At 50.3% G+C, this 63,218-nt stretch overlaps 15 protein-coding genes across 15 annotated transcripts in view; 10 read left to right on the forward strand and 5 right to left on the reverse strand.

Annotated features, from left to right (window-relative positions):
* Nucleotides 1-4,254: 4,254 nt before the first annotated feature.
* ENH_00054140 (hypothetical protein, conserved) lies at nucleotides 4,255-5,651 on the forward strand (the record flags this gene model as incomplete). The annotated part of the gene is made up of 4 exons (XM_013583753.1): nucleotides 4,255-4,459; nucleotides 4,786-4,953; nucleotides 5,116-5,325; nucleotides 5,476-5,651. 4 exons carry the CDS (start codon nucleotides 4,255-4,257, stop codon nucleotides 5,649-5,651), a joined length of 759 nt encoding a protein of 252 aa, XP_013439207.1.
* A 1,607-nt stretch (nucleotides 5,652-7,258) lies between these two features.
* Nucleotides 7,259-10,382, reverse strand: ENH_00054150 (ABC transporter, putative; the record flags this gene model as incomplete). The annotated part of the gene is made up of 7 exons (XM_013583754.1): nucleotides 7,259-8,221; nucleotides 8,361-8,785; nucleotides 8,969-9,224; nucleotides 9,409-9,545; nucleotides 9,733-9,934; nucleotides 10,057-10,179; nucleotides 10,311-10,382. The coding sequence occupies 7 exons, from the start codon at nucleotides 10,380-10,382 to the stop codon at nucleotides 7,259-7,261; spliced, it is 2,178 nt and encodes a 725-aa protein (XP_013439208.1).
* Nucleotides 10,383-13,823: 3,441 nt separating this feature from the next.
* On the forward strand, nucleotides 13,824-20,081 carry ENH_00054160 (DNA polymerase theta, putative; the record flags this gene model as incomplete). Its single annotated transcript, XM_013583755.1, has 16 exons — nucleotides 13,824-13,909; nucleotides 14,138-14,489; nucleotides 14,619-14,702; nucleotides 14,919-15,382; nucleotides 15,595-15,983; nucleotides 16,212-16,345; nucleotides 16,605-16,684; nucleotides 16,947-17,238; nucleotides 17,395-17,866; nucleotides 17,999-18,199; nucleotides 18,342-18,462; nucleotides 18,608-18,760; nucleotides 18,887-19,060; nucleotides 19,360-19,627; nucleotides 19,722-19,877; nucleotides 19,977-20,081. 16 exons carry the CDS (start codon nucleotides 13,824-13,826, stop codon nucleotides 20,079-20,081), a joined length of 3,531 nt encoding a protein of 1,176 aa, XP_013439209.1.
* A 637-nt stretch (nucleotides 20,082-20,718) lies between these two features.
* ENH_00054170 (DUF974-domain-containing protein, related) lies at nucleotides 20,719-22,654 on the reverse strand (the record flags this gene model as incomplete). Its single annotated transcript, XM_013583756.1, has 9 exons — nucleotides 20,719-20,883; nucleotides 20,969-21,115; nucleotides 21,208-21,310; nucleotides 21,524-21,597; nucleotides 21,707-21,827; nucleotides 21,926-22,056; nucleotides 22,151-22,235; nucleotides 22,353-22,522; nucleotides 22,622-22,654. The coding sequence occupies 9 exons, from the start codon at nucleotides 22,652-22,654 to the stop codon at nucleotides 20,719-20,721; spliced, it is 1,029 nt and encodes a 342-aa protein (XP_013439210.1).
* Nucleotides 22,655-23,491: 837 nt separating this feature from the next.
* ENH_00054180 (insulysin, putative) lies at nucleotides 23,492-26,993 on the forward strand (the record flags this gene model as incomplete). The annotated part of the gene is made up of 7 exons (XM_013583757.1): nucleotides 23,492-24,154; nucleotides 24,376-24,510; nucleotides 24,568-24,715; nucleotides 24,769-25,651; nucleotides 25,708-25,888; nucleotides 25,949-26,783; nucleotides 26,839-26,993. 7 exons carry the CDS (start codon nucleotides 23,492-23,494, stop codon nucleotides 26,991-26,993), a joined length of 3,000 nt encoding a protein of 999 aa, XP_013439211.1.
* Nucleotides 26,994-29,826: 2,833 nt separating this feature from the next.
* ENH_00054190 (eukaryotic aspartyl protease, putative) lies at nucleotides 29,827-31,917 on the forward strand (the record flags this gene model as incomplete). Its single annotated transcript, XM_013583758.1, has 9 exons — nucleotides 29,827-30,241; nucleotides 30,352-30,451; nucleotides 30,619-30,656; nucleotides 30,715-30,839; nucleotides 30,897-30,949; nucleotides 31,271-31,367; nucleotides 31,563-31,649; nucleotides 31,705-31,746; nucleotides 31,804-31,917. The coding sequence occupies 9 exons, from the start codon at nucleotides 29,827-29,829 to the stop codon at nucleotides 31,915-31,917; spliced, it is 1,071 nt and encodes a 356-aa protein (XP_013439212.1).
* Nucleotides 31,918-32,285: 368 nt separating this feature from the next.
* ENH_00054200 (hypothetical protein, conserved) lies at nucleotides 32,286-35,093 on the reverse strand (the record flags this gene model as incomplete). The annotated part of the gene is made up of 4 exons (XM_013583759.1): nucleotides 32,286-32,315; nucleotides 32,416-32,507; nucleotides 32,597-32,642; nucleotides 32,727-35,093. The coding sequence occupies 4 exons, from the start codon at nucleotides 35,091-35,093 to the stop codon at nucleotides 32,286-32,288; spliced, it is 2,535 nt and encodes an 844-aa protein (XP_013439213.1).
* Nucleotides 35,094-35,920: 827 nt separating this feature from the next.
* ENH_00054210 (dihydroorotase protein, putative) lies at nucleotides 35,921-39,105 on the forward strand (the record flags this gene model as incomplete). The annotated part of the gene is made up of 12 exons (XM_013583760.1): nucleotides 35,921-36,042; nucleotides 36,202-36,289; nucleotides 36,523-36,618; nucleotides 36,794-36,844; nucleotides 36,989-37,117; nucleotides 37,290-37,409; nucleotides 37,578-37,727; nucleotides 37,889-37,911; nucleotides 38,089-38,149; nucleotides 38,378-38,474; nucleotides 38,678-38,727; nucleotides 38,980-39,105. The coding sequence occupies 12 exons, from the start codon at nucleotides 35,921-35,923 to the stop codon at nucleotides 39,103-39,105; spliced, it is 1,113 nt and encodes a 370-aa protein (XP_013439214.1).
* A 1,810-nt stretch (nucleotides 39,106-40,915) lies between these two features.
* ENH_00054220 (vesicle transport v-SNARE domain-containing protein, putative) lies at nucleotides 40,916-41,930 on the forward strand (the record flags this gene model as incomplete). The annotated part of the gene is made up of 3 exons (XM_013583761.1): nucleotides 40,916-41,089; nucleotides 41,263-41,544; nucleotides 41,664-41,930. 3 exons carry the CDS (start codon nucleotides 40,916-40,918, stop codon nucleotides 41,928-41,930), a joined length of 723 nt encoding a protein of 240 aa, XP_013439215.1.
* Nucleotides 41,931-44,810: 2,880 nt separating this feature from the next.
* On the forward strand, nucleotides 44,811-46,724 carry ENH_00054230 (hypothetical protein, conserved; the record flags this gene model as incomplete). The annotated part of the gene is made up of 1 exon (XM_013583762.1): nucleotides 44,811-46,724. One exon carries the CDS (start codon nucleotides 44,811-44,813, stop codon nucleotides 46,722-46,724), a length of 1,914 nt encoding a protein of 637 aa, XP_013439216.1.
* Nucleotides 46,725-48,067: 1,343 nt separating this feature from the next.
* On the reverse strand, nucleotides 48,068-48,916 carry ENH_00054240 (hypothetical protein, conserved; the record flags this gene model as incomplete). The annotated part of the gene is made up of 1 exon (XM_013583763.1): nucleotides 48,068-48,916. One exon carries the CDS (start codon nucleotides 48,914-48,916, stop codon nucleotides 48,068-48,070), a length of 849 nt encoding a protein of 282 aa, XP_013439217.1.
* A 1,244-nt stretch (nucleotides 48,917-50,160) lies between these two features.
* ENH_00054250 (hypothetical protein, conserved) lies at nucleotides 50,161-53,233 on the forward strand (the record flags this gene model as incomplete). The annotated part of the gene is made up of 8 exons (XM_013583764.1): nucleotides 50,161-50,237; nucleotides 50,512-50,584; nucleotides 50,858-50,914; nucleotides 51,408-51,472; nucleotides 51,802-51,902; nucleotides 52,256-52,320; nucleotides 52,622-52,743; nucleotides 53,050-53,233. 8 exons carry the CDS (start codon nucleotides 50,161-50,163, stop codon nucleotides 53,231-53,233), a joined length of 744 nt encoding a protein of 247 aa, XP_013439218.1.
* A 1,295-nt stretch (nucleotides 53,234-54,528) lies between these two features.
* On the forward strand, nucleotides 54,529-56,379 carry ENH_00054260 (hypothetical protein, conserved; the record flags this gene model as incomplete). The annotated part of the gene is made up of 1 exon (XM_013583765.1): nucleotides 54,529-56,379. One exon carries the CDS (start codon nucleotides 54,529-54,531, stop codon nucleotides 56,377-56,379), a length of 1,851 nt encoding a protein of 616 aa, XP_013439219.1.
* A 1,666-nt stretch (nucleotides 56,380-58,045) lies between these two features.
* On the forward strand, nucleotides 58,046-59,692 carry ENH_00054270 (hypothetical protein, conserved; the record flags this gene model as incomplete). The annotated part of the gene is made up of 1 exon (XM_013583766.1): nucleotides 58,046-59,692. The coding sequence occupies one exon, from the start codon at nucleotides 58,046-58,048 to the stop codon at nucleotides 59,690-59,692; it is 1,647 nt and encodes a 548-aa protein (XP_013439220.1).
* Nucleotides 59,693-63,039: 3,347 nt separating this feature from the next.
* ENH_00054280 (SET domain containing protein, putative) overlaps nucleotides 63,040-63,218 on the reverse strand; it is a gene marked incomplete at both ends in the record, with an annotated part of 3,153 nt that continues 2,974 nt past the window's right edge. The window contains one exon of the mRNA XM_013583767.1: nucleotides 63,040-63,157. Coding sequence (XP_013439221.1) covers nucleotides 63,040-63,157 — 118 coding nt within the window. The remainder of the gene's footprint in view (nucleotides 63,158-63,218) is intronic.

The following is a 63,218-nucleotide window of genomic DNA, read 5'->3' on the forward strand; positions in this document are numbered from 1 at the left end:
ATGTCTCCTGTTGAGGTGACCTTAATGAGCCTCAGAGGTAAGGGGACGCCGCGCAGCTATTCTGGTAATAAAAAACGATTTAAAAAGCAAACATTATTTGGGCTATTGGACTAGCAGGCGACTGCATCCGATCAAGGCCCCGTCATCGTTGCCTCCCTCGTGTCTCCACAACGCCTCCAGCAGCCAGCGGTTAAAACTACGGGGTCTTATTCTGGTGCCTCTGTCGCTAGTTCAGCTCTTTACATACGTAATGTCGGCCTTTATGTTATTTCAAATACTACAAAATTCCATTTGCGACTGAACACTCTGTTCTATCGGACGTTTTCACCAACTCTGTTTCCAAGCGTGCCGAAGGCTTGGGAGCTTCAATGTCTCGTGTACCAGTCACTGACCTCAGCCGTCCTGAAAAATGATGCACTGAGTTTTCGACCTCAATGTGGTGATCACGCAATTCTTAACTCTCACAAAATAAGCGGGCCGAACTTGCGAGGGCAATACACTAAAGCGCCTGTGTGCACATGGACACGCAGCGCTCGCTACGAATGCACAATAGATACGAGCTAAGACGCGCTCATTGTCAATTGATGCAAGCTTTTGGCTTTAGTGTTCCCGAGTAGCTGAGCTTCCAAATATCCGGGCTGTGGATGTGACATAATGCTTCGGCGGACAAAATGTCTTGAACCATTTCTTCAAACGCCGGCAGAGCATGGGGCGAATTGCAGCACTGGCCACAGAAAACAGTCGAAATAGTATTCAGTGTAGAGACTCACCTATCATGCACATCTTACGAAGGGGAGAAGGCAGGGACATCTCAAAAGACAGTGAATGCCAAACAGAGTATCTGTAGAGTTGCAAAGCTTGTGTCCAATCCCATGTGTCCTTGTATTGCTGCATTGGACGAACTGAAACAGCATTGAGGATGATAAATTGCTCTTATGATTGAATACCTCTGCTACTTTCTTCTCATGAAAACAACTCGTGACGGCTCTATTCTCCCTATGACGTCCAGCATCACCTGTGAGTTGGGTCGACACTGGTCTGGCCAACTCCTTGGGACGACACACCCGGAAAATATGCATCGGGAACAAGGGAATATCCCATGTTTCTCAAGGTTTCCTTTGATGTGCTCGGCCGCGAAACGAAGACGAACATAGTTTATAGGCTATTGAATCCGTGCAGAAGTTTACAGTGAACCATATAACGAAGTCAGTCGACTATTTTCACAACAAATTCGCCAACAGCCTGAAAGATTTCAGCTACGTCTGATATTCCGGCAGTCCCCAGTCACAGACTAAGCGCCAACGGGTTCGTACAACTCGGCAGGCTTGCGGCGGAATGTGGAAGGGGCAGCCCTTGCACCTGACAAACCGTCTCGAAAGATGAGCACTTGCGCACTTCTTAGACTTGGCAAGATCGAAAATTGATGAGCTGTGCAGCATGTGAAAGACGCTCTCAAGTGCAGATGCAAGGAGATAAAATGCAACAAGTCATGGGGCTCTAAAACTCTGTTTAGGCTCCTGAATGGTCAAGTTCATTGCAACCTAACAACTTGCTTTGTTGTGTGTGCTTATGCCAGTGAACAAACGAAGTATTTCGCGGTTTTCTCTCCAGAAGGCGTGGCACCACCAAAAGAGGATTATTTGACTGAAGCATCACAAATTTGTGTGTACACGCTACCAAAGCCCCAATAAAGCTTCTAGTACTAGCTGTATTTAACGTCAAGAAATATTTAATGGTCTTTGGCGAATGAAACACCCGTGAGTTCTCTCCAGACGAAAACTGGATACGTGCTTTTAGCGTTTTTGGACGAGCAGCAAAGCACCTACGTCACCCACGTTCTACTGAGGCGGTATTTGCAAAGCTTCCGAACTTAAAGAACCAATCTTGAGAATTTCACTGGAACTTCTTTCCAAGGGGTGTTTACCTCGTTGCCATATGCTGCGCCAGAGCAACGACGCTGCAATTTACTTCAGATTTAAGATGTTGAGCACACGCCAGCTGGCATGTGTTCTAGCGTCGGAGAGCTAGTTACACCAAAAAGCGTTTGGCGCATGCAGAGTTGGCTCTGTTTAGTGTTGGCTGTAGCTTTGTCTGTCGTTGCAAAGGACCCAACTGTTTAATTACCCGAGCCCACCAAGCTTCCCCAAAATTTCCGATTTTTAATGGGTTTTTGTGCTGTGAAATCTCACGTGCTGAGATGTGGGCAACGGGTACACTGGAGCCTGGCAGTAGTCGTTCTGGCAAGTGCAGTAGGGAAAAAAATGAGTCGCCGGAGAAGATAACACACAGAACCGTCTGATCCTTATGCTTAAATACTAAAATCAATGTATATTCGAATCGGAGCCACGTGCTATGGGAATAAGCGCCAGAAGTATGTAAAAACATCCCCACCTGGCATATCTCGAACTTCATCCCAGCCAGAGAAACTGGCATCTTGAAACGCCGAATTTGCCAATCAAATGTAAACGTGAAGGAAGAAGTTCCACATAAGTTGACGCAGACGGGAGAATGCCACTGGGAACCTCTCTCCAGTGCACACAGTTCGTCGAGACTGAACTCTCACAAAGTGTTAGAAACACGTGCTAGCCCTGAATTGCTCCTTATTATGTTTGAATTATTTGAAATAATTTCTGTACCTAAGCGTTAACCACGCATTGACTTCAATTAGTTGTAGAGTAGGTGGGACTGTTGCACGAGAACACCTACGATTCCAACGCGCACTTGGGACAGTCGAGCGGTGCTTGCACTGTAGCTTCCTCACAGACCTGAGACGAATTAGCCGTCTTTGACTATTTCTAAACTTTTTAATACGCAAGAGTAGATAGTAAGTTGATATGTCGAGTGTAATGGTGGAGCTCTGGCGTTTCGGAGCGGATGCAAACGCCACTCGTTTCTTTTGCGGGAACGGGATCCCGTAGTCACTCATCCTGCGGCGATCATACTTTTGATGACGTCTGAAAGCGCACATGCTTTTCTCTATCCCATGCATGCATACCACGAGTTGTGTTACCATTCAGATGCGCATCTAGCTGTCTTGTATATTTGACTTGGGAGGACGCGAGCAGCTGCTCGTTTGCCCAAACAATCCGTGGGGAACAATCGACGCTCCTTTCCGTTGCAAAAATGAATTGGGCACTGCTGGGGCACCTCTTTTTGGCCTGGTTCTTCTCCCCTGAGTTTGCCAGCTGCCGTGCAGCTGTTAGCGGCGATGCACCTTTTCCAGGGCAGGCCACTGGAAAATTTCCCAGACATCTAGCCGTAGCGTGGATCTCCGATATACACTTACAGACCCACTGTTTCCCCGGTGTGCATTCCACAGTCGGCAGTGGCCAGCAAGACATCAATGGCTGCACTCCAAGTGACAGGCTGCTGCACGTCGAAACCGAACCGAGGCTTGGACGTGCGGGATCCCCTTCAACGCCTCGACTACTTGAGGAATCTCTCAGATTCGTGTATGGCCTGGTGGCCCGGAGCCACTTCACAGGAGGGGAAGGAGAAAGTCCCGCTGGATTACTTGATGTGGCGCCAGCTGCCATGACTGCAGCTGAACAGTACCACTTGCCGCCAATACAAGCGATTTTACTTACAGGAGACTACGCTTATTCCCCAAAGAAGAATGATCAGAAGCTTGTGTAGGCTCTTTTCCCACATTTTTTCATAAGCCCTATCCTCACGCATGGGCGAAAGAAGTTTAGCCTTTAAAGCGAGCCCTGAGGTCACTGTGTACAGTGCTGAAAAAATCATGATTTCTTTGTGTGCGATGTTAGCTGAATTGCAAACTCATTGTGGGAAATGCTTCAAAGGCCTGCGAGTGCAGGTTAGCGGCTGTACAGCATGTCACCAACAAACTATTCGAGTTCTTTCCCCAAAACTCGAACACACCACCGCAGAAGAACAGATCAGGGGAACTAGCGGAACCCATGCAATTACTGCTGGTCGTGGGCAATCACGATTTCCCACCACAAGCTGTTTTCCCTCCACATCGCACGCAATGGGCGGAAATGCTGTACAATATATGGAGGCCAGCCCTACCACAGGACTCAATAACTCGCGAGGTACGCCATCTGAGCTGCACTCATAATGAAACTGATCTGTCTGCTACTCGCTCGATGCGGGTATAAATACCCCGAATTCAAGTTCTGAGGCTGATGGGCAGAATGCATGCTAGACAAGACTGCATTTCACTCTTTGTGCATTTGTATGTGTTGTATTACATTGCGCCTACCTACTGTGTTACAGACTTTCCTCCGAGGAATGTATTACTCAACGTATTTGAGAGCGGCTCCCCAGGTGCGCGTACTATGCTTGAACACAAACCTATATGCTGTAAAAGTGCGGAAGGCTGCAAGGGCTCTGGTGCAGCTCGATGAAGAGAACAGCAGCGGGCTGAATGCCTCGGCAGCAGGGGTGCCGATCATGAGAAGTGCGCTGGAGGATTACGCAGAAACAGCTGACCCAGGTTAGTAAAAGCGTCGCGCATTCCCCTGCTCCATTCGCGCCACAGAATGCCAACAAGCTGGTACAAACGAGAACATACAAGAGAACTGGGGCGTGTATGGTGATTTGCTCCAGCAGGACAGTTCGCCTGGTTGGAGAAAGAGCTCCATTCTGCTCGTCGCCTTGGACAACAGGCATGGTCAACAGTTTATTAGAGGAAAACAAACTTTGAAGGGGCCATAGCTGTATCAGAACCTTTCCACGTGTTTTGGCTTTTGAACTACCTCGGTAGAATGTAGGCTCTAGCAGCACTGGCAAGAAATGGTAATGCGTGTGATTGGTACTCAGGTTTTGATCTGTGGTCATATAATGCCGGCGCTAACAGTGAAGCTCGATGCGCGGGCTTTTTTTCGGGACAATTGGGAACCTCAATATACCTCAAGGTCAGAAAGGAACTACTTGCTGCTCCACTGCATTGTTATTACGAGGGACCACCTACTGACAAATCTGCAGAAGGTAATGCAGCTTTTGCTTCTTTTTCGTCTCGCAGGTACAGGGACCTCGTTTCAGCGTATTCAGATGTAGTTTTGGCCCAGTTATTTGGTCACCAGCATGAGGGAACGCTCACAACGCTACTGCCTAGCGGAACGCAGCCATGGAATGCAGCAGCATCTGCAGGACCACGCTGCAACCCTCGTCAGCCTAATTTGCCAACAGCTCTCCTCTCCAGTCCTTCTGTCTCCCCCAAAGATGGCAACAATCCAGCTCTTCGCGTGCTTATATTCGACCGATTTCAAGACGAGCGCGAGCAGACTTGGGCATACGCTTTAGGGGATTATGCACAATATCGGCTACCCCTGTACGGCTTTGTGGGACGGTCAGGGTTTGGTAGGACAGATCCAGTTTTTGAATTTGAGTCATCCTTCCAAGATACCTTTAGGCCTTTCCTGCGGTGCGCCAAGCCGCGCCAACTGCCTTGGAAAGATTCGTCGAAAGAGCAAGGAACAGACAGTTCTCTAGGGTGCTCTCGTTGTATAGACGGCTCAGTATCTCTCCAAATAGCTGATGCTATACGGCGTTCACCCTTCGCTTACGCAGCGTATCAGAATCATCGGTATGCTGGGGGTAGGGATGTGGCTAGCGGTGCAATCAGCTGCAGCTCGCTGGCGACAACTGAAGAAGAGTTTTTACGGTGCATCGACGAAATGCCGTAGTTCAAGTTTAAATATATGCAACTATTGGGCGGCGGGTATATGCCCGAGAGACTGTCGATGCAAGCTAGACGAAGCGCGCGAGCCCCTCAGAAAGTACAAATGTGCGTTTTTTTGTCATTTTCCAAAATTGTGTTAGTTGTTGATGCAAACGGATGATCTGTTGTTCTTCGTGCTAACTGCCACGAGTTTTTTTCTCCCTTCGGTGAGATTATCTAATATGCAAGAGATGGTGGGGCATAGACATTATCCACAGTTTCTCAATGGCTGCTTGACGGTGGGATGTCGGCCTTCTCCAAAAGGTGTAGTAGCACTTTATCCGCTACAAAGCCTACCGACGTCTTCAGTTTTTAGGGGCACCGCTCCTATCTAGCGGAATTGTCAGTTCCAGCCATCTGCAAAAACTTTTTTACAGCGGTGGCCGCGCTTTTCCTTTTGGGCCTTGCTGAGCAGAAGGCTCCGGCCATCAAAAACACGTTATTATGAATGTGTCTTGCTGAAGGGCGTACTCGCATTACCAGCACAGTGTAAAAGTTCACATAATCTGCTCTGACTTTTGAGGGGTCTACTATTTGGTTTGCCGAGTATCCTTCTGTTTATGAGGCTTGCTTATGCTGCTTGAGGATAGGAGAGGCTCTATATTGCATCATTAGAATCAGTTTTAAAAGGACGGATGTGGCATCAACTGCTGTAGAGGCAAGGCAGACTTAGAAGCAGGCTGGCACTTCACTGTACTTTCCCTTTGCTGCGCGTAAATTCGTTTTACGAGATATCGATCCCTTTCGAAGCAGTAAGGAGAGCAACATCAAGTAATAATTATGTAAAATTATGAGCTACTAAAGACAAGAATACTGCAATGCGTCTATTGTGTTCACAAGCATTTTGTCTTCTTCCCGAGCTTATTTTTTAAATTCTGCCGCGTGGCAAAATTGCGAAGCTGCCAGAATACTGAATCTGCCAGCAAACTGGCCAGTCACATAGCAAGCACATTAAATGATGTGCCTCCAGAAAAGAAACTTCACTTCTTGGTTGCCCACTTCCTTTAAAGATTCTGAAATTGAATGTACACTGGAGAAGCTGGGAGCTCCTGCTGCGCCAAACAAATCAGGGATGGATGCGACCTGACAATCACCGTGGTACAGAGAAGACTACCACATGAAGAATTACACTGCAAAGCCAGCTTAGCAACCAGCGATTTTATGAGTGCCTTTCATTGTTAAGACCGGTAGTGAGCAACTAGTAAAATCTAGCTTCCACTGCAAATCATCCTGCACATCAGTGTGGAAATATGGTGTGCTCTTTCCCACAAGAATGCAGTGCGACACTCGATGGAAATGCGAAAAGAATGAATGCAACGAGGCTAGTACATAAACAGTGGGCTTGTCCCCTACTCTAATGGGTGGGCGCCTCTACGCTCTGCAAGATAAGGTTCGCAGAGCAGCTTGCCTTGCACACGAACTAAATGTGTTGCACCCAAACTACCAAGCAATATTACAGAAGCAAGACCGGGCCATAAGTGTGGTTGCCACTGACTGCAAAACTGAATTCTCATACTTTTGTAGTGTTCCATCCAACAAACGGTTGAGGCCAAGGCCAACCCTTCAAAAAAATTATGTTCGTTGAAATTTTGGTAGCCAACATCTTAACAGCGACAAGATGCTCCTCTGCTTCTGGGCTGGCTCGCTTTTGTAGCGCTTGGGCAAAAAGACCGTTGCTTGCAACGTAAAAACAAGGCACTTCGAAATAGCCATCAAACCCAGGAGGAGCACGAAGTCAACCACCAACATCCACTGGATTGCACTGCCTGTGTTTCCGTAGGCTCGACCTGCAATACCAAACGTTTGGTAGACTTCTTCCTTCGTGTGCATGAGCAGAGTCCTGCTGGCTTCTGGGGGATCTTCCTGAAACTCGTTAGCCTCGAGGATACAAATGGCCAAAGCCTCGAATACCAGAAAGAATGGGCTCAAGTATGCAATCCAGCCTATGCCTGTAGGTAACGTCTTAGGATTTGTTGTAAATCCGTTGACAAACATCAACAATGTGAACATGAGGGTTGCAGAGGCATTTGCCTCCGCAAACGACTTGCTCGCCAAAGAACAGATGGCAGTCACTACGTCGCATATGACGAATCCAAGCGATCCAACTAGATAGCATGCCAACAAGGGAACGAACTGGAACCCAAATAGAAGCCACATTATAGTGACAAGCACTGCATCTCCCACTAATACGAAGAAATTTGCTACAAGGGATGTCGCGAACATGTAAGGGATGGGCGAATAGTACCCATCCTCAACTTCCACTCGATACTGTGCTTTTTGCTGAACATAAAGCGGCACAGTCCATAGGGACGAGGCCATGAGGCTCAGAATCATCAGGAAAAGGGCTGATAACTGATAATACATGGATGCACGGCTTCGAACACCGAAAAACACCGCCCCAATCACCAGTCCTTGGACGACAGAGTCGCCCATGATTGCCATTAGAGTTGAACGATCCCTCAACCACAGGCGAAATGCGCGCCTCCCCACCTCTTTGAACTGGACATATGGACCAGCCAGTTCCATTCCATCGACCTGCGAAGAACACACAGCTGCTCACGCTCATATATTCACTTAGTTTTAGCAAGAATATTCACTTAGTACTGCCTATATTCGTCCAGATTTAATAGCTTGACTGGAAACATGAGTGATTGCAGCTTGAGTAAAAACGAACGTTATTGTTTAGTGGCGGTGGCGGGCACTCGTAGGCGAGCTCGACTCTCGATTGGACTAAGGGCCTCATCAAAGCATCATAGAAATCCGCCAGCGTTTCGGCGTGTTCGCTGTTCTGCGAAACAAGGTCTAGGTAAAAGTCGGCAGGGTTTTGATGTGGGGGACATGGAAACCCCAAGGCACTGAAGTACTGCAGCGCCGCATCCACGCGGCCGTTGTAGACGCAGCGTCCATCGTGGCTCAGCAACAAAAGCTGATCAAAGCACTGCATAATAGAGTGGGATGGTTGATGAATAACCGCCAGCACTGCCACGCCGCACTCAACACTGAGCCGTCGCAGGGCATGAACAACCAATCGCGCGTCTGCAGCGGAGAGGCCAGTTGTCGGTTCGTCGCACAGCAGGATCTTCGCATCACTCATAAGGCCTAAGAAGCACGTTCACACAGGGCAGCTGCAGACAGCTGATTATAGCCGGAGATACTAAGCTCCACAAAAAAAAAGCGTGGGTCTTGATTCCCCTGTAGTCCCACCAATACAGTGCTCCGCAGCTTGCTCGTGACCCAGCCTTGCACTCAATGAGTTTCTGCAATGCGTAGTTGTGAGCTCACCAATGCCAAGGCTCAAACGCCGCTTCTGCCCTCCAGATATTCCGCGCTTCAAGCTGTTGCCCACTTTGCTTTGTTGCACCTCGGCAAGTCCCAACAGGTCAAGGATTCGCTGTACAGATTCTGCCTCTTGGGTACGTCTCTCTTCACGGGTCCACTCTCGTGGCACTGCTTTGCGCAGGCGGTAGGAGAACTGGAGGCACTCAATGACTTTCTCGTTGCCATCGTAGATGTCGTCTTGCGTCACATATGAAGAAAACTGCAGCCAAATACAGGAGCCACGGAGCAAAGAACACTTTATGTAGCCAATTAAATTAAAGGGTGACTATAATGAGTGTTGGCTACCCATGTTTCACTATTAACAAGCAAGAGTGCACAGAAACGGGAATAGCCAATCACGGATGCTGCCTGCAGTGACACTCGCGAAAAGAGCCGTTGCCAACCCGGTCAAATTCTTTCGTGCGAGGCCTTCCATTTATAGCCACACGGCCAGAATGAGCCAAACTAGCACGCCCAGATATAATGCTCATCAATGTAGTTTTTCCACAACCGCTCGGCCCCATTATAGCCACTAGCGACCCTGCGAAGAACACCCCCGCCCCATATTTACTGCGCGGATCACACTTTGGCTGCACGTTGTTCCACTTTCACAGGAAAAGAATAAAGTTACTCCAAGACCAAGACGAAAATTGCTGTTGAGGGCTGCTTCTGTGGCGCGCCCAGCACGTGAAGTCATGAACAGTCATACCAGTTCCTCAACAACTCACCGGAATGCAAAACAGTAGACAATGGGTAAAGCACGGGCTCCAGCGGCTTGGGGTCTAAGCGCTTGAGTTTGCCTGTGCCTAATAGAGCTCTCCAGTCAACCCGGCACAAGGAAGACACAATGGGCAAACGGCCCAACGTGCTGCTACAGGGAGGAAGAGAGCAAGAAACTTCATCGAGCGTCAATTCAAAACGCATTTGGCCCTGTACAATGCAAGTCAGTGACACAGTCACAAGATCGCACGTTCACTTGCGAGTTGCTCTTCAACAATGTTCATGAATAATCATGACAGGCCTGCTCTTCCAGACAGTGGCAAAAATCTCACATGATTCGATTCTCCCGCAGAACCAAATTGGACAGCGGCAGCGGCAGCTTCTCGTTGCCCTTGTGTTAACTGTATATGCTGTCCTGTTGGAGAATCAACGATGCGCTCGATGGCGCCGGCCGCCTGAAGTCAGTCAGGAAGGGCAGAAACGGTTAGCAGAACCATACAAACCGGGCCGATAAAGATGAGGTATTCCTATGCGGCACTGTATTGAGTCCCGTTATGCCGTTAGTTCATCTCCTTTTCCTGCTTACGCTGTTCATCTCCACGTACACTTGTTTCGCGCCACGGCTGCCGGATGGCGATTCCGCATCCCTGCCGGTCATTAGACATACGGGACCCAACGCAAAAAAGAAATGAAGGGAGCGTTAGCGCTTCTTTGTGCACAAGCACTACAGTCTTGACGCTGGCCAAAACTGTTGTGTCCCGGTAAGCAGTAAAGCCCAACAGGGTCAGAAGAGAAGCAAATTTGTCCTAATATCGAATACGTGCCTTAGCTCTAAATAACAATGTTTTGCGGCTGTTTCTCCTCTTATATAGAAGAAGCACGTACAGCAGGAGCCGCCTGGAGACAGCACGAGGCCCCAGTGGGCTTGGGGGGACGCATGGCACACAACTTTGAAGAAGGTAGATAAAAGTGCGTAATCACTGAAAAAATTGCAAAACAATTGCTTAATGATGTGAACCCGAAGAAAAAATGACATGAGGCGAATTTACTTAGTGGAATAGTCGGCTCAAGAAAGCCATTTGGCACTTGAAGGGCCCCTGCATGACAAAGACTTTGAAAATGGCCACATCCCTAAACAAGCTTTAGTCTTTGACGCAATCCGTCGAATTAAAAATGGCAATATGCCTCCTTTGGCACATTCTTCCGCTCTTGGGAGGCTATGCGGCCTTCTGAAGGCTAATGGTGATCTGTGTTGAGCTCACCTCCTTCAACACTCGTTCTTCCTGAACAAGATGAACCGTTCTGTCTGCCTTGCACAGACCTTGCTTTGTGTGAGGGCTCATAGTGAGGAGCATCTTCACGCTGTCATAGTGGGGCGCAGCAAATGGACGAAAATGTAGACGATCGGCTTCAGGCCGAGGCGGTAAAAGCGCCAGCTCGAAAGAGGAAGCGGAAGCAAACGCACCGGCAAGACGAGGGCAAGTCACTGAAGAAAAGGGAAATCAGGACAAGAGAGAAACCTCAGCCGTCCCTGACATGGCTACTACCGGGAGCTGCTCGAGCTCAGCGCAGGCCACTGCCTCGACCCACGAAGCCTCCTCCACCAGGCATGAATCCTCTGAGAAGGTACTTCTATGCACTGCTGTAGCTTTCCGCCGCAAAGCGGCATCTCATGTACATGTCTGCACAAAGCGGCAGCTCCGCGGGCAGTGTCTTGTGGAAATCTTAGATTGCGTATCTGTTTCTGTCGCCCTCTAGAGTCGGCGTATGGCGGAGCGTGAGCGTAGGAGGGAATTCAAAGGAAGCCGTCTTCGTAACACTGGATGGTGAAGTTGTGGGCAAGGTAAGAACCGCAAAATCTCCTGCAATGCCCTCAGCAGTTTTTTGCTTTTGAGGCTCATCTTCGCAATCGAGTGCAACGAGCTGCCACACCCACTTCGCAGTCGAATACTTTGGCTCAGCCTTTTTCACACACTCTAGTTTATGCTTATTCACAGCCGACGCTTCATCAGTACCGCATTGAATACCGGGGCATATGATCAATACGTTTGCGCGTTTGTTTTGCATGCAACACTCTCAGCCGCATAGCTACCACGCTGCCCAGCGAGATGAAGCAACACTCACTGCTGCAGGCATCCGCGGTACGCAGTTTACAAGGGGTCTCTATGACAAGTTAGAAGGGGGCAAGGCATAGAATCATTTGTAGTTATTTGTGTGTTTGGGTTTGTAATCGTGTAGTTTTACCCAAATAGGCGCATTTAGTTGCACGCACTGGGCATATGTGCCAAGGGACACAGGGCTTTTTTGTGATAATTTTTGATAATTTTGACTCCATGCATGCGTATACATCGATGCATCGGGCGGACGGTGTGATTGTACGAACAGCCAAGCACTCATGCTAACGACTTTTATGCGTGCCATCACTGCCAAGCACGCTGGCAAGATATCCGAATGGATAGCTAGGCGTTTGCCACCAGCAGCTCGTCGCATAGATAAAGCTCCGCTGCAGTGCCGGTGCTCTGGATTTTGCTGAATAGCTGCCATGTAACTAGACAGTAGACTTCACAAGTTTGCATCATCCGACGCGCAGCTTGACGATTTCGGGACTGGTGCTCTAGTAAAGGCCGCTTTAGCTTGCAGCGGGCTTTTAACAGGTTGCTCCTCTCGTAGCAGCTTAGCCAACTGCTTTATGAGGCTGCTTCACAGCTCGATATGAGCTACTATCTTGACTGATATGAAACGCTCATTCATATCCGGTTCAAATACAGTTTTCGCGGTTACAGCCATTTGCTCTTTTTATGATATATCCTCGCACTTTCTTGGGTGTGCGCTTTTATCGGCACATTTGCTAATTCATGTCTGAACCTATTTGGATATTTGCACTGGAGTGTGGTCGTGTATCTGCAAATTCCCAAATAGCTCCCTGTACCGCATTATTAGCGGGCGACAGTATAAATGCTCCTGTAGGATCGGCTTTGGTTCTGATGACTGAACTGACTGGATTTTGCAGTTCGTGGGAAGGGGAGCCGTATAGAAATCCCCGAGAGTATTGCGCCTTATTCATTGACAGCCAGGACAAGCAGCAACCTAGATCTTCGGCACTGGTGCCTCCCACCTCCTCTCATCAGGCAAGCTCCATTTCGCGGGGGCCTTTGAACGAAACATGCACGCCTACTATTGCAGAAAATCTCATGATCACGTCTCCTTCACGTTTTTGTTGCAGGGCTTATGCCTCCCTTGGGGTCGACAGCCTGTATCCGTGGCAAGCTCACTGTTTGCATCTTGCGCTTCCAAAAAAAGGCCACTCCACGTTCACGGAGGGTAAGATGCAGTCGGAGGGAGCTAACAGATGCAGCTCCCTTCAACTTTTGGAGCGAACTCTACGCGTTGCTAGTGTGGCTCGGCACGCTAGGAGGTTCCCTATATTCTCCACCAGCAATCGTACTTTTCCTTAAGCACTATTGTGCGTTTTCGGTGTATGTATGTTGGGGTACAATTTATTCAGGCACTGAAGCGCCTGCGTGGAGATCTCTTATCTACTGTGCCCCTACATCTGGTGGGAAGAGTCTAGTGGCCGAAGTGCTCCTTGCCAGGTAGGCAGACGAAAACAGGAATTCAGAACTTCGAAAGTAGGAAATCCATGGTAGTGAAGAACACTTTTGTACAAGCGGCGCGTGGTTTAGGATCTGCAAATCTGCAAAGTGCAATGGAGCGTAAAGTCTAGTCAAAAATGGCGTAAGGTCTAGCAGCCAGTCTTCATACTTGGTGTTGCGTTACAGACGCCTGCTCTTCGAAGGCGTGCGCTCCTTGGTGATTGTGCCACATGTCTCCCTTTGCGCGGAGAAAGCCCAGCATCTTCGCCAGCTACTGGGCCCATTGACGCTGCGCGTCGAAGCTTTTCATGCAGGAGCAAGTGAGCCGCAAGAGTACTGCAGACGCCCACGATTCCAGTACTTAAAGGAGATGGAAAAAGATGGCATAGTTGTAGATGCTGGATGATACCGAAGAACATCAAAGTGAAAAGACAGGAGCGGATCTGAAATGCGCCTTCAGCGCGACTGGCCCTTGTGCACTTTTGTTGCCCCTTAAGTGTCTGGGGATGGCACACACTACCAGCAACAAATATCAAGAGCAATCCTTGCTGCTGAAACATGCTTTTGAGCTATCAGATGCGGCTTCCAACTGGTATGCTGGAGTAGACGTGGCTGTCTGCACGCTCGAGAAGGCAAACATGATTATTAACAGGCATGTCATCACTCCCTAGACTCTCTGACGGCCAGAGCAGCTTGCGATATGACTGAAAGCCTTCTTCTGATATTTTTTCATTCTAAGCGAACTCAGTGTCATTTCAGGCTGAAACTGCTCCTGAAAACTTGATATGCGTAGTTTAGGATCTCAAGTGTGTTTTTATAGGCTTGTTCTGGATCTGCTGGTCCCCGAAGTCGCAACTGCTGATGTCCCGGACGAAGTTTCCAAGGCAGTGGTTAAATGTGAGGTGCCAGAAACAAGTTTGCCGCCTTCAGCGCAGGATGAGAGTGGATCATGGGCAAATGAGTGGTGGGAAAGCTTGCACTGCCGAATGGCAGTCGTAGGAGAAGACTTTCCAGTTGGCCTCGTTTGCGTGGATGAGCTTCACTTCGTTGGAGATCCCCAGAGAGGGCATCTGCTCGAGATGGTTTTAGCGAAACTACTGTTTCTTAACGAAAGTCTTAAGAGGCGTATTCAACTGATCGGAATGTCCGCTACCTTACCGAACGCTCGCCAGGTGCGCTGCCACACTTAATGGCGCGCGCTTTGTAGTTTCAAATTGGAGTCGTATTCGGCGTCAGTCATGCATCCTATGCTGCGCTAGCTTACCTGCCGCGATGTAAAGCTGGTCTGCTGTTCCTCACAGATTGCGGATTGGCTCAACGCTGAATTATTTGTAACTGACGAGCGGCCGTCCCCTCTGGACATCTTCGTGAAAGTTGGTCCAGAGGTCAGGCCATCTTTGGTAGCTGCTGCCGCTGCAACAACGCTTTTCCAAGTATAATAGGATTACAATTCGTCTTAATACATGACCCAAATGCGAGTGCAGAATATACAACATCTCCGGGGGACTCTGAGGAGCATTATGGAAACGGTGCTGCTTAGGGACGTGGAATGGGAGCTTTCATTACGACGCATTTCATATGCTTGCTGGTGGTTTCTGCAGGTGTTTTCGTGGGACAAGGCATCGGGACTACAGCTAGCACGCAAGTTGCATGGTGGATCTCTCTCTTTGCTTCCTGTTGGGGATGCCGCAACTTGCGCTGCAGCACGTGCCGTGCGAGCAGCCGCTGCTGCCTGCGCCGCTGCAACAGCAGGACTTTTGCCTTCCACCTTGGAGCACACACCCGACTCAAGTGGTGGGCATGCTTCCATAGCTGCTTCTGCTCTGCGTTTCCTGAGAGAACAGCCCGACGCCGACTCGTCAGTGCTGTCCTCACCAGGACGTGAAGAAGACCCTTCGCGGCACTCAAAAGCAGCCGCAACTACCGTGGGACTTCGCGCTGGATGGCAGGCGGATGCCGAGCATCTCGGGGCACTGACATGGGAAATTTTGCGAGAAGGCCGCAAAGTCATCATTTTTTGCCCCACGCAGGAGTGGACAGCCCGCACTGCCAGTTTCCTTGCGAAGTGAGAGACCCTTATCGCTTGATAGGCCTTGCATATGCAACTGCTGGTAAAGTGTAGCTGCCTCCACATTTGCTCACGCACAAGGAAGTGGCCTTGCATATGCAACTGCTGGTAAAGTGTAGCTGCCTCCACATTTGCTCACGCACAAGGAAGTGTTTTCGTTCGGGCAATGAGTACTTCTTGGTAGAGTCCCTGCTTCTGAGAACGTGCAGAGCGCTGCCATTCTACAGACGAGCAGAGGCTTGGGCTGATCTGCTAAGGCAGCGTACTGCTGCTCTTCTCGAAAGGCGAAGGCTCAGACACCCAGCGGCTGTGCAGCCGCTTCTCCAGAATCAACAAAGTGCTTCAGATGCCGTCCAAGAGCAGAAGAGGCGCTTGCAGCAAGAGCAGAAGCAAGCTTATCTGGAAGCACTGGAAGAGCTTCTCGCCATGCCGGTCACTTTGCTCGCGCAGTTGCTGGTCCAAAGTCCCCATTTGTACGTTGAGCCGCAGAACCTTAAAGGACGAGAAGAGCTGCAGTGGCATCTGAAGCAGATCTCACTTCTGCCTCCAACTACTATGCTTGCCGCAGTCTGTGAAGGTGTTGCTTACCACCATGCCGGTAAGACTTTTCAATTCGAAACTGCTGACATTTGAATCTCCTATTTCCGTTAGGGATGCTCTTCTGCTTTTCAGTTCTCCTCACCCTGTCTGCTTACCTGCTGTTTGCTTCACTTAGCTTAATGCTTCATGCATTTGTGCCAGTTTGTGAGTCGGTTCTGTGTATTTGTAGCATTTTGTCGAGTCTGTTGGCTATTTAAACACATCACGCGTCTGTTTTCACTGCTAGGTCTAAGCGGGGAGGAAAGGGAGTTACTTGAGATGGGGTACCGCAAAGGCTACTTGAATGTGCTATGCGCCACGTCAACGCTTGCTCTTGGCGTCAACTTACCAGCTGCTCGCGTCATAATTCGGGCACCCCATGTACGCAACTTATTCCCTTGGTATACTAGTTTTAACCCGTATCCGCTGCGTATGTCCAAGAAATAACACTTATACGTCAGTGCCAACTTGTGACAGCAAAAGTGGTTATGGCGCTGTTCATCCTGCCATTCTATTAGCCGTGGCCCCGATCGTACGAAAAGCTGCCAGCAACTTTTTCCTGTGCCTAGCACAACGGCGTTTTATTGGCTATACGACGCTGTTCATTTTGTTTGGCTGTACGATTGCTGGATTTACTCAGTTTGGACGAGATGAGCTTCTCTCCGCGGGTCGTTTTCACCAGATGGCTGGTCGCGCCGGTCGCAAGGGGCTTGAACACAAGTGCGATGCAGTGCTTAACCTACAGTTGCTGTTTTCCAGAAACTAGTCTAGTTTTTGCTTACGGGTTTCGCTCATGCAGGAATTAAGAGTGGACTCTCTGGAGCCACTTGTGGTACCTAGCTAGAGTACTGAGAATTTCTGACAAAGTGGTGCAGCAATATTGTATCTCTAGCAGCAGGGCTCTAACGCAAGGGACCCTCTGGAACAGGTTCATATGCTTCTATGCGCAGCCGAGTGCGTTTGACACTTCCTTACTTTACAGAGGAGACGCGTACCTGATTTGCTCACCCACGACGTTACCACACGTTCGGAAACTGCTCGATGCCGTAGCCTCGGCAGATATGTCCGACTCTGCAAGCTGTAGCCCGAAGTGCTGCGTGAATGCGGTGACATCCAATCTGAGGGGACAACACCTCTGCCGCTTTTTCCTCGAGGCCGTACATGTGCTTCTGCCGCTAGTCCGTCGTTGGAGGGAGACTCCGAAGAGCTTGGCGAGCTGTGCATTTGTTGACGTTGCAGCTATTCTGCTGCGCTGCACTCTTCGAGGTCACCAGGTACGTTTTGTGAGTACTCAGGCTACTGCTTTGGAAAGGAGTTTTGTCATCGACAGGAAAATGTTGTATTTGAGGCACTCAGAATTCATGCTTGTGGCAAGTGGAGTCCAGTAAGAAACAGCTTAAGCCCCTTCATGCTGCGCTCTGTTTCGGCAGGAGCCGCATACGTTGCTCGTTAGGGAAGCTGCCGAAGCCGCTCGTTACCTGCATACGTACTATCTCATTGAAGCTGAGCCTAGTGGGCGTCTTCCCATCTGCCGCACTGACGAATCCACCGGCATCAAGGGCTGCATTGGCTCATGTGGGATTTCCGAGGCAAACCCACAACTCTTGGCTACCACACTAGGAAGACCAGATTGGGAGGTCGCGTCAGAAAAGTCAGTTAGCGTTGTAGCAGCTGCTGATGAAAAACACAGGCACCCGCTGCGCTCTCTCGCCTTTCCTTCGGCATGCTTATCGGCGGCTTGCAGGCTGCTCTTGCAGCAGTATCCCTGTTTGCGGTCCCCTGTAGTTCTTGCCAGGATGCTGCAAGGGTGTGAAATCAAAGAGAAGGCCAGAGAAGGGCTTGTTTCTGACTCCTCGGGCAGTGCTCAGCAACTTGTCATTAATGCAGCAGCGACCCCTTCAGGTAATTTACCTGTCTTGCCAACCGGTTTTGCTAGGAAGGCCGGCGCTACTGGTCAAAGGAATTTAACGCCGGCCTTTGGTGAAAGCGATGCATTTGCGTCAAGTGTCCGCTTACATTTCCGTGGGCTTGAAGCATTGGCGACGCACCTGGATGGGAAACATAACCTCGAAGATAACTCAATAGTGACTGACCTGGGTGAAACGGCGGTGACTTGGAGTGATATTGGGGGCCAGATCGCAACAACAGAAGTGGGAGGAGCAGCGGTTGAGGCAGGATTTGCACCATGGGAAGCAGCTGAACTGTTTGCCGACATATTCAAGGCGAGCGTTCTAGGTCAGAGTTACATTTCCGTCAGCAAAGTTGATTTTGCAGAATCAAGCTGCAAAGTGCAGATCCAATGTGCTCTTTGTAAAACAGCTACAGTTGGCAAGCAAAGAGACAGATCCTTGGCTATTCGAAGCCTGTGGTTTTACAGGTCTTTGCGCGTGTACGGAGCTTCACCTCATCTTTATCGCTGCTGTAGCTGTTGGAGGCGAAACACAGCCACACTGGCAGTCGTACCTCTCTGTATACGACAGACTTGACTCGAGCTGCAGGTGAGTTCGTGCTTTTCTTTTGCAAAGAGCTTTTATCACTTCTGGTGCCACGTTTTAAAGACTCGGACGTTTGCACTTGCAAGAGCTACAGAACTCCACAAAAACAAAGTATCAGATGGGTCTCGTGGCAGGTGGTTGCATTCAGGCGAGTTGCTGACGCCCTGGGCATTCGTAGGCGATTCATTTCCAGGGAGGCCGTCAAAATGCAAGGAGTACCTCGCCGGTGCACAAATGATACCGCTGACCTCCTGCTTTCTGGAAGGTTGGCGGTCCTGCCCTTTCCCATAACTCCACTGTGGTTAGAAGTGGAAGCGTTGTTTGATACCTCTACTGTAGCTAGAAGTGGACGTTTAGCCTACAGTTATTCTGGAACGTCCCGAAAGTGGTGCTATTTGAAATAGTGCAATATGTTAACTTGTTTCAGGCTAAGTTTCAGTCAACTTCGAGAGCGCGTAGACTTAGAAGTTCATCGTCGTTTTTATTATGCGCTGCTGTTGCATGAGATATACCGAGAAGGGGAAGCGTACGAGTCCGCCATGCGCAGGCAAGTGGCAGCCAAGGCAAACTGTACGCAGCCGCAGCGCTTAGCACTACCCAGGTTAATAAGCATAGGTAAACCAAACGGCTTGTTAAACGGTGTAAATTCGCAGGTTTGGTGTCACCAGAAGTGCACTAATGACATGTGCAACACAAGGGGCGCTTGTCGCCGCCACTGTTGCGTCTTTCCTCCGCATCCTTCGTCCTCAAGAGTGCGTTCTACTCTCATGCGATTTTAAGCACCTCCCAAATTAGAGTCAGCACGCAGGCGTTTTCGGAATCAGCAGAAACGTAATACTGCTTAGTGTCACACGAGCGGCAACGTGATTCCCGAAATTTTTTCGCGGGCGATATTTTCAGGGCAGCGCTTTCGGAAATATGTTTTGTGCTGGCGGGGAAACTTAAGCTTGCCTGTTCGCCCACGGGAGCGCTGGCTTCGGCCCTAGTGGACCCATCGAGAAAAGATAATTGTCCCGGTGGAAGTGGAGAAGAGCACGGGGATTCAGCTGCCTTACAGCACCTGTTGCAACTCGAAGGCATGACGCCAAGACGGGCGGCCGCCCTTCGCGCTGCTCAAATCTACAGCTGTGCCCAGATTGTAAACTCGTCTCTGTATGATATCTTTAAGGTATGCGCCATGCCTCAGCGCTCCGTCGTACTAAGCGTTTGATGTCAGGGTTGGCCACAATTTCAAGAGATCTAGGCTCGTGTTTCTGTGCCAGGCTCTAGAAGCAGCAGAGCCAGCAGTTTTAGCCCCGGCTCAGCCTGAGGCTCAAGATGCTTGGAAGTCGAAGTTGCGCCGGCAGCGCGCTCGCCTATTGGCGGTCAGCGTGAAGCTGAAGGACGCAGCGCAGAAGGAGCAAGCAGTGAGATTACAGGTAAATGCCTATGGGCAACCTAGCAACTGCTTGTATGTAGCAGCTTCAGCGCATATGGTAAATTCTGCTGGTCTCCACCTCTTGGTGCAACTTGTTTAGGCGCTAGAAGATGAAGCAGCGGAGCACTGGTCGTTGGTGGGAAAGGTTGCTGGTATGTCTGGAGATGAACAGGACTTAGGCCCCCAGGAGCGTCTACAGTTTTGAAGGCTGGATCTTCGGCTGGCGCCAACGCACTTTGCAGCAGGAAGTAATTCCTGGACTGTGTGACGCGAGAAGCAGCTGTGCAGAGAGAATACCTGGCGTCTGCACTATTGCAAAGCCTAGCTCAGACGTCAGGTGTGCGTCTTTCACTGCTAGAATAGACCCTATTGGCCACTCATTGCCAGCCGGGCTACTAACGGCATTTGGTGAAGCTGCAAAGCAAGTGCTCTGATAGCACGGCGACGTGTGAAAGCATTTTGTTGACGAAAAAATGAAAATCTGTCAGTTCCTCCTCAGTATTTTTAGCATCTAGAAGGCTAATATGTGACATGGCGGACTGATCCCCGTACGCTGCTGAGTTGCGGAATCGCACACTTGAATGCCCCCTAGCGAATGGAATCCTGCGGGCATAACCAAGGCAAGTACGCTGATACGCTGCTTTCTCCGTACTCCAAGCAAACGGCATGCCACGAAGTCTTCTGTATGACAGAGCGCGAGCAGTAAAACGCAAGCTAAGCAACATACCTGGCTCAAGACAGAGCAATTCAAAGGCGAATCTCTTCGATGACCGCGGGCCGAGGGGTCCGAGCGTCTGAACGAATAATGAGAAGAACTGCAGGATCTTGACGCGACGGATCCTCTAATGCTTACATTGCGAACTTAGGGGAAACATAATATTTACCAGCTGGCTTGGGCCTTCCAGGACAAACGGCTCGAGTTCTGAAAGCTTGACATTAAGCACGAGTTGCAGAGCCGTGTTAAGCCTGTTGATGACCTCTAACTCCACATGGAATGGCCGATCGACCTGCAGTAACAAATAACTTACGAAAAACCTAACAGCTGACGCTCAGCTGCACCATCCAGTTTGAACTGAATGCTCCTCGTCTTACCTCCACTGATGATGGAAATGAAGCTAGACGGACTTCAAGCGGCTGCATCGGCTGAGGCACATTTGTCAGCAAGTAATCGCTTAAGGTTCCAACTCCCCCGGTTGATGTGCGCCATTGAAGTGTTAGTTGTCCCAAGTTCGGCACGTGCTGGAACAGAGCACACGCACGCGGTCATCTTGTCGTCAGTTTGCAAGTCACGAATTCCCGCAATTCTACAATAGCGAGGTGGGCAGTCCCACCTTCGCTAGGTCTTCCAAAAACAGCTGAGGATTTGTGGGAAAGAGCGCAAAGAGTACAGTAAAACAGTCCTTAGGGCGAAAGTTGTGAATTCCTTTGCAGAATCTGTGCGCAGAGCCAGCATGCAAGACTCTATCCGTTCCTGGACACGAGCTGCCAATTTGCATGTGCTGTTTTACCACTTCATCGGGCAAGAAGCACCCACCACTGGAGGGAAATTCGAACTATTGTTAGCGAAAACGCAACAGCACAAAAACTTACGACTCTGAAGCAGGAGCACAACAATCGAGCCGGGTGCATTCTAAACCCTCGGCGCACAGTATTGTGGCCTCATTCAGAAAAACAAACTGCTGAGATACATTAAGTAGTGTGCATTCAACAACTGTTTTGTCCTGAGAACAGGAAAGTGGAATACAGAATGACACATGCTAGTTGCAAACGCATGCCTTTCCACGTGCATGTTTCGTTTCTACAAGCTGGAAAAAGCTACGAAAATCTTACTTGTAGGTGCGCAATGCGATGGGTAACCTTGAATGGGCTCTGAGCAGTAAATCTGAATGACTTCTTGAAGGATTTCGGCTCCGCAGATGAAGCGATGTAATGTGAAATGGAGCAAACGAGCCTAGTGCGAGACAATGTGCACAAACAACAAATTCACCGGAGCCTTCTCTCTCTACGTCTGTCTCTAAGCTTGAATCAGTGCACGGACGAATAACCTACATGCATGTTCCGGACTCCTCAAGCTGGTGCTGAATCGTGCAGTCGAACGAATCTTCAGGATTCAAGCTTAAAACAGGATCCTCAGAATTGTCAAATAATACATATCGGAAGCGCCCTAGGAAAAGCTCAACCTTCACAAAAAGGCCAACACAAGATATTGCAGCTGTTCAACACTTGTACTTGCTGCTCAGACAACTCTGCAAAATCAGCGAGCGTGGGACGCACCTGAAGCTTAACGTTGTTGGCTTGAACTGCTGATGTGTTCGTAATATTGAGGTATGCCGAGAAAACTTCCCCACTAAAGACTCGCCTAACCAGGAAGAAGAAAGAAGAGAGACGCTTACACTTTTCTTTAGTGTTTATTGCTCCCGAGGCTTCCGAAATCCCTCATATGCTGATGTTTCTATGGACGACGCTACTGCCCTACCCTTGTGTTACTGGCAGTAGCAGGGCATGAGCACTCGATAGCCATTTCTCATTGACCGCCTCCTCTGTCGCAGCCTGCAGTGCATCAGCATCTTCGCGCGCTACGTCGCGGAGAGAAACAAATGGCCATACGTTAGTCTCCCATGATGGCTGCGAAAGCCGCATAACCTTCTGAAAACAGTCAGCCCAAGCTTTGAAATGAGAGTCATTTTCGCTTAGTTCCCATATTACTGGTCAGGAGCTGCATTGCTGCCAATGCTTAGCCCTCACCAAGGAGAGATATTCTCTGTCATCGGCAGCCATGTTCCTCTGTGTGTCTGATCCGCCACCTGCGAAGGTTCCTCCTTGGGAACACGGTCGGCTGTAATGTTTATTGGCGTTGTGGTAGAGTCATGTTTGACATTTCAGTCATAAGCGGAAACATTTCATCGTGCTTGAGCGCAGCTGAGCGCGAGGAAGGCCTCTATGAGCAACATGCGTGCACCGCACTATGAATGTACCTAGACACCTGTTTTAGGAATCAAGACGCCCGTCCTGGTTGTACTAAAATAAACTAAATTCTTATGTTATGGACAGACACACACGATTTTGTTTTACTACGGGAGGCACATCATCAAATGTGCATTGATTGCATGCCAGCGTGAGGCTCAACAGTTGAATGGCAAGCTCTGAAGGGTTAAAGTCCCAAAAAGGAGAACTTTGGAAAATAAACAAAGTTCTGAGATTATAGGTAATTAGAGGAGCGTTTCCATGTCGAAAGCTTCAGTTGCAACGGAGGATCACGCTCTGTCGACGCATGCCGACCATGATACGATTAGCCTATATTCTCGCCACGAACAAAATGTCATTCGCCTGTGAAAATCATGTAGAGTCCACTACACTGAAAGGTTTATTACCAAAGCCAGCCTAGTCTCAGAATTGATTACTTTCAGTTGGATTCAAGACCGCAATGCGTACAGTTACAGACGGGAATTCAGACACTTGCAGTACAAGGAGCATGGGCTACCTGGCAGTGTACAGACACTCCGCACAATGGCTAACAGCTGAACACCACTATGTGCGCCAGAGTTTTCCAGAGTTCTCCACCCTGGACTCGACTGAACAAAATTTTCCCTTTTCAGCTACGTTCTTCCGGCCAAGATGAGGAACGCGGCAAGTGTTGGTCTTTGCGTTGGACTCTCTGCGATTGGAGCACTGGCAAATGATGTCCTCAAACCAGAGGCCGATTACCGAGATTTCCGCCACTACCAGCTCAGCAATGGCATGCACGCTATAGCGGTGCATCATCCTCGATCTAATGAGGCAGGTTTCGCAGTGGCTGCAAATACTGGCAGTTTGTACGATCCTGAAGATGTGCCTGGCTTGGCGCATTTTCTGGAACACATGCTGTTTCTTGGGACATCAAAGTATCCCGAGCCTGAAAGCTATGACAGCTTTTTGACACAAAACGGCGGAGCGAACAATGCTTATACGGACGAAGAGAAGACAGTCTTTTTCAACAAGGTTACAGACAGTGCTTTTGAAGAGGCCTTGGACCGTTTCTCCGAGTTTTTCAAAGCTCCTCTCTTCGACCGCAAGTACGAAGAAAAGGAGGTCAACGCGATTGACGCCGAGCACCAGAAAAACATTCCCAACGATGACGAGCGAGCGTGGTACACAATTCGCTCACTTGCCAAGGGGCCTATGTCCCGATTCGCCACTGGGAATTCCGCAACCCTGAGTACCAATCCGAAAGCCAAAGGAATTGACCTGGTTGACCGCCTGAGAGACTTCCACAGCAAATACTACTGTGGATCAAACATGGTAAGTGGGCACCTGTTGCTGAATTCGCTTCGAAGTTTCACAAAATTCCTGGAATTAGGTTGCCGTCACAATTTCACCGCGATCTCTTGATGAGCAAGAATCGCTGATAAGGGAGAAACTCGAAGGTAACATCATGCTCAACTGGATGCTAAAAGCATCGCCCATCATCATTGGTTATAGGAATATCGGCGGGTCACGCTGACTGGCTCGGGATGGTTCAGTGCCCTGGACCTATGTTCGACACCGTCAAGCCTTTTGACCACACCAACAGTGGAAAGTTCATTCACCTCCAGAGCTTTTCTTCGCAGCCTAGCCTTTGGGTTGCATTTGGTCTTCCACCCACTCTTACCTCTTACGTGAGTTAAACATTGCGGCCATCTGTTCTTCAGAAAAGCATCTAAGGAATCTTTCAGAAAAAGCAACCTACCAGCGTGCTCACGTATCTACTTGAGTACACTGGAGAGGGATCTTTGGCGAAGCGCCTCCGGCTCCTAGGTCTCGCTGATGGCATCTCTCCAGTTGTTGACAGGAATACCATCAGCACGCTTCTTGGCTTGAAGGGTGAGTAATTTAAATCAATCCAAAAGGATATACATGCTCACATGTTGGCGCAGTGGACCTGACCCAGAAAGGCGCTAACCATCGGGGGCTCGTCCTTCAGGAGATATTTTCGTACATTAACTTCTTGCGCGATCACGGTGTCGGCCACGACTTGGTTTCGACTTTGGCCCAGCAGTCGCATGTCGATTTCCACACAACGCAACCAAGCTCATCTCTAATGGATGAAGCAGCACGCCTAGCTCATAATCTATTGACCTACGAGCCGTATCATGCAGTCGCCGGGGATTCCCTCTTGATTGATGCGGACCCTCGTCTGACGAACCAGCTGCTTCAGGAGATGTCGCCATCTAAAGCGATCATCGCCTTCGCTGATCCCGAATTTTCATCGAAAGTCGAAAGCTTCGAGACGGATCCATATTATGGAGTGCAGTTCAGAGTGCTTGACTTGCCTCAGCACCATGCAGTAGCCATGACCGTCTTAACGGCCTCACCAAACGCTTTCCGCATGCCGCCTCCACTTCTGCATATCCCTAAGGCTTCAGAACTAGAAATTCTCCCAGGTCTTACTGGGCTTAATGAGCCAGAACTCATCAGCGAACAAGGAGGCAACGCAGGGACAGCAGTGTGGTGGCAGGGCCAGGGCTTTTCTGCCCTTCCCAGAGTTGCTGTGCAGTTGAGCGGGAGCATTGCAAAGGACAAGGCAGATTTGCTTTCTCGCACCCAGGGTTCTGTTGCACTTGCTGCAATTGCAGAACATCTACAAGAGGAAACCGCGGATTTCCAGTACTGCGGAATTACCCACAGCCTGGCTTTCAAAGGAACCGGATTCCACATGACATTTGAAGGCTACACAAAGACACAACTCGACAAGCTTATGAGTCACGTGGCCAGTGTGCTCAGAGACCCTTCTGTGGTAGAGTCGGAGCGTTTCGAGAGGTAAGGCAACACACTATTACTATGCACGAACTTGATAACATTGGTGAAATCTCCAGAGTCAAGCAAAAGCAAATAAAATTGCTTGCTGACCCAGCGACCAACATGGCATTTGAGCATGCTCTTCAAGCCGCCGCGATTTTGACAAGAAATGATGCATTCAGTCGCATGGACTTGCTCAATGCACTTGAACAGACCACTTACGACGACTCAATCGCCAAGCTCAGCGAGCTCAAGAATGTCAGTTAAACACTCATTGCGAAAGTTTCGTTCATTGCTTATTTGCTTTTCTCCTTTCAGGTCCACGTGGATGCCTTTGTCATGGGAAATATAGATCGTGATCAGTCACTCTTGTTGACTGAAAGCTTCCTCGAACAAGCAGGATTCACACCCATCGAACATGACGACGCTGTGGAGTCTCTTGCAATGGAACAAAAACAGACTATTGAGGCAACACTTGCAAACCCCATAAAGGGAGACAAGGACCACGCCAGTCTGGTTCAATTCCAGCTTGGCGTTCCTTCCATTGAGGAACGTGTGAACCTAGCTATCCTCTCCCAGTTCCTGAATCGTCGCATCTACGATTCACTTCGAACCGAAGCTCAATTGGGTTATATAGCTGGAGCAAAGGAGTCTCAGGCAGCATCAACAGCACTTCTTCAGTGCTTCGTTGAAGGCTCCAAGAGCCACCCTGATGAAGTAGTGAAGATGATTGATGCGGAGCTAGCAAAGGCGAAAGACTACATTTCCAACATGCCTGAAGCAGAGCTAAGTCGCTGGAAGGAGGCAGCTCATGCCAAGCTTACAAAAGTGGAGGCCAACTTCTCCGAAGACTTCAAGAAATCGGCGGATGAGATATTTTCTCATGCAAATTGCTTCTCCAAGAGGGACTTGGAAGTCAAGTACCTGGATAATGACTTTTCTCGCAAGCACTTGCTCCGGACTTTCACGAAGTTGTCTGACCCTTCAAGACGAATGGTTAGTTTATTTGATCTTTGGGGGAATCTAACAAGCTATAAACTGGAAAAACTTCAGGTCGTGAAACTTATTGCCGATCTTGAGCCTGCCAAGGAGGTCACGCTCATTGGAGAAGCTAAAGGCCAAGATGCGGCGCTTCTCCGTCGTGGCGATACCGGTGAGTTAAATTGGCACATAGTTTGTTGAAACGTCAACTGACAAACGTTCTGCAGCCGAAGAAGTTGTCAAGGCGCCGACTAAGCTTCTTAGCCTTGAGGACAAGTTCGTGTCTCAAGTTCAACAAGCAAACGGCTACTTCCCGGATGTGTCTATCTGCGAGCTGCCTCCAAGTCTTCTCTCGCTGTTCGAGCTCTTGGAGGATCTTTGAGCTATTTACAACTCAACTGTTCACAAACCACACTAACTAAACCCTTTCTACGCTTCCACGCCATGGAAAACGTGTTTTGTAATAGTTAATCGATTTGGATATTTTTTTGTTGCATTTTGCAGTTAAAGTTGCACAGTTTGTCGTAGTCCAGATGTTTAGTTTGACAGGCCAGCAAAGGTGGAGAAAAGTTTTTGCAACGGCCGGCACAGGCAATAAATGGTAGACCGATATATACACAAAAAGCAATCGGAAGCGCCACTTGTCAGTTCTGAACGTATAAGAGTGTCAAGAAGCTGGGCGGGAATAGTCAATCGATGACCATGCTAGAGTTTTGCTTTAATCATAAGCTGTGCGAAGTGTTTTCAAATATTTCCAGCCACGGCGCTCCTTCTCTCCCAAACAAAAACTCAGTATCTACAGAACTGTCGAAGCCTTGTCGACGATTTGAGAACAGTGTGACGGTAATCGGCGATCGATCAAGGATTTGGCGAAGCTTTAAGAAACCGTCCATGCATTTATGAAAAATGGAAACAGCAGGATTAACTAGTTTTCTCGAAAACATGTGTTCACCGTTTTCGAACCATTTCACTATTTTTGTGAAAATTTCGGAAACGACAACTGGGTAGATAGCAAGTAGCCCGGCGCAGAGAAGCGATCTGAACGCAGAAGAAAACCAACGTACAGTGAAGATTTTGTAAATTGATTCCAACGCTTTCGCTGTGTAATGCTGGATAGGGCAGAGAGTGCACAGAGACAAAGAATAACACGCCACACAAACGCGACTGACTTGATCATTAGCTTTGGCATTGCACTCGGCGGGCTGTCTGACACTTCGGTTTGACCTCGCACCCTCAAAACCTTTGTCTAACATGCTTTTCAACAGTGACACAGTTAGCAGACTGTCCATGATGCCAGATGCCAGCACAGTGGAAAAGCTCACCTGCATGACAGGATCCGGAAGCTGCTTACTAGATGTAGGACCTTGCTTAGAGGCGGAATGCAACATTTTTGTTTATCCTTCAATGTAGCCGTCATAGAACGAGGGACGCTATACAGATTTGTGTGTAATCTGCCACGTTTCCCAGGGCAGTGTACATGAGGAAAACTTATTGCAAAAACGCAAGGGTTTCCGGGGCTCAGCCCCTTTGAGGCCGTCCCTCTCTCGAGATACGAACTGGTTATTAGTGTAATATCATTGCACAAGAGAATCTCAGGCAGAAAGACTGGAGGGAAGCTTATTTGAAAAATTACGTGGGATATGACATCGTAGGTGCTGCCACTTGGAAGACTGCTTCTTGTGTTGCGAAACTGGCATGTGTTCGTGCATCGTGTGGTTCCTAAGACTCTGCTGTTAATTACGTCGATGCAAAGGTCAGCACTGCCAGTTGCTGTCTTCCCGAATAGCTTCGTTACTGATTGCAGGGAAGGACCCTTCACGAAGCACTCCACATAACAGTGAACCAACTGGAGCTCTACAAGAGCCTCAAACTTCAAATATGCCTCCTCTGATTTTGCAACAATGTTTAGGCCAGCCCAGGAGTCTTCAAGATAGAAAACCAACCCGAAGTTGTACTGCCGGGACGAGAGCACGGGGAAGTGCTTTTCACGGTATTTTTCCCGAAGAAACCGGCCGATTAATTCACAAGAAAGCTCTTCAGTCTTATTATACTTTTGGGAACCAGAAGGAGAGCCTATGCCGGTTGAAAGTTGCAGTACAGGCATTTGCACCACCCAGTACGAATCTTGCTCGTCAACAACTCTTGGGGTGTCCGAAGTGTACAGCTTAGAAAGGCCATGATACAAGCTAAAGCGTACTCTCGTTTCGTCGATCTGGTGACTGCTTTTTGAAATGATTGACTGAGATTCATTCGAGAACTTGTTGCGAGTATCCTTTTCCAACTGTTCAGATATTGTGCCTTGCATCAGGTTACCTTGCTTTCTTGGAGTTTGATGTGAAATTTTAGCGGAATTATCCTTTTCCTGAGGTGAATATGCATCACCCTCTGTATTTTGCAATTCAGGGAACGTGGAAGAGGGAAGGCGTCTTGATTTCGGGGTGAGTGCAAGAGCACCGCCCTGCAGGTTTGGGAGCACCAAGGAAGGCCATTGAGGTTTAAAAATCGGGTGCGGGGAACTTGAAGCTATAGTTATGCCTGGGTTGCTCATTTTGATGCATATATGTACGCAATTTAGCTTTACGACTCATTAGCGTTTCACGGAAGGCATTCAAGCCTGTTTGGCGAGAGTGACTTGTGCTTGTCGAGGCAGACGGCAAGGTCACCTCAGTCAGAAAGTTATTTGACCAGGCTTTTTCTTCAAAAACTTCAAAAAAAATAGAGGAATTAATTTTAAATGTTAGGTTTGCCCATCATTTGGATGCTGCGAAGAGCGGAAAGAGCTGTAGTGCTACAGAGCATGCATCACAAAATCAGTTCATTGAGCACGCTGAAAGCTGCATTTTCAAGTTTCAAATAATTGTTGTGAAAATAACCGTTTCGTGTTCTGGCGGCTGTGAACTGTTTTGTGTGCAACAAGGTGTGTTTACTGCCCAGCGCTTCAGCTTTCAAACTGGTCACGAAATAACCAATGTCGATTTCTTATTACAAGTAATGCATTCATGGTTTTGTCTCATAATTTCCAGAGCATATTCCAAATCAAGCATGCACACTTGCTTGCGCGTGCGCGGTAGATTCAAGTTCACTCTCCCTGCTGTGCGTACACCTGAATGATCAGCCGGTCATTCAGCTACAGACGCATTTTCATTTTGACTGCTAGCCATAATTTCTCACCTTGGCTTACCTCAACTAACCGAAACCACGAACAGCCAGGTACAATGCGTTCCCTTCTGGTCGTGGCCGGCATAGCCGGTTGTAGCTCTCTTGCTGCAACCGATGCACGACATCGGTTCCTCAGTGAAACACTTGAAGAGCCCGAAGATGTGATGCTAAAGACAGCAGATCTTCACGCCAATCTTTTGCGAGAGCCTCCCATGACAATCAAGTTGGACAACAGATACAAGTTTACCGGTCTTGGGGAGCTGGTATCCCAGTTGATTGATCACCACACCACCTTGGGAAGCGTCGGTTCCTCTGGAACGATGGCCCGGCAAAAATTGCTTAACTACCATAACAGCCAGTATTTTGGCGAGATCAAGATCGGAACCCCCGGGAGGCGTTTTGTTGTAGTAAGCGATGAGATCATGCTTCCCCACGCCTCAAAAATGGAATCACACTTGAATCCAACTTCAGGTCTTTGATACTGGTTCCTCAAATCTTTGGGTTCCCGCAGCAGAATGCGAGAAGTAAAAAGAAATTTAGTTAAAGCACACGATTGAACTATTCATACTGAGTACTTGCAGGGGAGGATGCGCACCGCACGAGAAGTTCGACCCAAAGTACTCCAGCACGTTTTCACCAATACGGTCACTCACTGGAGATCCAGCAGTCGCCTTCATTCAAGTAAGAATCTCGTACTTCACATTTTCAATAAGTAGCTCATTTCCTGTTGCAGTACGGAACAGGAGCTTGCGTCCTTCGAATGGGTCGCGATATCGTTGAGATCGGTGGCATGTAAGGCAATAACAGCCTTCTTCACTGCACAGCACTTCCTTCATCTTCTTATTCAGTAAAGTGCCCAACCAGGCAATCGGCCTTGCGGTCGAAGGTACGTTAAAGCTAAAAAACCGCCCAATATGGCAGTATACATCATTTTCTCTCTTCAGAATCCACCCATCCCTTCGCGGACTTGCCGTTCGACGGGCTAGTCGGTCTGGGTTTCCCCGATGTGTCGGGCGAAGAGGGGCTTCCGTCAAGCGCACTTCCAATCGTCGACCAAATGGTCAAGGAGGTTCGTCGTTGTTAGAGTAATTTCCTCGAGCGCCGCTCATGGCTGCATTCACTCCAGAAAGTTCTCGATCGTAACGTGTTTTCCGTCTACATGAGCGAAGACATCAATCGGTATGAGCATGAATCATGACTTCAAATTGCCGCATGGGTAGCTATGATGTAAATGTATAGGCCTGGAGAGATTTCGGTAAAGAGTTCAAACTACTTTTCGCAACGCTCGCTTGCAAAGCCTCCTTAGTTTGGAGCAGCGGATCCTAAGTATACCTTCGCTGGGCACACACCTAAATGGTTCCCCGTCATCTCTCTCGGTACGACATCCGCTCACTACTACTCAACTACTTGGCTTTCATATTGTTTTTTAATCAGACTACTGGTTCGTCCTTGTTCCCATTGTTGCTCATGGAAGCAACTTAAGCACTGACACGCTTACAGGGAGATTGGTCTCCATGGACTAAAGATCAATGGAAAATCCTTTGGCGTCTGTGAGAAGCGCGGCTGTCGCGCAGCCGTTGACACAGGATCCAGTTTGGTACGAGATTGCAAAGTATGCTCTTCAAGCAATTTGCATTTACTGTCGTGCAGATAACTGGACCATCATCCGTCATCAATCCCCTCATCAAAGCCCTCAACGTTGCTGAGAACTGCTCGAATCTTGGAACCCTACCCACAGTAGGCTCACAACTACGTCGCTAGCGCTTTTCCAAGATATAAATTTTTGTCTGCAGCTCACATTTGTTTTGAAAGATATATACGGAAGGCTCGTCAACTTCAGCCTGGAACCAAGGGACTACGTAGTGGAGGAGCTGGATGCCGTAAGCGTCATAATCCTTGCATGATTTATTCATTCGGCATAGAACGTCACACAGAGAGGCAACCCCAACAACTGCGCGGCCGGCTTCATGGCAATGGTAAGCCAGCATTATGCTACTGCGGCTTTAGATGGTTACTATAGTTTGTCTCTCCAGGACGTACCAGCGCCCCGTGGGCCCTTGTTCGTGCTCGGAAACTCCTTCATCCGGAAATACTACAGTATATTTGACCGCGATCACATGGTATGGCAAAACCCAAACATGATATAGAAATAAACTGCTATTTATGCTCAAACTCGCAGATGGTTGGATTCATGCGGTAAGCATATCATGAATATCTTTCGCCAAGCAAGAAATGAATCCACGGCGTGACGAAAATAACGCTTTAGGGCAAACCACGAAGGTGAGTGCAATGTTGAACCTTTGTATGGCACCACATTTCCACTAATTTTGCAAAAACAGGTTCCGGACCGCTCATCAAGGGATTTCCATCATCTGCATCATCGGCGTCGGCGTCGTGCCTTGTTGCAGCCAGCGCTGCTGCAATCGCACTGGCCTTCTTTTGAATGTTTCCCGAACACTTTGCACTTGTGTCGATGCGATATGTGCCATCATAAGCACATTCCCGACATGCCAATTCAATCATCTACCCTTTCCAGTGTTTCGCCCTGAGTACAACGAACCACGTAGGCAGTTACTGCAGTTTGAAATGAGAATTGCGACAAATGCACAATAGTAACGCGAAGAAACTGGGGAAAATTAACCTACATAGAGGTTGAACCTGCGTCGTTTTTTCTCCGGTTCGTTCGACAACTGTTCGAAAAGATCATGGCTCCACTTCCCGTCTGCACTGCTTGCGGCTGCACGCATTTGCACAAGGAGCAATGCGTGCTGTAGAGAAAACTAGCGTATCTGTATCCTCTGAACATTCACTAGTGATATGACCTACCTGCTGCGTGCCTTCTCTCCTGTGGTGTTCGCCCTAGAATCCCAGCCTGTTGCAGCACAAAAAGGCAGTCTTCCATATGCATTAGAAACAAGATTTATAGTTCGCAGCTATCATGAGAAAACGGTCTTACCGTTTTGCGGTTTCGCCATGCAGCTGCTTGAATAGGAACCGGCGTCCTGTGCAAATGACGTTGACCTGGCTGAATTGGACGCTGAAAAATGCCATTGTGAAGTTGCATGCGCTGGAAATCGGCAGGCGTGGTATATCTGACCCGCTGTTGCGGAGATATTAATAAGTTTCTATCGTTCCGTCGAGCTACTAGCCTCACAGATCGGCCCATCTGACCAGGAAACGGAGGCTGCGGAAAGTCATGGTGCTCTTCTCCATCTAATCGGTTCCATCTATTATAGCCGAAAGGCTGAACTCTGTTAATACTGGGGAAAAAACGATCATCCCTATCCGGCGGAAACCGCGGATTTCTCCAGTATCTTCGTGGGGACAGTTCTTGGTATGATCCATGCATCTCTGCAACGCCGGGAAACGCTGCTGGTTCGGCAGTCACGATTCTGCGTTTTGCAGCTCTCCTGTTTAATTTAGTACTGTACAGATTATCTCCCGAAGCCGCCCTTCCATGGGCATCTCCTGATTCACCCTTCCTCCGAAAAAACACATCGTCAGATGCGACGTTCCTATCGCAAACCGCGCCGCTAGGGCGCCTAGCTTCCGCGTTCGAGTGTCCTTCGTTTCTTGGCCTCTCATCACGCCTCTGTAGGGGAGAAGGACGACTGCGTTGAATGTCCGTTGTTGGCGCATCGTCTTGCCCTTTAACCGGCAACTCACTCTGCTCGTGAATCTGCTCTTCTGCCTGCGAATCGCGCTTCTGGGCAGTTACATCATGGTTTGTAGGCAGCGCATTTGCCTCACAAGACTGCCTACACTTCTCTGCAACGGGAAGCTCGGATGCTGGAGGTGTCCTTGGAGGGCTGGACCGGCGCTCATTGCGCTCATCTCGCTCGACGTCAGGAACCCGGGAGCGGGCTGACGGAGAGCGTGAAACGGATACAGCTTGCCTCGATCCCGGACAGGTCTCATTTATTTGCCTTGGCGTTTCTTGCAGCTCTTTTGTAGTAGATATTTCTTCTGGCACGGCGTCTTCTACATGCTTTGGAGAGCCGTGTTCCTTAGAGGCCGGCTTTTCCTGGCGAGATACAGAATGCCTAGCCGAATCCGCTCCCTTGCCTTCAGCGTTACGCGGCCTCGAAGAGACAAGATCAGGGGTCGGGCAGTCAGCAGATCGGCAAGGAGATCCACCAGTGGAATGCACTTCAGACCGTCTTGAGTGCTTGCTCGCCTCTGCCAGAGTTCGCGCCCTTGATGCGCTGCGCGATGGTAGAGGAGATCGACACTGTGACTGTAACGAGCTCCTCGAAGAACCCCCAACCCTTCTGTAGTCGCCAGCAGATCGCGCATCATCTTTGTGAACATGCTCAGGTGACTGACGAGTCGGATTTTGCTCCTCTTCTTGTCTGGAGATGACTGGGGAGCGTCGGGGAGTTCCCTCAGGAGGGCTTTCAGGGCGCTGACTTGCGTCTGCTGCCTTTGTTCCTGTTCGGCGGCTTTCTGACCTTCGACAAGACCTGCTTCGGTCAACTGGTGATCGCCCGCTAGCAGTCGCCGCACTGTTCTTTCGGGCCCAACTGCCTGACCTGCTTCTACTGCGAGACCACTTCGAGTTCCTCCCATGTGATCGTGCGCGTTCACTAGATGAAGCCCTTTTGTGTCCTTGTGGCACCCTAGGTGACTGCCGACGGGCGTTGCCGTGGTGTGACCCGCTTCGATCTCTCGAGCGATCTCTTGTGGCGCACCGATCTGTGTCGCGTGGTCGGCGTGCACTTCCTCTGGATGAAATGTCATGTCGGCTTGATGCAGATCCCTTCAAAGGTTCTCGTTCTGGGGAAACGTAGCTTCTTCTCTGTCCTTCGCGCCTTTCGCGGTACCAATCCCTGGAGTTCGACCGGTATCGCGCATCTCGGCGCCCCGACTGATCCCCTCGCGCTGGACTCCTACACCGACCGCCGCGAGAAGGGCTCCGCGATGGAGCTCGATTAACCTCTTTCGACCGCAGGTACGAAGCCCTGCTTCCAAAGCGAGCGGCTGGTGGATCGTTCCGCCGGTACTTCTCATTCCTGGCCGTGGAATCTACACTCCTGCTACGAGGACGTCTTATCGAGCGGCTTCCGCTGCGCCGGCAAGGCGCAGTGCGGCCACTTCTGTAGGCCCGCGAGTCTCTGCCGTAACGCGCCGGCGAAGGACTTCTGCGGCGGTACTTTTCATATTCCGGGCTCCGATTGCGATAGGGTCGCCGGTAAGAGTCCGCGCCTCGGTAGCGTCGGTCTGGGCTTCTGTAGTCTGCTCGACCGCTGCGGCGTCCCACGTAGTCTTTTGATCTACCGCCTGATGGGCTTCTCCGTGACTCTGAAACGCGATCATACCCCATGGTGAGACTACACTTCTGTGAACCTAGTGTACGTTGACGGCCTTCTCATTCAAACGCAGCACTCTGCATCGACTGCAGCTGCTGCGGCAACAAATGAAACTAATGAAATTTCTTTGAAGTTCGTTGCTCCTTGCACAGCAAGTGGGCGATCGAAAGCAAGTAGCGACGTACGCCGGCCAAGTCTTTAGTATGCTTTGAAGAAGCTTGCCGGACCGTATCACTTGTTGAGGGGGCGGTTTCGCATTGCACACTGTCACAATGGGAACGTCAATGGGAGCCGCAGTAGCCTGCTGGTTTCCTCACCTCCAACACAGAGTATTACCCTGAGTGAGGGGATCCAAGGCACCAACACTCTGCAGTGATGCCACAGTGGGTGACCTCAGGCGCCAGCAAGCAAGAATAGGGCAAAAAAACTCATATACTTGTTTGAAATGACGAAAGCAATGCCGTGAATAGCTTCAAAATGCTGAAAATTGAGCCCCCCGTCCGACGGCATGCAGCAGGAGACATGATCAGTCCGTGAAGCCTGCACCAGTCGCAAGCGATTACGCTCACGCAATGATACAACCACTAAGGGTCTAAAAGACAACACAAGCGAAATAATTTACAAGAGTTGCTGCACCAAATGGTGCAGCCCCATCGGCGCTGGGTGGCCGTTATGAGAGCTGTTCCCAGCCACAGCCCCACAACGAATATTGTAGAGCCTTCTGCCTTACTTCCCTCGCGCATGTGTCATTAATTCCCTTCGTGGTAATTTTAGCTTCTTTTGCACTGAAAGGAAGCAGGTAGCCTTGGTTCTGTGCAGCTGTAACTAATGGCTCGCCACCATGGTCATGATGGGCCTTAACGGAGGGCGTCTTGTAATGCCTATGGCGGATGACATGCACACCCATCTGCGGCAAGTGGAACTGATGGATATGGTCACGCTTCAAATACGCAAGGGAGGGTGGTGAGCAGCCGCGCACGTCCTCTGCAACGCACGGACGGCGAGCCTGCTCCTTCGTGAAGTTTGGACTGCCCTATCGCACTGCAGTTGAATTTCATGTTAAGTCAGTAAGTATCTTTGGCCACTGGAAACCTTTCAGCTTGTACTGTGTGCGTCGTTCAGCAACCGGGTGCTGGTGATGCCCAACACTGTGCCGCCGATTGTGACGTGCTCACAAGCGCTCGAATACAGAAATGAACTTCTGAAAAGGGTGAGCACCACCTTGCAGCTCTTTGGTTTGCTACTTCGTGCTCTGATTCATTCATCAACGTCTCTCCTTTTATACGAATACTCCGTCTAGAATGTGTACAGACCTGGGTAATGTTACTGGGGACACAAAAGAGGTGAAAGCCTCAACAAAAGTGTAGCTCTCCACCTTCACGAACTGTTTCCACTCTATTTTGTCCAGAATGTGAAAATATGCCTCTTGTGTTGCTTTGTCAGGACCCGAATGTGAATTACTTGATGACCTTGTACCTCTGCCGCGAGATCGACGCCGAGGACATCGCCAAGCGCGCGAAGGAGTCGCATGTTGTTGGAGTGGGCTTTCCATTTAGCGGGGTGTAATTCTCCTCCAGAAGATGTGTAGTGCTGCACAATTGCTTTTCTTCTGAATGCTAATACATTAGTATCGGGCCCCTTCAAATGACAATGGATACTGCGCGCCGCATGCACTTGTTCAGTTGCCATGCTTTTCGCTCGCTGCTCTGCGCAGGTTAAACTGTACCCGCGTGGTGTGACAACAAACTCCGAGGCCGGCGTGGAGGTAGGAAATAATTCTGTGCAGTGAACGCGGCGCTTTGTCTCTCAGTCCAACTAGCGTACTATTTCCTTAGGAGGCAGCGGTGGAGTGCTAAGCCTGAACTGTTGAGCTGGGATCAAGTGGCTGCGGCGGCGTGCATTCCCGTAGGACCTTACCCAATATGAGGATATCTTTAAAGTGATGGAAGAACTCGGTATGAGTTTGCACATCCACGCTGAAAAGCCAGAGGCGCCGACACTCCACGCGGAAGAAATGTTCTTGCCTATATTTGAAGACGTGAGCACCTCACAGCTGCACCAGATGCATCTGGGAGAAATAACTAAGCCAAGTGAAGTTTCCGCAGTGCGCACTATTAGCTGCGGTACTCTCTTTGCTTCGGAAGTCGATCTTGGGGGCTGTCATACGACTTGAGCTTTCTGCATGTGCCGCTGCTTCTGTCTGTCTTCAGCTCCATTCGCGCTTCCCCAAACTGAAAATCGTTTTTGAGCACATTTCGACGGCTGCAGCAGTAAAAGCGATTAAGGGCAAACCTAATGTAGCCGCATCTATAACTGCGCACCACCTGCGGGTGCGCGTCGCGTTCAGCCGCAGCTTCTCATCCCTTCCCAGGCTAAGAGGCCACAGCCGGGCCACTGACCTTAATCAGGGTGGCCATTAGATTATTTTGCCACGAGAAACCCCAGATCCTGAGCTTAGAAGCCTTTGTGTCGGGCGTTTCTGTTTGCTTTGCGTGAAGCTGACCACTGAGGATGTGTGGACAACAGAGGATGTTCAGCGCCAGATGGACTCTTCCGATAAATCATCTGTCCAGCCCCGCATAGCTCAGTCCCACAACTTTTGCAAACCCATTGCAAAGAGCGCAGAGGACCGAGAGGCGCTCCTGCAGGTCAGCACATTCTCAAGAGGATCAAGAACCCATGAGCCCATGTAGAAGTTATATCTGTTTATTGAAGCGTCATTTAAGTATCGATGCAGTGTTGCTTCATAGTTCAGGTCATTGTGCGTTCGCTTAGTCCCTACTGCAGTGTTACGTGAGAATGACTGCAGGTCGTGCGCGAGGGCCATCCGCAGTTCTTTCTAGGCTCGGATTCTGCGCCTCATCCTCGGCAAGTGAACCCGCTCTAATTGAAGCCACAGATTTTAGCTTAGGCTGTTGTTCTGCGGCACTCAGTGAAGCAGCGGTACTTGCGGCGGCGCCTGCTACTCCAGTTCAGCTATTTTTCCGGGTGTGCTTCTTCTGTCCACAGGCAAAAGAAAGACTCGTATCCGCCAGCAGCTGGTGTATTCACGCAACCCTTCCTCCTTGCGGTAGGTTTTGCTTCATTGCACGTAGCTGCGGAGCACGAACTCTGTACTTTCAGGTTCCCAATATGCGTGTTTAGGGGCAAACGAGTCGCACCAAGTGAATGTGATGCGACCGGCTAGCTCACAGATGCCTTTGCACTCATGCGCTAATCAGTTGTGCAGCCAGTGTGAAGTGAAACTCCATTTACGGACAGATTTACGCTAGTTTTCCTCTGGCTTGCTTGTGTGCAGTATCTCGCAGACACTTTTGCCCGTGCGGGGTGCCTAGACAAATTGCAAAGTTTTGCTTGCGAAAACGCAGCAGCTTTCTTTGGGCTTCCTAAAAAGGGTGAGCAGCAACTCCGTCGCACAAAGTAACAGGAATACAGCCAAGGCTCCAGCTCTTTAGGACTTCGTGCAGCCAAAACGTAGTATCTCAACTAGTCAGACTTGCCTTAATGCCATCACATTGGTTTTAGACATCCCTCTTCTTTAGTGGCCTACAAGTTAACTGCGGCTTTAGCGCTCAGAACTTCTTGTCTGTCTGTGCAGAGCTGGTGGAGGGCGAGGATTGCGTTGTGCTGGAGCAGACACCGTGCACGGTAAGGAAGCCGTTGGCGTAGCTGGTGTGAGTGAGCGCTAAGGCTACTTTGTTGAATTTCTTCATTGAGCTTAACAGGATGATGTTAAAGCTAGCTGTGCGTCTGCTAAGCTTCAGCCTCAGTCATTTCGTTTTCTTTCCTAATTTATGCATATTCGGGACTTAGCGTACTCTGTCGCCATCCCTGCAGCCCAGCAGCTGTTTCGTTTGCGCATGCAGTATTTCTCATCTCTCTGTGTGTGCTCCCCTCCAGATCCCGAACGTCATCTGTGGAGCTGAAGGCACTAGCACGGATGTTGTTCCCTTCCTCGCTGGCCATGAACTCGGCTACACCCTAAAAGTAGTCCCGTTTTCCAGGAGCTTGGAGGCTCGACAGTGACGGGCCCTAGTCCTTGGTCTTAGCGTAACTGAAAACATGAGCTCGCCTGGTGAAGTGGCTATTTGGTGGCTCGTGCAAATGTGAGCATGAGTGCTGGTCCATACTCCCCACTGCAGTCGCCGCAGCACCCACGCAGCAGCTCGCCACCGTGGCTAGCTGCTAATGATTGAAGGGTTACTTCCAATGCAGATTCGAAGTGAGATGGCAACGTCTGTCTCCGAGCTTTTACTTTGTTTGTGACGCTGATACCTTTGCAAAGGCGTCGGTCGACTATTTGCTGACAACTCGCTACCCACGGTGCTCATTTAGCAGTGTAGCGTGTGCGGGTTGACGCCAATAGCGCAGTTCAGTGCCGTATTAGCACACAGCTCAAGAGCACTGCAGCAAAGTTATCGCCAGCCAGACACCATAGCCAGTTCCAGGCTGGCTTGCAGTACAGACTACTGATACCGAGGAGGGTTCGTGTCTTGCAGAGTTGCACAGCATCTCGGTCTGTGCTTACGTTACTGCTGATGCGTGTTTTATTGGCGCTTGTCGGCTGCACTTTCCAGCGTGCGCGTGGTCCGGTTGCTGCTTTCAGCCAAGCCGCTCGGTCCAGGAGCAGTGGCAATGTCCTTGGACTCCCGAATGCCTGACATCTCTAGAGACGGACCGAATTCCCCAAACTAGAATGAACTAACTGTCATACAATGCATTAATTGCGGTTCACGCATGTGTTCTGGCAAATGCCACGATGGCTGGGTGTAGACTAGGTGGACGCGCAGCAGCCGCCTCAGCTGTCTAATTTTTTCCTAGACAACCGTATAAAATGTTGAAAAAATTGCGAATGAGACAAAATTGACGCATGCAGACGCCTCAAACCCTCGCTATGCACGCCACAGCTTGTCGTCCGAGGCCCCACGAGGATCCGTATGTCTGACAGCTCTCTAGTGGCAGCCACGTAGGCCAAAGTTGCTGTTTATATTGTTTTTCTTCTCATTAAATGCTTGATTGCACAGGCATTGGAGGGCTATTTGGGTCCATAAGATCAATCAACCACGGAAATAGCTAGGGGACAGTACCAGACGGATTTGCACATGGTGCCTTTACGCGTGATCAGATACATGTGCTCTATGTAAAGTCTGCAGCATTAAGCCGCTGTAAGCACGCTTTCCTGAGAGGCATCTGCAGCGGCCTCTCTTGGGTTCCTTTGAGTCTCTTTACTCGCTTGTTCCTACCCATCGTCCCTGGTGATGCGCTCCGTGTCTGCGGACTCCTCTCGACTTCGCACACAAAGCAGCCTCACAAGACCTATTTGCCCTACGTGAAGGCTGTCAAGAATGCATATGGGATCTCCGGGGTCTTCTTTGTTCCCTTATTATCCGCACAAAAGAGACGCAGGGCGGGAGCTTTGGATACAGCCCAAAGCAGGTCTTTGCGAGTGGGAGAGGCGTCAGCCACTAACGGCACCTTGATCTTCTGTTTCCCACCATTCACTCAATGAAGCCTGTTTCCCTAGCTTGTATATCTCTCCGAAAGCCTACGTGTCGCTGCATCCCCTCGCAAGTTTGAACGGCATGCACTTTGGTGCCTGGCACTTCCAGAGCCGGCAAAGAGCTGAATTCGTTTGAAAGAGTGAACCGCATACGAGCGCCACCGTTACAAGAACAACAGGAACAGCAAAACACCGGCGTCACCAGCTTTTGACAACATGTGTGGCTGCATTCATGGCGGGCATCGGAGCCGGAAGCTAGAGCGACCCTTTCTCTTTTCGATTTGAACATTTTGGAAGTACAGCCGTTGCAGCCTGCTGCAGCACACTTGCATGAGAATGGACTACCAAACGGATGCAGTCGGCGGCAATGAAGTGGAGGAGCAGCTGCAGCGTTTTCAGCAGGCTATAGAGGACCTGCGCGAGGCTCTCAGTGAGCTGGCAGCTGCCCCTTTGGCGAACAGCCAAGAAAGGCAAATGAAAGTATTTCAAATAAACAGAGTCAAACAGGAGGTACCGCTAACGTCCCCTGACCGAGCACAGATCTGAACTGTTTCTCCTGCAGTCTGGCAGTGTGTTGTCGCTTTCTGTGGAACCCTTTTGGCACTTTTTCCGTTTATAAGGAGACTCATGGCTGTCACTTAATTCCTCTCGCTTGTGCGCTGCTGTGGGTGGGGATGCGCCAGGCGGCTGTCTGCAGCCGTTCGCTCTCTCTAGAGCTGCGCTGCTCCTCTTCAGTCTTGAGCCCCGAGGTGATCTCTCGGCTGGTGCGGCGGCAGCAGCAGCTGCGGCAAGAGTTCGCGGCGCTGAGTGCCGAGTGTGAAGAGCAGCTGCTGACGGTGAGCAAAGACCAGCTGCTGGAGCGATATGGGAAGACGCACGAGCCGACACAGGACCAAGACCTCAGCCCGCAGCAGCAGCGGCAGCAACTCGTCATGCTGGGAGATGAAGTGCAGGACAAGACTCAGGTCAGCCATCACCGGAAACCCGAAAGATTCCGAAATTTTTTGAAGTTTTTGGTCCTTCGCCAGCGCGGGCTCCGCCCACGGTGCTGCTTGCGCTGCTGTTGTGGCCCTGTGTTCGTCAGTTGAGCCTGGCGCGCACGCAGCTGCAAGTGGCCGAGACGGAGGACATGGGGGGGGCGATCCTGCAGCGAATGCAGCAGCAGAACGAGCAGCTCGACAACGTAAAGGACAAACTGGAAGATGTCGAGTTCAACATTGGCCGAACGAAGAAGACGGCGCAGGCCATCGCAAAGAACGCAGCCAGCGACCGATGCCTGCAGTGCCTTTGCTGCTGCGTCGTTCTGCTTCTTATTGCCTCAGTCGTGCTCATCGCCCTGCCGGGAAGATGAGGCTCGCCCTTGCTGCTGCTGCTCTTGGGAAGCTGGAGAGGCGCCTCTTGCTGCTTTGCAGCCACGGGCCGGCGCCCGCAGCAAATTGCGGCTGTGCATCTTGTCTGTTTCGTAGAGATGGCTGTGCAGTTCTGAGCAGTGGATATCTCTTTGACGCAAATTAAACTGCCCAGGAGAACAAAAGGTTTTGGCGATCGCAGCGCCTCATCTCCTCTGAAATTGGAGGGCTGCCCAGTATGTGGTAGTTTGGAGTGTTCTTCCACGATTTGCTTACTACACACCTAAAGCCAGCATCGCCACTGGCGAGTGACTAGTGCGTCTCTGAAGAGTAATGCTACCCCATTTTTGCCGAACTGTTCCTACGGGAGTTTAGCGCTCTAAAAGTGCCATGCAAGGCAGAAGAAACGGGCTAGGGCTAAAGATATAGGGTGGTAATTAGCGAACAGGCCGCTCGTGTTGGCTGCCAGTTGCCTTAAGCACATTCGCATGTATCCATTTCATCTCCATCTCCTGTTCCTTCGGGAAGAAGTGGAGAGACAACGCTCACAGTCGAGAGACATATCTGATACCCGCCTCCTCGGGGGACCTGTTGCAGCTACAGATTGGTGTGCCAAATTTAGCGTTGAAGATCGCCTGAAGTAAACGAGGCATATCAAGAAGGAACAAATTGAATTGTTGCGCTATATTTGTTACGGAACCCTCTACATATTGTGGCATGCGGCAGCTGACTGCGGTCAATTCCATCGTCATCGTCTCCAGAGCACTTTTGCGCGTAAGCGGAAGCTGTTGAAAACACAAGGAAGCTCGAGATGCCCTGCAGGCCAAGTTTAGTATGTTAGTACAGTAGTAGTTCGTTACTTCCCTTATTTCTATCTGGGCACGTGGCTGTGGCACGAGCAGCCATAGCCAGTCTTTTTTGTGCACTTTATCCGTAGTTGAAATTCAGTGAAGCCAATCAGACCGTTGAGCCTGTAGCGTGGCTGCTCTGAAAAGGGTCACTTTTCCTTCGGTGTATTCACCTCGTCTGGTTCTGGGCCTCCTTTTCATCTTCTGCACAATTTTTGCGCTTCGCCATATCGAAGCGCCGGCCTCAACTCATCTTTAAACCACCAAGCAAGCTAGCTCAGCAGGCTGGAACTTCTCTTTTTGTTCCTTTTCCTTCGGCCATTCATTCGTACCCAGGGTGGCTGTACTGCCCCCGTTTTTCTAGTACTAGTGTTCTCCTACGCAACGCCTGCAATTTTGACCAAGCGGCTTTCAACTCCTCTCCACTGGTCACGGTACGAGCAGACAGTAGCAAACGGCACGGGAGCGGACATGTGCTATAGTTGAATTGAAAAACGCGATGCGGAAGAAAGCAAAGTTGCGTTTTTGCACCTCCGCCCTCTGTTATTCAGAACATACAGGCCTTTAATTCAGAACACTTGAATGGCCAGCTGGCTCCCGTCCTAGAAAACTAAAATTTCAAGCAGGGAATGTCAATTTTGGTCGGACACGATTTTCTCCGGTGTGCTACAACTCTCTCTCGTGCACTCTCCTCCATATTTTGATAATTTCTTCCGTGCTTCACTGCAACTGCGGATGCAAGCTTGACGCGTATTTCACCTCTTTGAATTTCTTGTCTTCTACGTGTATTTTCACTTTACAGTTGTATTTACACAACACAGATTGGCAGCTCTACAACTTGGCAGGCGTTTTCTTGTCTATGAGATCAGCAAGTAGCATTGCAGCACGGCGGCATTTCGGACTTCGCTTTTCGGCAGTTTCAAACAGTTTCAACGTGATACACAATAATTCCCCATGCTTATTCTAGATTAACAACTTTGGGGAAAATAGGGATCCTCAAAATGCATCGCTTTACGGAAATTATTGGGGCGAAAGCGTCGCAGAAGTCGAACAGCGCCAGCAAGCCGAGCTGCAGCTGTAGATGGGATGGTTGGACACTGCAGGCCCAACCTCCTACTATCCTTCTGGAATTTTGGCAAGGATTTATTGTCCATCTTTTGGTGTAGTTGTCTTCTGAACGTAGAAACGCTGGATTTGCATATTCACAAGTCGCGCCAGTGCTGCCGAGTGAAGGCGCAGTAGGAACCACTGGACAGCGAAGGATGAACGGAGAGCAATGGACTTTTTGAGCCTCTTTCTTTCGCTAATGTTGCCATATGTGATCCTTCCTTGATTCTGATAAATGTAACTTGTTTATGTGCACGGGTGTTGCTTTGTTAGCCATGTCCACCACAGCTGACACGCTGTCGACTCCGGTGTAGGGCGCCGACAGCTTCAGGCGCAGCTGCTCGCGGGCTGTGCTTGCCGATAATTCTGCACTGATTGCATCGTTTAAATCATATTTTCGGTATATTTTATTTTCAGTTTTGAATTGCATTCACGTAGCCGGTGTAAGTGCCAGGCATTCGACGTATTGCCTTCCATGGGCTGCCGTGTCCGATCAACTCACTGAACATCGGCGGCCTCTGCAAAGTCACCTGCGTGGAAGAAACTTCAAACATAGAAATATGTACAGAAAAGGATTTGCATAGCATAAATAAATCGTTTTGAAATTTTTTTGCCCGGTAGAGGAAGATTTTGTTATTTTCGGTATATTTTATTTTCAGTTTTGAATTGCATTCACGTAGCCGGTGTAAGTGCCAGGCATTCGACGTATTGCCTTCCATGGGCTGCCGTGTCCGATCAACTCACTGAACATCGGCGGCCTCTGCAAAGTCACCTGCGAGGAAGAAACTTCAAACATAGAAATATGTACAGAAAAGGATTTGCATAGCATAAATAAATCGTTTTGAAATTTTTTTGCCCGGTAGAGGAAGATTTTGTTGCGTTTCATAGGGATCGTCGGCGCAGCATCGGTGGAATCTGTCCAGGACAATGCAGTGGAGGATTGCGTGTCTCTGCAGAACTTCATGTCTGTTGTTATGTATTTTCACTTTGTCAAAGGCTCTTTTCGCCTCCAGTGCGAGGCCGCGGAAGCGTTATGGAGCCGCTGTCCTCTCCGTGCCCTCCCTCGACGCACCGCTGGAGCGACCCCAGCTAGCGGCCGCCAGTAAAGGGCCCGAATTTTCTTTTGCAGAAACCCAAAATGGTTTTCATTCCTTCTTAAACGTCCGGGATAGTGAAAGGGGGTCCCTGGAGGAGCTACAGGGGGCCCAAGACCCAGACATCCGGGACAGAGCTGGCACCGGCAGCTCCCCACCGCAAGACCGCCAGCCGCCGCACGGCAGAAGGCGCTCGAGGCTGCGGCGGGTCTTCGAAAACGTGCGCAAGAAGACTGCAGAAAAAATGCGGAGGCTCTGGCGAGGAATCCGGAGAGGCGCCGCAAGGCTGAAGGCGGGGGCGCGGCGAGCGGCGCGAGCCATCTTCAAGCGACTGCCAGTACTTCGGAGGCGAAAGTGGGTCCCAAAAGCCGAGCCAGAAGCCCCGCAGCCCTCGCTGACTGCTCCCGCAGGGCTAGCGGGGCTGGGCGTGGCTGCTGCTGCAGCAGTTCCCGCCGCAGCAGGCGCAGCAACTGCAGCAGAAGAAGCAGCAGGCGAGCCCCCTGCGCCCGAAGCGGAGCCCCCTGCAGAGCCCCCTGCAGAGTTGCCCCCTGAGAAAGAGCCTGAAGAGGAGCAAAGAGAGGCAGAGCCGCAGACAGAGACGACCCAGCCCAGCACCCCCGAAGCCGACGAATTCGTCGAGGCCCTGACCCCCGAGGAGCACCAAAGCGTCTACCCGCCTTCGCAGCCCGCAAGGGAAGAAGACGCAGCTGCTGCTGTTCCCGCGGAGGCCCCGCCGGCGGGCCCGCCTGCTGCACCGGCAGCCGCTGCTGCTGCAGCAGCTGCAGCAGCAGCAGCAGCAGCAGCGCCAGCGGGGGCCCCTGCGGAGCCAGTGCCCGAGGACTGCGCGGAGTTTTTGCTGCAGTTCAGCGACAACCTGAAGTGGGTCAACGAGGGCGCCCCCGAGTTCTGCGCGCTGTGGAGCTTGTTTGCCCGGGAGCCCAACATCTCGCGCGGCGGCACTATGGAGCCTCGGGCTTTCGAAGTTTCGAAGTTAATCGCACAAGCCAAAAAACTGGACCCCGCAGACAACAGCTTCACCGCGGCCAAGCTGCGAGTGACCCTGGAGCTGGCCCAGGCGGAGGACGGCGTGGCCCGCGCGGGCAAGTACACCGACGACTTCTGCTGGTTCACCAGGCAGGAGAGCATCATGAAAAGACTGAACGCGGAAGAGAAGGAGGCGGCCGAGGAGGTCGTTAAGAACTACATGGGTTTCCTGCGCAACCCCTGCAGAGTGTTTGACCGCCTCATGCGCCACATGGATATGGCTGAAGTCGACGCCAACGTCTGCGTGGAAAAGGCCGAAGCGGAAATCAAGGTGAGGGAAATTTTGAAAGAGGTCTTGATGGCGCAGAAAAACAGAGTCGCCGAGGCTATGCAAACGCTCAATCTCACGCCTCGCGAGAGGCAAGTCGGGAGCGATGTGATGGAAGAACTGCAGCTGCTCAGCGGCAGAGAATCTTGCTCCATGGAGGTTCTTTACATAACGAAGGAACACGCCAAAAGTGTCAAAAAGTTCATAGTTGACTACAAGGGAAGTGGACACCGCTGGTGGAAAATGCAGTGGCCGGGAAAGATTGCGGGCATCCTGCCTTCCTCCAGGGGGTCCAAAGTTGTGCCGCTTCAGGTCGCCAAAGAATGCAGAGCCTATGAGGGCACCAAGCAGCCCAGTGACCCTAGTGAGGTTACGGAGCTCCTTGAATGGTTCTGGGAAGTGGCATTTCTAAGACATGAAGCGGGTGAACAATAAACAATGGGAAATGCAGGGAGGGTTTGCACGATATGACGTATCCTTTAGAACTGCAGAGGGCAAGCAATGAAAATATGGCGCGCTCACTACGCTGTTCGCCTCATGGAACTCCCTGGCTTTCGAGATGCACGAGTGAACGGCATGCCTTGCATTTGTACATCAGTGCCAAGTCTTTGTACGTGCACGTTTGCACGTGTCTGTTTTTTACATCAGCTAGCAACTTATGATGATTGTTTTCGCTCCATAGTGCCGAGACAAATGCTGCTGCTGTGCCAAGAGCGGCCTCAGTCAGTGGCAACAGCCACGGCTGAATCGTGAACTGTGTATTTTTGATGTTTTCCAAACTTCGTCGCAGCGTAATTGCTCGCTGGCTGGGACTATGCCTCCTGTGGTGTGCGAATGCCCACTGCAGTTCGGCTGCCCAGTGCTCATGTTCAGATGTGAAACTGGCGTAGCGTCTTTCTCCATTTTAGCAGACCACTTGGCTGCATGCAGGATCAGCGCACAATGGGAAACGAACTTCAAGCCATCGATATCAAGATCAATGTAGCATGGCGCTCCATGGCGCTCCATGCACGAAGTCTTAGTGGGAAACACGGAAAAAAATTAATACACAGCCGGACCCACGGTAGTCTAGATATGACTGCAAACAAATCTGAATAAAGCATAGATCTCTAAACTTCCTACAGTCTATCTCCGGCGCTTGCAATCTGAAAGCCATTCAGTTCGAACCTCTAGGCTACCTGCGCCTGGCAGTGTTGTAGGTTGAAAGTATTCCCTTCGAACTAAAACACAACAAGAATAACAGAACTGAGTTTGCGGCACCAAAGGTGGAGAGAGATGCTCTTTGGTGCTCTGGTGCAACAGGCAGATGGCTGCAGCAAGTGGTAGGTGCGCATCACGCCTCTCTCATACAGAAGGCCCTACATTTCCGAGCAGTTGGCTTTGTCCTTTAGGCATATTAGTTGGTTCGGAAGAATAAAGGGCTTTGATAATCGCTGTGCCTCGCCTCCATGAAATTGGAGGACTGCCTAGGCCGTGGTATTACCGAGTGTCCCTGCATTGGTTGCTTGACTCATTCGGTAATTGCAGGACAACTTCGCCACTTGCGGCTGACTAATGCGGCTCTGAAGAGCAATGCTACTCTTTTTTGCCGAGCTTGAAACTTCCCTCGCCTGTTATTGCATTTGTCACGGACAAGATCCGAAGTGCAAGCGCGAAGTAGAGAAATTAGTTTGCACAACGGGGGGAGGCCCCTGTTTGCTTCCACTCTTTTTCTCCTCAGCTTCAAATTGATGAAAAGCTGAGGAGTCGGTGCAATTCCTCTACGTTGCCTTTGCGCATCAGTAGGCTCTGATCTCTCTCCACTTGTGTGTTTTCGACCGTTTTCTGAGGGACGATCCGCTCTGGCCACCCCCTCCCCTGTTGTTTCCCGTCCTAAAGCCATCAGCTTCCTCGTGAGAAGCTTGAGCTCTGGTCTGGCACACAGCCATGCCCAGTCGTCGCCGCAGCGCTGCTGCCTCTACGTGATTTAGAGCCCAGCCGAGGTGTGGGAGCTGTGGCGGCTCTGTGCCCTCTGCAAATGGCTGCCTCACAGGGTGCATGTTTCGCAAACTTGGCAAGTAATAGGGAGAAGACTGCTTTTGCGCTTCTCTTAGGCGCTTTTCGTACAGCTCTTTTCCCATCAGGTGCCTATACAACGCTTGACAAGGGTCTTTCCTGGCTCCGGCGCTGGCGAAAGACTTCCAGGGCAGCGCCCACTCCCTAATTTCGGGGTGTTGGTTATAAAAATGAATTACAGTCTTCATTTTTTCGCCTAAAACGCTCCTCATTTCCTCAGGCGGAGTCCGCAGAAGGTACTCATCAAGACCCCCGGCGTCATCTATGGCGTGCAGCGCTGAGGTCGTCACTTTGAGGTTCTTGATCGTCGTATTCAACCCTTCGGACTCAAAGTCTTTTTTAAACACATTTGGCTTGAGTTTTCGCCTGTGTTTCCGCAGGGAGAAAGAAATCTTGGTGTAGTAGTTGTAATCCTCGTCATGGTATAAACCACACTGAGACGCTGCTGAGGGGGGGCGCCCATAGGCCTTGACTGGAATGGGAGCCAAAATCTGCTTCTTTTTGAAACCCTTTAGAGCAGTTTTACCCAAGCCGCGCAAATATTTTCCGAAGAGGGACGCGTTGCGGAACATTCTCACATTGTTTTGCTGCTACCCATCAGCTTCACGACCACTCAGTTCACTGACGACACACGTAGCAGGGAGACTCAATCCTGAATAAAGAAAGAGCAACAGTGCAGCCTAGAGGAGCATAACTGAGAAAAACGGGTGGGAGAACAAAACAGGAGTTGAGCAGCGCAGTGTCGAGGTATTGCGCAGAGGCCGAATGTGAGGGCACCGTGCACAGCTGCTGGCCCAAAGAAATTGAAGAAACGAAGTAATAATGCTCGTAAAGACGATGCGAGTTTAATCCATGCGAAATTTTGCAGATATTGAAAAGCCTGATGCTCCTTCTTCAAAAACAGAGTAGCCAACAACGCAGCCAACAACGCAGCAAGTTGGGCAGCTCAGCGAACACGAAAATTCACCTTCGGTGACCCCTGCGCTATAAAAGACGATACAAAAGGTAAGGAGTAAGCTGCTGGGATATTTGGAAGAACGTAATATGCATCACATACGGGACGAACGGGGGGCCCGTCACTGCTGTCAGTTGGTAGCAGGCTCTATGTGCCAAATTCAGCGAATATAAGCGCTTCGAGTTAATAATATATCCTAGGATGAACCAAATTGAAATATTTCGCCAAAGATGTTACGGAAACGATTTCATGACGCTGCATGCGGCGAGTGACTGTGGTCAGTCCCATCGTCACCTCCAGAGCACTTTCGTGAGCAAGCGGCAGTTGTTTAGGATTATGTTAACTTGAGATGTTCTGCAGGTCAGGTTTATTATGTTGACGTATTTTTAGTGTGCAAATTTACTTATTTCTGTCTGGGCAAGCAGACAGTTGAGGAAGTGGCGGAGGGATGCGGAGCCACGACATAACACAGATAGGTCTTTTCGCGATTCGCTGAAATTCAGAAATATTGATCATAACGTTAAGCCTTTTGCCTGACTGTTTTGTGGCGGGCAGCTCCCGATTCTGTGTGATCACCTCGCCTACTTCTGTGTCTTGGTTCCTCTTCTGTACGCTTTTTGTTGGCTTTCTTCGCCTTAACGCGGCTGCCTCAACTCGTTCTTGAGGTACCAAACAAATTAACGCAGCATATTCCAGCGCCTCGTCCTGTTTCTTTCTCTCCAGCCGCTCACCTTTCCAACGAGGTGACCGTACTTCTTTCTGCTTTTTAGCTTAATTGTCTCCCAAAAGTTTTCTTTACAAGCTCCTCCCTTTGCTTGCGGCCTAAACAACCTCCGCCACTTCTTCAAGTGTTCACAGAAGATGACAGTTCTACACGGGGCCGCCTGTGCCGGGTTCTGTTTTGGCCCGATAGCGGCCATTTATAAAGCTACAAACCTGTGAGCGTTTTACTTCATGTTTCCTGTCTGCGTATTATTAATCTTTTCGCACCGCTATTTCCGGTGGACAGTTTTAATTGCTTATAGTGCATAGAGGAGGCCTCGGTTTTTCGCCTCTGCCACTCACTATTGTCATGTCTCTCCCTGAAGTGAGTTATCTTTCGCACTTCTATTTGTCACCATTTCTTGTGCCTCCCCACGTAAATTCCACTCTGTGCACTTAGCATGGCTTTCTCCCCGAAAAAGTTTGCGGCTGTTTCTCCTGTGCTTTCAGATCGGACCAAACGGGCACGAAGAAGCTGCTGGCCCTCGCCACCGCCTTTTACTTTGTTAATCTTTTCGGAAAGGTCTGTTCGACTGGAAATGATCCACATAACTCTCTTTGCTTCAATTTTTTCTTGTTTGCTCTTCCTTTGCCTTTTTCAGTGCTTTGCTGCACCTTGCCAGCACTTTTCGTTGTTGGTCGCTGCTGCTGCTGAGACTGCTGAGATGTCTGCTGAAGACAAGGAGCCTGTGAAGTCAGGGGGGGTGTGCTGATGCTTAAATATCAGCACATCAGCACATCTGGCAGCAAAATGTATTTAATTTTTATGTTTTGGGGTTTGTTCGCTGAATCGCAGAGTTTGATTGTCGCCACCCTTCTCCCCTCGACGTGCGAGAGCTCATTCCTCTGCAGCGTAAGGCCCCTTGGACACCATCGGCATTTTCTGTTATCAGGATGTTTCACGAATTGTGGCTGCCACACTTTTCTCATTTATCTTTCCTGATTTGTTTCTTTGCATGCTTTCACTTCTTCCGCCCTGCCCTCACACGCCCGTGGTAGTCTGCATGCTTTCTTGGCCTGGCAGTTGTTAATTTTGTCTCTGTTTCTCATCGTTTGGTCTACTTTGTGAACTTGGCTAGCTCTAGGGTTTTGCTCTCTGGAACTTGTTTTCGAGTCCCTCCACATGCCAATGCATGCACTGTTCAATTGTTTCAATATCTTTCGGAACGCAAACCGATAGACTTTTCGTTTCATTATTTATCGCGGAGCTCTGTTTAAGGTGACCACTTATGCTCATGTGTAGGAAAATCGTCTTTTCGTAGCACTGATTTCCCCGCGAATGCTCTTTTTGCCTATTTCGGCGTTCTAATGCATTATTGAAGTCATATGCTTGTGTGTTTCTTCAGGCCATAATAGACCTTGTGACTGTTGTGATGGAGCTGACAAGCATAAAATATATTCTCAACAGCAAGTCAGCGCGCTTACAACAGCACAGGCGTACAGTAGCGCAGCAGCAGCAGCAGGGGGAACGGCAGAAACAGCAACACTAGAATAAGCGGCCAGAGCACGCGCAACACGAGCAAACCCGGCAGCAAAAGCAAGAAAATAGTTTCTGGACCAGTTGCAGAAATGACGTCAACAATAGGACCTGCAGAAATAGTTAGGCCTTCAGCCCTTGTGCGCGTTGACTGCACTTGTGTGTACTTTTTTGTGTATTTGTGTTTCTGTGTTGCCCCGTGTTTGCTTGTTCATTTCATACAACTATGTGCCATTTTTAATTTTGTACGTTTTTTTTCACAGGAAAGCTTTGGCTTACTCCTCTGAGACCCGTCTGCTGTGCATCGGCTTGGGCTGGGCTTTGGGACAAGTCCTGTGCAGTAACGGACACCTCCTCTTGAGAGGTCAGCCTACTGCTGGCTATCAGGTTTCTACTCATTGTGCAAAAGGATATCTTTTTTAATCGCGGCAAATAGCAATAAGAATGGATTTCTTCGACGCCTCTGCCACCCTGCTGTACACAATTTATGTTTGCTAATGATTTAGATAGTACTAAGTAGCAAGCAACGTATAGCGAATCATGCACGTGCCTTCCGTGCGTAATAAAGTTACACTTTTGTGTCAGCGTTGTTCAAATGCAAGAAAAAGAGGTGTCAGCGCTTTTGTTCTGTGTTTTTGTCTACCTGCCCCTGTCGTGAGACCTTAGTAGCATTCGCGTAATCCTCATTTGTTCTGCTTTTTTCTATTTGATTTGCAGCCATCGGAGGTAACTCGTTTCATTGGGAAGGCGTCTACCAGGCAATGCAGTCGAGTCTTTCGCCAGTAAGACTTTCTGCAGTGATGTTGCATTGGTGTGATCCCAAACAAACAGAACGAGAGGGGGTTTCAATCTTGACCCTCCAGTTTTAGTAAGGTTTGTCCTGCGTATTCATGTCAAGCAATGGGTCGTCCTTACGGGTAGTTGCCATCTTCACACATGTGCTCATGTATCTGTTTGCTTATAGCTTGCCATTTCGTTTTCACTTTTCGTGCTTGCGTGTCATTGATTACTTCTATGTGCGTTCTTGCTTTAATTTGCCGCCTTTAAACTGGCTTTGGGCTTATTGTCTTCTTTTGCCTTCAGATATCTTATCTGTCTATCACTGCTCTGATGTTTCTGTCCACCCGCCGCCACTTGCCTATGACTTCTCGTGCGGGTTTGGTTTTCTTGGCGTCGCTCCTCGCCCCCTGGACCCTCGTGCAGCGGTAAGTGGCAGCTTCGTGTTCAACGCAGACTAACATTCTACGAAGGTGGCAAAAGGGCGGATTACTATAAATTGGTAGTTTGGTATTCATACGGGGCGTGCACACCGAGTGAATCAACTGCTGTGACGTGTTTCTAGCCATTCCTCAGGGCCAGGAGCTTCTAAACGTCAATTTAGCAAAGCTTATTGACCAATGCGCATCTGATCGCTGCTTTTGCAAGCCAAGTTAGGTCCTTATTTGTTTGTTAGGCTGCGACTGGCTATTTTTGCCCCCCTCTGCCGATTGGTGGTAACTGTGTGATCGCAGGCACGGACTTGGCCTGTATAATCCACCACAGAGATTTCTGGCGGAAGATATAACGCCAGCTTGCTGGCTTTCTTTAGTCCTGCATGCGGCAGTCTCAATTTCGGTTGGCATCACCACCTACCTTACGCTGAGGGCTGGGCACGGCAAGAGCAGACCGACATCAACAGCACAAAAAACGGACTGAAAGCAGGAACTTGGGCACATGCAGCAATTGAAATGAGAAACTTGAAGCAGAAAAAAAAACAGCTGCGTTGTTGTATCCCGTTGTAGGCCAGACGCTGGCCAACCGGCCTCCATGGCGCAAAGCCAAAACGCTGCACAGATGTTGTGATTTGGGTCGGCGAGAAGTCCTTACGACTTCTGTTTGCATTCTTAATCCCTCATTTCCGCCTTCTGCTCCATCTTTTGCTCACTGCTTCGCACTATGGTCTTGCGTGTGCAATCTTGCATTCACCTTTTCGAAAATCTGGACATCTTTGTGCATTCTCCCTATACACTTGTACCAGTACGAAGCCGTTGCTTAAGTCTACAACTTGGTATGCGTCTTTACAGCAGTGAAATCAGCCAGTTGCGGGGCTGCAACACTAGTGGGACGTTGGCATTTCGGTAGTTCTAGACTGCCACAGAGGTGGCTTATAATTGTCTCAGATCTACTGCATCGGGCACAACGATGCTCAAAATGCCTAGTTTCACGATAAACATTGAGGCGAAATGGGAATGGAGCGCCTTAAGCACGGAGATAAGGTGTAGCTGCTGTCGAGCCAAGCCCGCACTACGATGGGAAGAAGCTTCTCATTATTGTTTGGGGATTTTAGAGAGGTTTCAAAGTCTTAGCTTTTGGAACATTTGTCTCTTGAACGTAGACGCGATGAATTGACGTGCTTGCAGACAACTCAGTTGCCACGATTGCAGGCACCGGATTGGTGTTGGGAGAGAACATTGAACAGCGAGATGATTAGAGGGAAGCAACAGCTTCGGAGCTCTTGATTCAATTAAATTCCCTCATGTAAAAGTTCTAAAGATGTGAGTGATGTCCCACGTGTTTTTGTTAACGAGTACTACTTCGCTAGCCGTGTCCGCCATAGCTGACACGCTCTCGCTTCTTTCTGAAGCCCCTCGACAGCCTGTTCACGCGCAGCTGCTTGCGAGCTGTGCCTGAAAGCAAATCTTCACTGTTCACATCTTTGAAAGCTTGCTTTTAGTGTATTTTATACGCATTTGCGAATCGCATTTATCTAGGCACGAATAGTGCCAGGTGCTCGGCTTGACGGTACCTGCAAGCTGACGTGTCGGCTGCACTGAATGGCAATCGGCGGCCCCTAGTCAGCCACCTACACCTTTTGTACACGGCTGAAATAGTATAAAGAAGCTTGTGCTGCTGATTTTCAATAGACTTGAGGTGTTATTGAGTGGTAGGGCTCTGTTTACCTGCATTTCGTAGGGACTAGGTCACCAGCGCATCGGAAGTCTGTCAAGAAAATGAGGTCGCGGACTTCGGCTGTCTGCGTCTCTTCATGCCTGCTGTTATGCCTTTTCGCCTTTTTGAATGATTCATTTGTCTCAAGTACGAGGCCGCCACAGCGTTATGGAGCCAGCCTCCTCACCATGCCCTCCTGGGGCGCATCACTGCAGCGGCCTCAGCAAGTGGCTATGCATAGAAAACTCGAATATTCTTTTGCAGACAGACAAGAAGGCTCCCCTGAAGGCTTCGAAAGCTCCCCTCCAGGACTAGACCTTCAGGAAGAAGCAAGGATGCCCCCGGAAGAGCCACAGGGGACTCAAGCCTCAGGCACCTGGAGCCGAGCCGGCACCAACAGCTCATCCCAGCAAGCCAAGAAGCAGCAGCTCAAGGGGAGGCTTCAGAGGCTGCGGGTGGCCCTGGGCAACATGAAAAGAAGGGCTAGAGAAAGAATCAGGAAATTCTGGCAAGGAATTAAGAGGGGAGCCGCGAGGGTAAAGGCCGGGGCGCGCCGGGCAGCCCAAGCCATCTACAGAAGAATACCGAAACTCCGCAGAAAAGGCAGAGAAGCAGCACCAACTGCTGAAGCAATACAGCCCGCAGCGGCGGCTTCCGCGGGATTAGCGGGGCTGGGTTTGGCTGCTGCTGCAGAGCCTCAAGGGGCAGAAGGCGGAGCTGCTGCAGCAGAAGCAGCTGGGGGGCCCTCTGAGGGTGAAACCACTCCATCTATGGAGTCGATTTCTCGGTCTTTGTCTACGAAAATGCGGGAATTGAAGGAGAGACAAGCAGAGCCGCCGACAAGAGCTCCTTCTGGCGAGGAGTCTGAAGAGGAGTTCTTCGAGGCTCTTTCACCGGAGGAGTACCGACAGCGGTACAAGTCTGAAGGCGCTGCTGCTGCTGCGCCCGCTGCTGCTGCCCCTGCTGCTGCTGCCCCCGCTGCTGCTGCTGCGGCCGTGCCGGAGGACTGTCCCATGTTTCTGCTGCGGCTGAGTCGAAATCTGCTGTGGATAAACGAGAGCTTGCCCGAGCTGTGCGCGCTGTGGAGCCTGTTCATGCGCCTGCCGAACCTGACGAGGTACCGAAGCACTCAGGATCTCGCGCTGGCCGTTTCGAAACAAGTCACTGCGGCGAAGCAGCTGAGTCCCGCAGACAAGAGCTTCGCAGCCACGAAGCTGCGGGTCACTGCGGCTTTGGCTCGCGCTGAAGACGCCGTGGCCCGGGCTGGGAAGTACACTGACGACGTCTGCTGGTTCACAAGACCCGAAGCCATCATGCGCATGTTGAACGCGGACGAGGAGATGGTGCTGAACGAGGCCAGCAAGAACTACATGAGCTTCCTCCGCGACCCCAACACGTTTTTCCAAGGACTCATGCGCATCATGAACTTGGCCCAGGCAGACGCTGTCCCCTGTTTGGAGAGGGCCAACGAAGAAGTCAAAGCGCGGCAGCAGCTCCAACACACGCTGCGGACTCAGGAGGACACTCTCAGGAAGGCGATGCAGAGCCAACGCCTCAGTGTTCAAGACCAACAGGAGGGCAGCGAAGCCCTGCGCGACCTCAGGCTGCTGGCCAGTAGGGAATTTTGTTCGCTCGAAATCCTTCATTTGATAACGGCCCACACCGTAAGCATCAAAGCTTTCATTGCGGACTACAAGGCAAATGGAAGGCGCTGGTGGAAAATGCAGTGGCCCATCAAGCTCGCGGGAATCATGACTCCCTCCAGGGGGTCCAAGGCCGTGCCGCCGGCCGTCGCCAAAGGGTGCAAAGCCTATGAAAGCAGCAAACCGCCCACTAATGTCAGTGAGGTTTCGGATTTCCTGGAGTGGATGTGGGAAGTCGCGCTGCTCAGGAGTGAAAAGGATCAGCAGTAGACAGGGGGCGACGAAGGGGAGCGTTTGCGTGGTGCGTGAAGCATCGTGGAGGAGAAATACAGGAGGAGGCAAGCAAAGAAAGTATGTTGTGTTGTGCTGTGGCCTTCCCTCTTCTGTTGCCTGCGGTCCTCTCCCCCTGGGACAGCCTCGCCTCCACAGGCACACGTGAAGGGCATGCCCTGCATTCTTACGTGCATGCCTTGCGATTGTACATTGCGTTCGCACGTATCTGTTTTTTGCACCAGCGAGTAACGCAGGAAGATTGTTTTAGCCGATCCACGTGTCGAAACGGACACTGCTGCCGTAGCATGAGCAGCCTTCTCTAATGGCGCCAGCCACTATGGGTCGTGGCGTGAGCGTCTTTGGTGAATTTCAAGTTTTGATGCAGCGTAGCCGCTCACTGGCTGGGTCCAAGCCACTTGAGGTGTGCGAATTCCTAGAGCAGAGCGTGCTCATTTTTAGAGATGAATTGAGCTTGGCGATTCTTCTTTTTGCTGAAGTATTTATACTACTAAATATTCGTTATCACTACACACTCGAAACAGAAATTTAGATAGTTATGTTTAGAACGAATGGAACAAAGGCGCCTCGCGCGTAAAGTCCTTGTGCGTGAGTAGATGAATAATGGCTGTCAGCCTCTCCCAGTTAAGTTGTGGAGCCAGTCCAGAAACGACTGCAAACAAACCTATCTACTGCACTGAATTTATGGCCGACTAGAGCCTTACCTGAGACTTTAACCATCTGAAAGCAGGCACGCGTAGCTCATGGGTGGGTAGCAGCTATCTACACAGTACTTTAGGGAATTAGAGATATCTGCCGAAATTGCAGGTGATTTTTTGCCTGGAAGTACTTCTGTGGACGCAGCATTTCAACAAATGCAAGAATGTATCGTCTCGCGTACAAATGGCTTGTTGCAGTATGGCGTTTAGCACGACCACTAGCTAGAGTCTAGAATGGCGGGGGAAATTCTCTTACTGGCGCACCAAGCGTCGCGCACAGTCCATATATTCCACATATGCGTGGGTTAATTGATTTTCTTTACCCGAATATTATTAGGAGCAGAGTAGACATGAGCTGCAACAAGATAAGAGCGATGCACAGGCTAGTCAAGCAGTGGCTCGGCGGCGGCTCCGATTGCTGGACCAATATCGATCGGATGGTGATTTCTCTTCCGACAGTTTCATCTCGAAATAAAATAACCAAAGTACAAATGGTTCTTTTTGTTTTAAAACTGCAAATGCTACTCAGGTAGCTGTTTCCACAACAACATAGATATCTCGCGCTGCTTCGAGATCGGTCCAGCGGCAAGAAGGCTATCATCTGGCGGCTGCGTCTGTTGGCGCCCGCGCCTCTTGCTTGACCAATGATCGAAGCACCCGAAGCATTTCAGCAGACTTCTTAAACAAATATGAATTGGATTTTCTTAGTAGCTGCCGTCGCCGTAAGTTCTCTACAGTCTGCAGTCGGCTGCAGCTCTTTAAGGTCCGCAGCTCTTGGCTGTCTTCTTTGCCTCCTGGGGAAAAAGGATTTGAAACACCTACTTTTGAGCGCCAAAGCTTCCCAAATTCATTTGAAGTAGAGTTGCCTAATATTAGTGGGCCAAAGCCCTACTGTTTTCTTCCATTTTTTGCGTGCACGCGGCCCAGCCTCAACCCAGTGCCGGAAAATGCACCGGCGCGCCTTCGGTGCCTGCGTCTCATCCGGCCTGCTGCTATATTTCTTCTGCTTTGCAACATTATTTGTCTCAAGTACCAGGCCGCGAGAGCTTGAAAGAGCCAACTACCTCGGCGTGCCGGCCTTCAGTCCGCCGCCCGGGCGCGCCGAACTGCAGGCCATCCAGCCGCACTCAGCTGCTTCTTTCACCGAGAGAAGAAGGATTTTTCCTCCTCCCACTAGCATCAGTGAAGATGAAGGAAGTTTCTCAGATGATCCCCTAGGGCCGAGCGTGCAGCGCCCCGGGGCCGACGATGACACCCGCAGCCCGCCCGAGGAAGAGCAACTGCGGGAGCAGCCCAGCGGCCGCCTGGCAAAGCTGCGCAGATTTGTAGGCAACATGGGCAGAAGAGCTCGCAGCCGGCTGAGGAGAATCTGGGCGGGAATTAAAAGGGGCGCGGCGAAGGTGAAGATGGGGGCGCGTCGAGCAGCGCGAGCTGTCTATCAAAAGCTGCCCCGAATTCGCCGGCAGTCTAAACAGCAGCCCTTATATCCACGGGGCAGGGAGGAAGAGGAGGGGGAGAGGTCCCGCAGCACTTCGGCCTCTTCTGGTTCATCTGAAGAAGAATTCTTACCTGCCTTGACACCGGAGGAGTACAGCGCCAAGTACGGCGGAGGCGGGGAAACAGCGGAAGGGCGCGCTGCTGCTGCTGAGCCTGAGGCCGTTTCCGAAGCGGTGCCAAATGACTGTCTGGAGTTTCTCATGGGAGTGAACAGATACGTGCTGAACGCGAGCCGGCGCGTGCCCGAGCTGTGCGCGCTGTGGAGCCGGTTTTCAGGCACTTGCAACGTTTCGAAACTCAGAGACACAGACATATTGGCGGGAAACTTGGCAGAATTGCTGGTGCGGGCGAAGCAACTGGGCCGCAGCGACACCAGCTTCAACGCCGCGAAGCTGAGGCTCGCGCTGGCCCTGGCCCGCGCCCAAGACCGCGTCGCCCGCGCTGGAAAGAACACAGACAAGGCTTGCTGGCTGGTTCGAGTTCAGCAAGTTATGAAAAGAATGACGAGAGAAGAGCGCGAGCTCTTCGAAAGAGTCCTCGAGAACCCCATGAGCGCCGCCCGCGACCCCCTCAGCGCACTTGCCCGAATGGGACACCTCATGAACCTGGTGGAGAAAGACGCGGACTCTTGCGTCGAAAAAGCCAAAGCGGAAATCCTGGAAAGGGAAAGACTCCAGGACGTCCTCATGGCGCAGAGAGAGAAGCTGCAAACCACATTGCGCAAAACAAAACTGGCGCCTGCGGAAGATCAGGAAGCTGAGGAGTTGGTGCGGGACCTGCTGCTGCTGCACAACAGAGAGTTCTGTTCCAGCGAGATCATGTCCATTGTGGCGCAACACGCCAAAAACATTAAAGCTTTCATTATCGACTTCAAAGCAAGCGGAAACGGAAAGCGCTGGTGGAAGATCCAGCTGCCCATGAAGATCGCCAGCATCATGCCTATAGCCAGAGGCTCCAAAGCTGTGCCCTCCCACATCTCCAAAGGCTGCAGAGCCTACGAGAAAAGCAAGCAGCCAAAGCGGATCACAGAAGTCGCAAATTTCATGGAGTGGTTCTGGGAAGTGGCGCTGCAGAGGGGCGATGATTACCAGCGCTAAGCAGAGCCAGCAGAGCAGGAGTTGCAAGATGTGAGACAAAGTGTAAGGCAAGAGCGCCACGGAAGGCAAGAAAAGCGGAGTCACGCTGCTCTATTTCTTCTCCACCTTCTCGAGCCTTTGCTGTTTCGCTCCTGGCTTCCCTGGTTATCAGAAAACGCCAGAAGAGGTGGCGCAAACGTCCGCCCTAGTCATCACTTGGGCTCCACGGATGTTGTTTAATTTTTTATTGGGATCGATTTAGCCTATACCTACTGAACTGAAGTCGTTGCTGCCTCCACAAAAGGCAGCAGCCTAAACTATTCGCAGCGGCAACTTTCGACAAGTATGTTCTTCTTCGCAATTTTTTACTCTTTAAATGCGGCACAGCGCGGTTGCTCACGAGCAGAATGGTCCGGGCCTCTGCCACTTAAGGTGCATGGAACCGCACAGTAGACCATCTCTTATTTGCCCGTTTTGAAAGACTTTCTGGTTGTACCTTAACAGGTACTTGAATTTGTTTGCGTTTTTTGCACACGGGAAGGCGAGTTAGTGGAAACAGAGGTAAGTTACGAACACGCAGCGCTTACTGCACAGTCACGACAAGGTGCGTAGGCTAAGAAACGCAGGTACAAATTATTGTTGTCTACAAAGACAAGAATATTGCTACTTAGTCCAATGCTGCACTCTTCAATTACTGGAGCTATGGCGCAAGCGCCAAGAATCGGCACTGACCACAGGAGCATTCGCGGCCGAAAACTCAGCGAACCACGCTAATTGACACAATGCAGTGCACTAGGCTGAACTAAGTCGCATTAGGCTTTTTAAGGAATGTATTTGGGAGTCGATCGCAGTTTTTCTGGGTCTGGGATCAACTTCTTAGCGAGCAGAGACGTTGTGCAGAGTGGTGCTTCTGGCATGGGGAACGCACAATTTTATTTTATGTGCTCCTGGAGCTCTTGGCTCTCCAAATTAAAGTGCTTTGTCCTTATCTTAGCACTCACTGTAATCATGTAGCACCCAATGAATCTATATTGGGTACCCGGTCGTGTAACAGTGTATGAAATCCGACTTGGCGCCTGCATTTTTCAAGTTGGGGCACACCCGGGGCATTTTGAGGTCTTATTCGTCACTTAGGCAACATTATCTGCACTCTTGTCAAAATAACTTGAAAGAGTTGTGCCAGGCGTACTACTGCGCCTGCGGAAAGGTAGCGTTTCATACAGGTCGACGGAAATATGTGACTGATGAAGAATACAGATACGATGGCAACATTAGACTATAATTCACGTATCGTCGATGGCAACGTTAGCCCGGAAGGATGGTAAGACAGCTCAAACGAAAGTAAACATCGGTGTTTTGTGAAAGGCAATAATGTCGAGCCTGATGAAGCCGAATGGGAGGGAGGCTTCAGCATAATACGCAGCCGTGTCTTCAGTAGCTACCCAGGGTTCTTCCCTTAGCGCAGACAAGAATGTCACCAGCTTCCCATGCACAGAATCTGTATCTTCTTTGTAAACATGGCGCGGTTCAAAGACATCGATATGCAAGCTATGGATGAATGTGTGAGCGTGAACCAGCACAGTTACACACTCTTCTCTCACCTTCCCGCGCACTGCAGTTCAAAGAGTGTGTGGCTCTCGGCAAAATGGTGACCCCAGACTGAAAGAACCTTTTGACTAATGTATCAAACGTAGTGCTGAGTATGAAGTAGAAAGCAGGTTAATGAGCCTGTGAGTGCAGGAAGAGAGGCGTAGGGCGCGAAAGAATAAGAAAACGCAGTAGGCTACGGGCTAACCGGTACGACGGGAGCTATTTAGGAGTAGCTGTGCGTATTTGTGCCTCGACAATGAACATCTTTGGCATGCGTAAACAGCCTGCATGTTGTTGGCTGCGGGCTTCATACCGTAATCGTTGACGGTATATGCGAGGTAAGTAATCTCTTGCTTTGCAAGCTTGCGCTTTTGGAACTAGAAGTAAAAGTGATGCTCGAGAGTGATGCCGATCTCTTATCGCAGAAGCTTCGTGTGCGTTACCTGGTGGTTAAACTTCAACACGTTATCGAGACAGGAAACGAAGGCCCGTCAAATTAGAGGTTCGACATAAGAATTTTTGCTAGCTTGGAGGGTATCTGGGGCACCCTTGAGACCAAAGCGCATAACTTCTATGTTAGAATAATCTCCAGACTGAGCGGAACGCCGCCTTCCATCAGCTTTCCCTGGCCAATTGGGTTTGGTGGAAGCCTGCGTCCCCGGACGCTAAAGGACTTCCCCCCCGCTTCCTCGTGTTTGTTTTCCAACTCCAAGCATTGAAATTATATTTTATTTTGAGTATCTTTGCTGTTGATTGTCGCTACGCGTAGCTAGTTCTCTTGCGGCTGTTGGTGCAGTCTGCCCCTGTGAGGCTTTCTTAGTTCGTCTAAATTTACATTTCTGTCGCAGTCTGATCTGTTTCACTCCTTATGCTTTTCTATGCCTGGCCTAAGTGTTTCTACCTCAGTTGCTCTCCCTTTTCTAGCCTTTATCTTAACCTGCCAGGCCCCTCCGTCACCTTCCCTGTGTTCCCTTTTCTGCCTGCCTCAGTGTACAAATACATAAGCTTCAGCAGAATGCGGCAGAACCAAGAAAACGCTCAATTTCCGAATGGATCTAAAGCAAAGCGAAAAGAAGCCGAGAGGAGGCATTAATTCATGTCTAAAGGCTGAGGGGTAGTTAACTCCTCAACACATATCTCCCACATGTCTAGCGCTCTGTCTCCTCGACAGGCACACTCCCACCCGAAGTATGCATATATGCGCATATATGTATGGGCGCATATAAGGCGCATTTCACATACACGAAGGCTATATACATTTGCAAAGAAACGCAGCTCACGCTAGGCAAGGAAGCACGCCTAGGCACAGCTGCCCGCAAGCTATTGTGTACGCATGCGAAAACTTGCGTGTTGAGTCGCACAAACAATTGCAAAACGTGGAGGTTCATGTGCATAGAGGTCTGCAGCTGCGCGCGTAGTTCTCTCTCGCGTGCATGCGGGAATGGATCCGTGCACCTGGGCCCCGGGGTGCAGAGGAAGGGCTGCAGAGGGTGAGCCCGCGAGGGCACGGGCAAAAGTCCGCATGCATGCAAGATGCAAAAAGGAGAATTGTGGCCCCTAGGGCTTCGGGGGGCCCCCAGACTTGCACGGAAGCAGGAAAGCCGTGGGCGTTGGCGCCGCCAACTGCGGCCCGCGCGGCTGAGAAGCCCCGCCCGTGTGCAAACAAGCGCGCAAGCCCGCGAGAAAACAGCGAAGGCAGCCGGGCCAATCGGCGAGCGCATGCAGGGAGAAAAGCCGAAAGGCGCATGCAGGCCGCGCATGCGGCGCGGGCGGGAGGCTCAGGGCGTGGAGAAGCCCCTGTTCTTGAGGCGCCAGTAGTCGTTGTCGTAAGAAGTGAGGAGCTCGGCGCCGCGGGGAATGTCCTTGACAGCCACCACCACCACCCGCTGGGAGGCCCTGTGGCGGTCAAACATCACGCGGAAACGCACGCAAACTCCAGGCCCCTCCCCCCCCCCCG

Source organism: Eimeria necatrix, genomic scaffold, assembly GCF_000499385.1.
Source record: "Eimeria necatrix Houghton genomic scaffold, Enh_scaff43, whole genome shotgun sequence".
In the NCBI taxonomy this organism is placed as follows: Eukaryota; Apicomplexa; class Conoidasida; order Eucoccidiorida; family Eimeriidae; genus Eimeria; species Eimeria necatrix.